This window comes from Cibotium barometz, chromosome 12 (genome assembly GCF_041138505.1).
Source record: "Cibotium barometz isolate CiBa-2024 chromosome 12, ASM4113850v1, whole genome shotgun sequence".
In the NCBI taxonomy this organism is placed as follows: domain Eukaryota; kingdom Viridiplantae; phylum Streptophyta; class Polypodiopsida; order Cyatheales; family Cibotiaceae; genus Cibotium; species Cibotium barometz.
In genome coordinates, this window is record NC_141057.1 from 15,638,625 (window position 1) to 15,710,713 (window position 72,089).

Below are 72,089 nucleotides of genomic sequence, written 5' to 3' on the forward strand. Positions count from 1 at the left end.
CAAGAATATAAAGTCTTTTGAGAACTATCTATATCATACATTGCAATCATGTATCATTTGAAGGCCTAAAAAAGCAAAAAAAAAAACCCCAACCTGAACAGGGTGACTTTTGCCTAGATAGGAAGCCTGTTTGGGAAAAACTCACCCTATTCAGGTTGGGGCTTTTTTTCTCTAGGCATTCAAATAATACATGCTTGCAATGTATGATATAGATATTTCTCAAAATATGCTTCAATGTCAGCATCAGGGACAGTGCAACATTTTACCATTTTATTTTGAACTCTAAATAACTAGGTGATGTTAGGGCCAGTGTGAAGGCACCACATTTTCCATTTAAATGCATTAGGACAATTTGGAGGTCATTTGTAGGGCCTTGCAAGAAATTCATGAATTTCTAACTTCTCTTTCTAGAAAATGTGTATAAAATAAATAAAAACTAAATTTCAAGATGTAAAAGTTCTATTCTTTCATTTAAGAACATTTGGAAGCTTGTCATAAAGTCCCTGTACCTCATGTCTATACCCCACATTGCATTTAGATGTGAGAGATGTGGAATTGACGGCACGGAACACGGGCACACATTATTAGAAGAACCCAGGTATTTGATATTGACAGCATTGAACTCGGGCATGCTTAGTAAACTCCCGCTGAGGGAATGGGGCCAACTTAAAAAATATAATAAACATGGCCACCACATCAATAAATCCCTCACATGCACATGGATAGGTCATGAGCTCCTTAAGCTAGGGGTCTAGTGTTCAAATCCCAGCTAGGCCAAGAGCTGTAGGGTAGCCCAAGTTTCATATATCTTTTTCCATTTCAACACACACACACACACACACACACACATGTATACATGCATGCATCCAAACAAATGTGAACTTTGAATGAAATAAATCACTTTCAAAACTTAAGTTTTGGAATGTAAGGGAAGAGTAAAAAGGAAGTAAATGTTACAAATAAAACACTTTCCTCTTGATAGCCATTTGGTGCACATAGGGGTGCATGAGTTGCTTTAGAATATTCTTATAGCTTCAAATGGCTATCTTACACACACACACACACACACACACACACACACACACACACATACCTAGACACACAAACTAATAGTGATGTAGGGGTGTGTGTGTGTGTGTGTGTGAAAGATAGCCATGTCTGCTAAAAAGGCTAAGTGGATAGAGAAGAAGAATGATGAAGATGATGAGAGGGAAAGTTTATTTTGTGTGCTAAATGTTCTAGCAAAGAAGAAAACTTGAAAGAAAGTATGATGAATATTAGTACTCTTTTGTATCACACACACACACACACACACACATACACACAAACACACATACACACATACATGTGTGTGTGTGTATGTATATGTTTGTGTGTGTGCATGTACACACACACACACACACACACACTCGGAATTCTAGTGCCGTTTGGCGTGATATTTAGACCTTAACAATGTTGGAACATAGTATGCACGCTAAATGGCTATGGACCATTGCTTTGTATCTTGTGCTCCAGTAGAGTTGCTTTAGAATATTTTTTTAGCTCCAAATGGCTATCTTATACACACACACACACACACACACACACACACACACACACACACACACACCAACTTATAGTGATGTAGGTGTGTCTATTTGTGTGATTGTGTGTGTGTGTGTGTGAAAGATAACCATGTGTGTGCTAAAATGGCTAAGGGGATAGAGAAGAATACTTTATGTACTCCATAGGGGTGCATGAGTTGCTTTAGAATACTTTATGCACTCCAAATGACACTCTTTCACATAAACACAAAAACACACACATTTTCATGTATTGTAAAAGGTTTTATGTGTGGGTATGAGAGAGAGAGAGAGAGAGAGAGAGAAAGTGTGTAGAGCCTTTTGGCACCCATAGGAGATCACAAATTCTACATAACCTCCTTATCGCACCAAATGGCCATCTAAGTCTTGCCTTGCGTATATGTGCATATATGTATTTGTGAGATGGTGCATGTGTGTGTGTGTATGTGTGTGTGTGTGTGTGTGTGTGTGTGTGTGTGAGAGAGAGAGAGAGAGAGAGAGAGAGAGAGAGAGAGAAAGAACTTCAGTCTCTCTCTCTCTCTCTCTCTCTCTCTCTCTCTCTCTCTCCACTAACACTAGAAACTAGATTTGAAAAAATAAATACTAGTTTCTATTTTCGGCTGAACGTTAAACCTCAACCGTACGATCGGCATATCACCTCACACATGTACGGTCTCGAAAGACGTGCCCAACGAATCAATTTTTGAGGTTCAATTTTCAAACGACGTGCCCAACATAATTTTGGCTTGATTGTTTTTGCTCTCTCTTTTATAGCTCAAACCAGTTTTGTGAACGAAAACTAACCCATTTGTCGCGGTATTATAACTAAAATTAGCAAATTTGAGCATTTTTCTTAAGTGGACAAGTTGGCACCAAAAGGGGATGTTGGAAAGGGGTGCCTACTTGTAAGATTACCTCAAATTAGATAGATTGGAGGCCTTTAACACTTTGAGATTCTAGGGTTTGGATGGCTAAATCAATTTGTGGAACCTTGTAGTTAAGTGCACTCGTTTGGTGACAGTACTCAGATGGGTGACCTTCGAGAAGTTTTTCCCCCATTACATTTTAACATCATAGCCACTTAGCACGCATATGTGTTTTCATTCTCCTTTCTCTCCCTTATATCGCTCTAAATGGCTATCATAGCCATTTCAAGCGCATTGGTGCTTTGATTCTCCTTGCTCTCCCTTGTATGGCTCCAAATGGCTATCATAGCCATTTGGCACATATTAGTGCTTTGATTTTTCTTTCTCTCCCTTGTATATATTTAAATGGCTATTTGATGTACTCAGATAGCTGATTGCCAGATAGTTTTGGCTCATAGCTGATTGCCAGATAATTTTGGCTTGATTGTGTTGGGAAGAAACAACTTTTTTCGAGCATTGGTGTGTTGTAGCTATTTTTGGAAAAAACAAATAGAAAGAGAAGAAGAAGACACGATGATGAGAAGAGCAAGACAAGAAGAAGAAGATCGAGGAATGAAGAGAACATTCAAAGTTCTCCCTCTCTTGCCTCAAAAGAAAATATATGCTTCGTACTTGGTCAAGCCTCTTTATTGCTATTGTCAGTCACATTCTCCAAGAAAGTGCTACCTTTTAGATGAAAAGGCATGTTTATTGCTATTGTTAGTCACGTTCTCCAAAAGAATGTTACTTGATGAATACGATAGTTTTTTAATTATAAGTTAAAGTTTTCAAATTTTTTATTTGAATATAGCTATTTTTCAACGTTACGTTGCCGCTTGCTCATTGGTCTACTTCTATTTTCTCTCTCTTCTAAAAGGCCCTCCAAATGACCTCCGAAATATTCTAGTGGTAGCTCATCATGGGAAAAATGTATTTATCTATGGTTCACATTAATCAAACTCTCTCCTTCCATGTGTAAGAACTCTCTCATCATGTAAAAGGGTATCTTTTATGATCTTAATACTGTTACCATATTATAGTAGTGATGTGTGTGAACACACTTAGGACCGCCGGGGCACTTTTTCCCTCACTAGGAGGTTTTTTCCCCCATGCATTGTATATACGCCCATTATCTTTTAGGGTTTGTTATCTTTCTTTTTTGACACTCATAATACACTACTGTGTTGTGCTCAAGCTTCCTCATCTTCTTGAAGTTGTGTGTGCATTCCTGCAACCCTAATTCCAACAATTGGTATCAGAGCAGGCTTCCTCCTCCCGGGCAGCATCACCGGCACCTGCCGCTTCATCTCATCCGATTGCGACGAGGTTTCACGAGCGTCTGCAGGTTAGTATATGCCGTGGGAGAGCCCGCAGGGCTTGTTCGTTTCAGAATTTTGATCTGAAGTCATTTCGCCCTCCGTTTTTGCATTCCAAGTACTGCGCAGGCAAAATCGTCCTACTGTGCAGATTTTCTGTCAAGATTAAAATCTGCAGGACAGGTGCCCATTCGTCTGTTTTGGGCTGTGCTACATAGCACAGGTCGATTTTATACAGGTTTACCTCTTACAGACAGCATTTACATCTAGTAGTACAGTCATTGGCCATGGCTGACAACAATGATGTATTCCGCATGTTGGCTGCTGAGGATAAGTTGGATGGCACCAACTATCCATTGTGGGCATATATGATGCGACATGTATTGGTAGCAAAGGGGTTATGGAACATTGTGCAGGGTATTGATGCACGTCCTATTGTGGCTGGGAATGCTGCAAACACATCAGAAACAGGTACTGTTGATGATGGTGCAGGCACAAGTGCTGTAGCAGCTGTTCGAGAACCACCACTTTCAGCAGAGCAGATTCGTTGGGATGGTAGAGATGCGCAGGCTCATGCCTTGATTGCGCTGTCTGTCAAACGTACCATTATCCCACATATTCGCTCCTGCAGGACTTCTAAGGATGCTTGGGATGTACTTGCCACATTGTATCAGGCAAGAAATGAGGCTCGTGTTGCTTACCTCCGAAAACAGTTGGAGAGTGAGCATATGAACGAAGGTGATTCTATGGATAGCTTTTTGACAAAGATCAAGGATTTCAAAGAGCAGCTCATTTCTGCAGATGAAATCCTGTCAGACAGTTCACTTGTGCAGACTGTTTTGAATGGTCTACCAGATTCTTATCAGGGTTTTGCTTCCACTCTTCGCTTGATGATGAAAGGCAATCCCAATGCCTTATCATTTGAGGAGTTAGTTTCTGTTTTGCTGCAAGAAGACCAGTCAAGGCAAAACAGGAATATTATGCGTGTCGCAGATCAAGCTTTCGTTGCTAGTCAGAGAAGCGGGAAAGGTAAAGCTGGCTTTTCTTCTAGTAAGCAGAAATCTGCAAATGCTGCGCAACCAAAGAAGGAAGACAAAGATGAGAAGAAGGGTGACAAACAGAAGACATTTTGCAAGTACTGTAAGGGAAATGATCATGTCATCAAAGCGTGTCCTAAGCTGGCTGCGAAAGAGGCTAAGAAGAAAGAGGCTGGTATGGCTGTTGCAGATGCCTCTCCTTCTAACAATGAATCTGCTAATGTTGTTCAAGATACAGAATGGGCATTCAATGCGCAGTGCAGTTATGACCCATCTTTGCATGACACATGTATGTCTGCAGTAGATTCAGATGTATGGTACTTTGACAGTGGTGCCACTAAGCATATCACCTCGCAGCGCAGTTTATTCACTTTCCTTGAGTCTGCTCCCACAGGGAATACTGTCACTTGTGCCAATAACTCCTCTTATCCCGTTGAAGGAGTTGGACAGATTGTGCTGAATGTTGCAAATGGCAACACCTTTACACTTTTTGATGCATTGTATGTGCCAGGGATCAAAAAGAATCTGCTGTCAGTCTCCGCATTTGCCAAAACAGGTTTGGTTATAAAATTTGTGGATGACAGATGTACTGTTCATGATCTCTCTTGTGGTGACATCATTGTAGCATCTGGTTCACTATGTCGAGGGCTGTATAAGCTCAATATGGATGGCAAATGTGTAGAGGATTCAGCATGTGCTATTATGGATACGCAGGCTATTTCAGATGCAAAACTGTGGCATGCACGTTTTGGTCATCTGAATTTTGCAAGTTTGCTGCGCCTGCAGAAATCTGAAATGGTGTCTTCTTTGCCTAAGCTTGAGGCACCTGTCAAGCATGTTTGTGAGGGCTGCATATTGGGTAAAATGCAGCGTGCTTCCTTTCCCAAAGATGGATCAGTGAGAGCTGAACGCAGATTGCAGCTTGTTCACAGTGATGTTTGTGGTCCCATGCAAACTCCATCATTTGGAAACTACCTTTACTTCGTGACTTTCATTGATGATTTTACCAGGCATGCATGGGTATATCCTTTGAAGGCAAAGTCCGAAGTGTTTTTGTGCTTCAAACAGTTTTTGGTTATGGCTGAAAATGTGTCAGAAAGCAAGATGGGCACCCTCCGTTCAGATCGAGGGGGGGAGTATATGTCTTCAGAATTTAATGCATTTCTGGCTGAGCGTGGGATAAAACACCAATGTACAGTGCCGTATACACCACAGCAAAATGGTGTGGCTGAGAGAAAAAACAGGTCTCTCATGGAAATGGCAAGATGTATGGTTAAGAGTCAAAGTCTACCACATGGTTTTTGGCTTGAGGCTGTCATGTGTGCCACTTATGTACTAAACAGGTGTCCCACCAAAGCATTACAGGTTGTCACTCCATATGAGGCTTGGCATAGCCGCAAGCCATCTGTTGGCCATTTACGTGTTTTTGGTTGCCTGGCATATGCATTAGTGCCTGTGCAACATCGCAGAAAATTGGATGACAAAGCTGTCAAATGTATTTTTGTTGGATATAGTGCTGAGAGCAAAGGCTATCGTTTGTATCATCCACAGACAAAGCGCATTTTGGTTAGCCGTGATGTTGTATTTGTGGAAGATGCAGTTCAGCCCTTGGTTTCATGTACTAAGGAAACAGATATCAGCTCACGTGATGTCTATGATACATTGTTGCCTCTTTTCAGTGGTGCACAGTCAAGTGCAATACCTCATGAGGCAGTTTTTCAGCCTATGCAGGTTTTAAATGATGGCACAGATCAGCCTATATCTGATGCAGATGTGCATGATGCACTTGAGGATGAGAGACAAGAGATTGAGGGCTCTAGGAATATGCCTAGATGGCTGGTGCAGACTTTGCGTGACAGCAAGTTGGATGCCCCTTTGTCTAGTCGCACTCGTTCTGGCTCTCATGGTGCCTCTTATGCGTCAGATTGTTATGCATTGGCTGTTTCTAGTATGTGCGATGAAAGTGAGCCTGTTTCATTTGATGAGGCACAAAGTTCAGAAAATTGGATGGCTGCTATGCAAGCAGAATACGATGCTATTATGAAGAATGGTACATGGTCTTTATGTGACTTGCCCCCTGGCAAGAAGGCCATTGGCACTAAGTGGGTATACAAATTGAAGCGTAAGCCTGATGGCACAGTGGATCGCCATAAGGCTAGGCTTGTTGCAAAAGGTTATGCTCAAGAGAAGGGCATTGATTTTGATGAGACTTTTGCTCCCACATGTCGTATGACCACTGTTCGTAGCATCTGTGCATTAGCAGCTCATAATGGTTGGAATGTACATCAGCTGGACATAAAGACTGCGTTCTTAAATGGAGATTTGCATGAGGAGGTGTATGTATCGCAGCCTCGTGGTTTTGTTCAAAGAGGGCAGGAAAACAAAGTGTGCAGGTTAAAAAAGGCTTTATATGGTTTAAAGCAAGCTCCACGAGCTTGGTATGAAAAAATACATGCATATTTGACTGCACATGGGTTTCAAAATAGTCCAACAGAAAGCACTTTGTATGTTAAACGTGTGGATGGTGTACATCTAATCATTGCTCTCTATGTCGATGACATGCTGCTCACAGGACCAAATGAGAGTCATATTGCTGATTTTAAGGCTGATTTGAATGCCTCTTTTGAGATGTCAGATTTGGGGCATTTGCATCATTATTTGGGGATACAATTTAAGCAGTGTGATGGAGGTATTGCTTTGTGTCAGACAAAGTATATTGAAACATTGTTGCGGAGATTTGGCCTTGAAGACTGCAAGCCTATTGCTACTCCAATGGAGACAGGTTTGAAGTTGAGTCTTCATGATGCTGGAGATCACTTTGATGTCACACTCTATCAGACAGCTGTTGGTTGCCTCATTTATGTATGCATTACGAGGCCAGACATTCAGTTTGCAGTCTCACAGGTGAGCAGATTTATGCATAGCCCAGGCATTAAGCATTGGCAGGCAGTGAAGCGTATCTTTCGCTATTTGAGTGGTACTCGGCATCTTGGGTTGTTTTATCCCAAGGGGGGATCATTGCCGCCAGATTTACATGTTTTTTCAGATTCTGACTGGGCTGGTTGTTATGACACACGCGTGTCCACGAGTGGTTTTTGCTTCATGCTTGGAAGCTCATGCATATCATGGTTGAGCAAGAAGCAGCCTACTGTGGCCACTTCTAGTTGTGAAGCTGAGTACAGGGCAGCTTTCACAGCTACGGTTGAGTGTGTGTGGCTCAGACGCCTTATGGCTGATTTGGGTGTTGGGCAACCATCTGCCACCACCATCTTCACTGACAGTCAGAGCGCATTGGCAGTTGCGCGGAACCCAGTGTTCCATGCTCGTACGAAGCACATTGAGGTGCACTACCATTATGTCAGGGAGAGACTCTCTGCAGGAGAGATCAGTTTGGCTTATGTGCCAACACAGGATAACCTTGCAGACCTTTTCACAAAGGCTCTGCCTCGTGAAAAGTTCGAACCTTTTCGCAAAGCTTTGGGCTTACTCCCTTTTGTGGATTCGTCCACATAGCTAGACACTTCCCTATACATGAGTGCTAGCTCTTGTTCACCGCATCACTCCAGGGGGGATTTGTTACCATATTATAGTAGTGATGTGTGTGAACACACTTAGGACCGCCGGGGCACTTTTTCCCTCACTAGGAGGTTTTTTCCCCCGTGCATTGTATATACGCCCATTATCTTTTAGGGTTTGTTATCTTTCTTTTTTGGCACTCATAATACACTACTGTGTTGTGCTCAAGCTTCCTCATCTTCTTGAAGTTGTGTGTGCATTCCTGCAACCCTAATTCCAACAAATACTACTTTGTATAGGGCACTATATATCTTTAATTTTAAGCACCTAGTTTATAGTAGCAAGGCCTATGTGAATGCTTATACATGACAATTGAAGGCTAGAAAATGCAAAAGGAGCCCCAACTTGAACAGGGCAACTTTTGCCCAGACAGTAAGCTTGTCTGGGGGAAAAAGTCACCCTATTCAAGTTGGGGCTATTTTTGTATTTGGTGGCCTCCAATTCTCATGTACAGACATTCACAAGCACATACACATAGACCTTGGTATCAATTAGAGCTGGGTGTTGGCTAAATCAGAAAGAACTACACACTCATTGTGGTCAAAGAGGACCTGGGGGGACATCATGGGAAGTTGGCCCAAATTAATCACTACTAATACCCATAATAAACATGCATGCAATCCAGTGTTATCCACAATGGCTCTCTCTCTCTCTCTCTCTCTCTCTCTCTCTCTCTCTCTCTCTCTCTCTCTCTCTTATTATGGCTAGATAATAGGACAGAACTACACACCCATTGTGGTTAGCAAGGACAGGGGACATCATGGGAGGTTGGCCCAAATCAATCACTACTGATACCACAAACTAAACATGCATGTAATCTAGTGTTATCCACAATGGCTCTCTCTCTCTCTCTCTCTCTCTCTCTCTCTCTCTCTCTCTCTCTCTCTCTCTCTCATATCATGGAAACTTACATAATTTAAACTTTCTATATATAAAAACCCACTTGTATTAATAAAAAGGAGTTACATTGATTGTCTTTAACAAAGTAGTAGTCTCGAACACAGTATCTAAGGATAATTTTCTAGGCTAACTCATAATGTTCTTGAGACACCTAGCTATAGTCTTGCGCCTCTTCTTGCTAAGTGGAAGGGTCCCCGATAATATGGCATTCATAACACAATCTAGGTCCTTCTGACCAATACTCTCTGCAAATGTAGTGTGTGCCAACAATTCAGAAGCGTAACCCCCTTGGAAGGCAGTGCATGCTGTAGCCTTGTTGATGAGAACTATCTTGTCAGCGTTTCTTGGAATCGTTGTTGACAGGACCTTGCTAAGTACTTTGAGGGCTAACATGTAGAATCTTGCCATGGGGGTGAATGCATTGTGCACCACAACAAGGTGTTGAGGTACAATACGACCCATGTAATGGGCCAACGTAGCATCTCTTCCAAAACCCTCGTGTGTGCCACATTTACGTTGAGCCCAAGCATCTACAGAGACTATATGCTACACACAAGAAAGAGGATTAGTGGAATTCTAGTAGTATTATCAATTATAGTTATTAGATTCATACATAATTTATCTTATCGTGTGTTTAAAATCAAAGCCAACCACCTCAGGCTTGCAAATGTCAATGGAGGACTTATGTTCCTCTAGCGACACTAATGTAGCATCCTTAGACTCTGTGGTCAGCGCGGCAGTTGTTCCTGAGCTTTTATAAACTCCTCCTCAGTCACAAGGCTTTGATCAACCTCTGCAATTACTGATTTCAGGATCATCTCACCGATTCATGCACACCACCTTGCACACCGGAACAAGCCCTTGTTGCAAAGCCTCCGAGCCCTTGTGTTGTCGATGGGAAATTCATCATTCATAGCTAACAAGGAGAGGCACTCGGCTTGGTTGAGCTTGTAGACCTTTTCTAAGTCATGTAAAAAGAGGATTCCTCCCCTTCAATCACCACCACAAAGCTGATCTTACTAAGCTCAAGCTTCGACATCTCATGTGTAACCTCCTTTCCCTTGCCCACCCCACTACATCTGGTACATCTAGGGTACCCTCTATATAGGACCCTCCCCCACCTCTTCTCCACCCTCTGTTGTGGCTGAAGCACTTGCCTCTCCAAAGTATGGCACCAATGCCTTTGACGAGGATGCTTCACCAAATTGAGGTGCCTCAATTTGGAGGAGGAGATCTTTGGCCATAACGGCCTCAACAAGTCGGTTGAGGACCTCAGGTTTAGGATCCCATTTGTGTCATTCTTGTTGATATATTGCATGGCATCCAATCACCGTGCTCCTGTGGTAACTTGATAGTCCAGGGCCTCATGTACTCCTCCATGTAGTCAAGATTACCTCTATAGTCCTCTTTTGCCAAGAGGATGGTCATTCCAAAGTTAATCTCACGGCGAGAGAAGATAAAGAAAATTTCCTCTCTGTCAAGCCACTCGGTCGTCCTCTTTTCAAGAACTCGAGAAATATCTCGTATGCCATGTTTGGGTCCATGCTGGAAGGGAGTGACGAATGTTAGAAATGGAGTGATGAGTGCTGAAAGAGAGAGGAACTTCAAAACAAAGTGTTAGAAAATGAGAGAGGTCCTATATTTATAGACTGCCAAATTAAACATTAGGCATTTCAGACTATAACATAAGTGACCAGTAAATAACCCCAAATTTATATAAAGATATAAATTAAACCGTCAAGACATAACACAAGTGGTCATTCCCAAGGAACCATCATTTTATAATAGGTTTGATATAAAACCACCTTAATTACAAAAAAAAAAAAGATAAATAGCCCCTCGACGACTTGCAAAACTAATTCTGAAGTTGAAATTTGCATCCACCGTTACTCCAGTCTTTGCAAACCTTTAAGCTGATGCTTGCTTCTTGGACATCTTGAAATCCCAGAATGAGCAACTGCTCCCGAACATCTCCTAAGCTCCATTTATTGCTTGCATTCACCACCTCAATTGAACCATCAGGAAGAGTCACAGATAAATCTATGGGTGTATCCAGACCCTCACTTGATTGCAACTCCCCATCCTTCTTCATCCATCGTTCATAGAAGAATCGAATGGATATGCTTTGACGAGTCTTCAAGTATCGAAAGGTCACACTTGAAGGCACCACTTTACACGAGTAGATATCACCTTTGTGTAACCTCTCCACAATATGCCATCCAATACCCAAGACATTGTCAATTTTTTCAATTTGCAATTTCTTGCAAATCAACATTGTTGGGGTGGGTTGTAAAGAAAACTTAGAGAACATAAATACAAATAGATGGATTGGGGAAAACCATCCAAGCCCCATAGACTTAGAGGCCTTAGAGAATTTTAAGGAGGAGTGTATGTCAGAATACATCTTGTTTTTGAAAGCATTAACACTCCACCTATTCGGAACTGGCCACTCTACACTATGTAAATAGTCCCCACAGGGATCTCCTCAAGGCTACCATATTCTATAGGCCGAGAAGGGACTTTCTAAGAGCGTGTGTGTAAAAGAATATATTTTTGTTAAAGAGGGCTCTATGATTCTCACCTGGAAACATTAGCTCACCTATTGTACTATGAAAAAAAGCACTAAACACACCAGTGAGGCTTCTTAAAGGTTGTTCTTCAATATAGCTTGATGGGAAAATGTTTGCAACGCACATACCATAATTAGTAACACAAAACAAGCCATTTCCAAATAACATTACAACCACATACTTACAGTTGCAAGGGAGCCTATTCCTCTCCATGGAAGGAGGAAGATACATGTCTATGCCATGTAGACATGTTGTATTAGTGCCTTGATTTCTCCATTCTTATGCTTCTTGAAATGAAGAATCCTTCCCTTCCAATGGTGTTCCAAAACAGCATGGTTAAGAACTCGATGTGGAACTGTGGCTTTTGGTTGCATATAAACCCAATCTTTCACCCCTAAATGGATGCCCGATCCACTCACCTTCATCATCTGTAGTGTTGTAGAGAAGGTATTCAAAGATGGAATCACTTGGTCTCTTACTAGAGGTAGGCATAATGAGATGTATGGGTGAAGAAGAGTAAGGAAAAGAGAGGGCACAACAGCTTAAGAAATGATTAAAGAAATAGAAGATTATGAAGAAATAGAAGATTATGAAGAAATAGAAGATGAAAGTTTGGTATCGGTGAGCAAAAGAGAGCAAGATGAGATTAGGGAGGGTACAATAGCTTTACAGATGATTATGTAATAATAGAAGATTAAAGAAGCTTGTGAAAGAGGATTAGAGAGAGATTAAGAGCTTAGAGAGCTGAAATGAGCTTGAAAAATGGGTTTCTCGCCATAGAATATGATTAGGTAGCCTTTTTTGAGGTAAAAATACCTTTTTGGGGGGGAGCCAAAATTTTAAATTTTTAGGTATTTTTTTGGCCGAGCTACACTTTTTTATTAAAAAATGTTGGCCCATGTTATTTCAAAAAGGAGATTTGACCCTTGCCTTCTTGAACTTTGGTGTGACCTCTAGAGAGAGGTGGAAGATAGGGAGACAATGCTAAGAAATGTAATAACTACCCTATATTTTATAGCTAAAGCTAGTGGATAGAATGAGACACATGGAGTGTGAGCATTTATTGACACATGGATGACACAAGGGTGCACATTGATTTGGGAGCTCCTTGAGAGCTAAAAAATCATGTACTCCTTGAGAGAGAGAGAGAGAGAGAGAGAGAGAGGGAGATCGAGAGAGAGAGAGAGAGAGAGAGAGAGAAAGAGAGAGAGAGAGAGGTTTAAGGTTGATGGTATGCACAAAGTATGTGAAGCATGACAGCTTGGTAAGTAGGCCAAACATACTTTCCCACATGAAAAGTATATCAGTGCAATGCCATTAGATGTATAGGGATCGACCAAGACTGCAACAATTGTAGGTTGTAGGTGTTATGCCACATTCATTGATGACCACAATAGGAAAGTATTGGTTTACTGTTTAATATTTGTGGGATTAATTTAATAATTAATTGGGCTTATATTTTCAGGTGATGAAGACTATGGGAATTGAAGATCTCTCTCTCTCTCTCTCTCTCTCTCTCTCTCTCTCTCTCTCTCTCTCTCTCTCTCTCTCCACTAACACCAGAAACTAGATTTGAAAAAATAAATAGTAGTTTCTATTTTCGGCTGAACGTTAAACCTCAACCGTACGATCGGCATATCACCTCATACATGTACGGTCTCGAAAGACGTGCCCAATGAATCAGTTTTCGAGGTTCAATTTTCAAAAGACGTGCCCAACATAATTTTGGCTTGATTGTTTTTGCTCTCTCTTTTATAGCTCAAAATAGTTTTGTGAACGAAAACTAACCCATTTGTCGATATTATAACTGCAATTAGTAAATTTGAGCATTTGCTTAAGTGGACAAGTTGGCACCAAGAGGGGATGTTGGAAAGGGGTGCCTACTTGTAAGGTTACCTCAAATTAGATAGATTGGAGGCCTTTAACACTTTGAGATTCTAGGGTTTGGATGGCTAAATCAATTTGTGGAACCTTGTAGTTAAGTGCACTCGTTTGGTGACGGTACTCAGATGGGTGACCTTCGAGAAGTTTTTCCCCCATTACATTTTAACATCATAGCCATTTAGCGCGCATATGTGTTTTCATTCTCCTTTCTCTCTCATTCTCCTTTCTCTCCCTTATATCGCTCTAAATGGCTATCATAGCCATTTCAAGTGCATTGGTGCTTTGATTCTCCTTGCTCTCCCTTGTATGGCTTCAAATGGCTATCATAGCCATTTGGCACATATTAGTGCTTTGATTTTTCTTTCTCTCCCTTGTATATATTTAAATGGCTATTTGATGTAGTCACATAGCTGATTGCCAGATAATTTTGGCTTGATTGTTTTGGCTCATAGCTGATTGCCAGATAATTTTGGCTTGATTGTGTTGGGAAGAAACAACTTTTTTCGAGCATTGATGTGTTGTTACAGCTATTTTTGGAAAAAACGAATAGAAAGAGAAGAAGAAGACACGACGATGAGAAGAGCAAGATAAGAAGAAGAAGATCAAGGAATGAAGAGAACATTCAAAGTTCTCCCTCTCTTGCCTCAAAAGAAAATATATGCTTCGTACTTGGTCAAGCCTCTTTATTGCTATTGTCAGTCACATTCTCCAAGAAAGCACTACCTTTTAGATGAAAAGGCATGTTTATTGTTAGTCACGTTCTCCAAAAGAATGTTACTTTTTAGATGAATACGATAGTTTTTTGATTTATAAGTTTTTAAATTTTTTTATTTGAATATAGCTATTTTTCAACGTTACGTTGCCCGCTTGCTCATTGGTCTACTTCTATTTTCTCTCTCTTCTAAAAGGCCCTCCAAATGACCTCCAAAATATTCTAATGGTAGCTCATCATGGGAAAAATGAATTTATCTATGGTTCACATTAATCAAACTCTCTCCTTCCATGTGTAAGAACTCTCTCATCATGTAAAAGGGTATCTTTTATGATCTTAATACTACTTTGTATAGGGCACTATATAATACAATTGAAGGCTAGAAAATGCAAAAGGAGCCCCAACTTGAATAGGGCAACTTTTGCCCAGACAATAAGCTTGTGTGGGGGCAAAAGTCACCCTGTTCAAGTTGGGGCTATTTTTGTAATTGGTGGCCTCCAATTGTCATGTACAGACATTCACAAGCACATACACATAGACCTTGGTATCAATTAGAGTTGGGTGTTGGCTAAATCAGAAAGAACTACACACTCATTGTGGTCAAAGAGGACCTAGGGAGACATCATGGGAAGTTGGGCCAAATTAATCACTATTGATACCACATAATAAACATGCATGCAATCCAGTGTTATCCACAATGGCTCTCTCTCTCTCTCTCTCTCTCTCTCTCTCTCTCTCTCTCTCTCTACCTCTAATATCATGGCTGGATAATAGGACAGAACTACACACCCATTGTGGTTAGCGAGGACAGGGGACATCATGGGAAGTTGGCCCAAATTAATCACTACTGATACCACAAACTAAACATGCATGTAATCCAGTGTTATCCACAATGGCTCTCTCTCTCTCTCTCTCTCTCTCTCTCATATCATGGAAACTTACATTATTTAAACTTTCTATATATAAAAACCCACTTGTATTAATAAAAAGGAGTTACATTGATTGTCTTTAATAGAGTAGTAGTGTCGAACACAGTATCTAAGGATAATTTTCTAGGCTAACTTATAATGTTCTTGAGACACCTAGCTATAGTCTTACGCCTCTTCTTGCTAAGTGGAAGGGTCCCCGATAATATGGCATTCACAACACAATCTGGGTCCTTCTGACCAATACTCTCTGCAAATGCAGTGTGTGCCAACAATTTAGAAGCGTAACCCCCTTGGAAGGTAGCATATGCTGTAGCCTTGTTGATGAGAACTATCTTGTCAGCGTTTCTTGGAATCGTTGTTGACAGGACCTTGCTAAGTACTTTGAGGGCTAACATGTAGAATCTTGCCATGGGGGTGAATGCATTGTGCACCACAACAAGGTGTTGAGGTACAATACGACCCATGTAATGGGCCAACGTAGCATCTCTTCCAAAACCCTTGTGTGTGCCACATTTACGTTGAGCCCAAGCATCTACAGAGACTATATGCTACACACAAGAAAGAGGATTAGTGGAATTCTAGTAGTATTATCAATTATATTTATTAGATTCATACATAATTTATCTTATCGTGTGTTTGAAATCAAAGCCAACCACCTTAGGCTTGAAAATGTCAATGGAGGACTTATGTTCCTCCAGCGACACTAATGTAGCATCCTTAGATTATCTGGTCGGCACGGCAGTTGTTCTTGAGATTTTATAAACTCCTCCTCAGTCTCACAAGGCTTTGATCAACCTCTGCAATTGCTGATTTCAGGATCATCGCCGACTCATGCACACCACCTTGCACCAGAACAAGCCCTTGTTGTTGCAAAGCCTCCGAGCCCTTGTGTTGTCGATGGGAAATTCATCATTCATAGCTAACAAGGAGAGGCACTCGGCTTGGTTGAGCTTGTAGACCTTTTCTAAGTCATGTAAAAAGAGGATTCCTCCCCTTCAATCACCACCACAAAGCTGATCTTACTAAGCTCATGCTTCGACATCTCATGTGTAACCTCCTTTCCCTTGCCCACTACATCTGGTACATCTAGGGTACCCTTTATATAGGAACCTCCCCCCACCTCTTCTCCACCCTCTGTTGTGGGGGCTGAAGCACTTGCCTCTCCAAAGTATGGCACCAATGCCTTTGACGAGGATGCTTCACCAAATTGAGGTGCCTCAATTTGGAGGAGGAGATCTTTGGCCATAACGGCCTCAACAAGTTGGCTGAGGACCTCAGGTTTAGGATCCTCCTCCTTGCCTTGTATAATGCAACAAATGATACCTACTAAAAGAAGTAATCCTTTGACTCAATGTGTAGTTCTTTGCAAAGTCAACCATAAAGATATCTATACCCAGGTTCAACTCCACCCTCTTATCAAGATTTGTGGCCATCGGACACCATCTAAGGAACCAAGTGTAGGAAAAATGTGGATTTAAGGGTCACCCTCAAATACCAATATAATTAGAAGAAAATGCAATTTAAATTGTAAGTATATTATTATCATTTTAAATTGCCAACTGACAAATGCTAGTAAGCTTTAATGACCTCCTACCCGCCATCCAACTACTTCCTCCTACCCTCCCAATCCCCCCTTTCTCCCTCTCTATGTGCGTTTAGGATTCACTTTTCTCAAATATGCACCTGTGCAGGCCTCTCTATGTACGCAAGCAAGCGCTTTTATGAAGGTCTTCTCTTTATGCGTTTAGGATTCACTTTTCTCATATATGCACCTGTGTATGCCTCTCTATGTACGCACGCAAGAGCTTTTGTGAAGGTCTTCTCTTTATGCGTTTAGGATTCTCTTTTCTCATATATGCACCTGTGTATGCCTCTCTATGTATGCACGCAAGCGCTTTTGTGAAGGTCTTCTCTATAACCATCTCTTGTTGAGAGTTCTCATGGATACGAACTGTGTAGCTACATATATGACTTCCCAAAGGTATCCAGATTTTAATTACATAATTACTAGGGAGTTGTGGTGAATACTTAGAGGAAATATTAAGTCTTTTTAAAATGGTTATGTATTGGCACAGGGAATGGAGACATCTCCATTTCAACAACTGCACCAAGATACAACCTGTGCAACTACTACAAATATGGATATTTCTCAGAACTTGCAGAAGAATGTAACCATGAGGCTTCTACATCTAAAAGGAAGACTTTGAGAGCATATTGGGCAAAATTCAAAGGAAATCAACGAGCAAGATTTAACAATATAGTGACTCAAGACAATGGTGTGGTAGATGAGCAAAGAAGACGTAAGATATGTCGGGCTATGGTGCAATTCTTTGATCAAGTGGCTATGGGAATGGACTCAAGTATTCAAAAGGATATTTTCCAAAAAAAAATTCATCAACCTTGCTTTGCCGAGTATGCAGGATAAAGCTTCAAAAATTGAAGCTACGATCAACACCTTGAACCAAGTGAAGGTGCCAAGGTCATCACAGCTGAGAGCTTTTCATGAAGAAATCATCCCTCATGATGGTGGTGAGAATGGTGAAGGTAATGAAGCATATGGCATGAGTCTTCCACAAGCTACAAAGGTTTTAGGGGTCTATAAGAGAAATTTGTATTCAAAAAAATCTCACCTATTAATTGATGAAGATGGATTAATGCCTTTATCGGCATGCCAAAAACATGGACACAACACCCATATCACTCAAGAGGTCAAGGACCTTGTATTTGCTTTTTGGTCAAGTGAGACAAGGATCTCCCCCAATAAGAAAAATGTTTGTCACAAAAGATTGGCTAGATCTACATATGTGAAGCATCCAATTCATCTTGTTGATGAGCCTCAGGTGAGCAAACTGTCTATTGACATCTAGTGAGAAGTAGTTAGTACATGTAGATTTCTATTTGTGTTTTCAATTTGAGTTGTGTTGAAGATGCTACTTTCTATTCATTTTATGGTTTTCAAGGGCTTTAAGTTATATATGGATATTGCAGGTTGAACTTTTCCTAAGATTCAAGGCAACATATCCACCACGATTGAAGATCTCGCAACGCTGTCTTGAAAGATTAAAGCCTTTTTTTTGTTCAAAAATTGAAAGACCACTACAATTTTTGTTGAATTGCACATATACAAATGATTTTTTTAAAGGATGTAGTCAATCAAATGCGCCATCACTAGTTTGGAATCTATGGGCCATCATATGGATGTACTTGCTCAATGTGTCTTACAATAGAGGGAGCCACTCATGGTTGTTCTGCCTCATGCAATACATATACGAACGAGTGTTACATATCTTTGGCAAACTATATTGTGTCCCATGCCTGATGGGTCTACCTTTCATGTATACAAATGTGTAATGGGAACATGTGATACATGTGGTGTGACACAATTGGGCCTGTGTCCTAGAGAGGGTGTGTACCTGAATTTGTAGCTATCTATTAAGGTTTTTGAATACAAAGAAATAGGACAAGATGAGGAAGGGAAGAAGAAAAAATGTAAAGATATTGTTAGCAAGAAAATGTTTTCTAGAGATCTTCTACAGTTATTTAAAGACCACCTACAAAAATTCATTATGCATAACTTTACATATAGGTGGCAAGCCCATCAATTCAAGGAATGTGTCACAATTTCCTAACAATGTTGTGGTCTCTATAGTAGACTTTGTAGAGAACTACTACTTCAAAGAACAAAATGAAGTTCAGTCAATGCATTGGTTCACAAGTCTAGTAACCATTTTTGTTATGATTACCTATTTTCACATTGCTTCAAGTGAGATCAAGAAGACCATGCATTTATTCATTTCAAATGATACGGTGCATGATACCTTAGCTGTGCAACATTATTTCCTATTACATGTTGAATGGCTCAAAGATCAAGGGTTTGCATTCAAGCAGCATTGGGTGTGGTATGATGGAGCAACTTCACAATTTAAAGCAAAGCAGCCTTGCACTTTGTTGCTAGATACACAGAGCTCACAGGTATGGAAATAACATGGAATTTCTTTTGTTTAGGCCATGTAAAGGGGGAGCATAATGGTGCTAGAGAAGTTGTCAAAAGAGCTCTGACACATGAGCAATTAAAGATATATAGTGTCATCCTTATATAGGTGCAGCTAAAGTTGTGGCTTTCTTGAGGGTCCACCTCAATAATGGAGCCACAACAGTTTATGATAAGCAAAGAAGGGAAGTAAGGAGATTTTTTTGGGAAGTAAAGGAAGGTGATATCAATAGAATCCACAAGTGGAATTGTATGACCAGAAAAGGTTCACATTCTATGCACTGTGTAAATGGATATTCTAAAACTAATACTATTGCGTTGCGGTCAAGGAGATTGTCGTGCTTTTGTGCTCCTTATGGAGGATAAATGGAGAAGATGCAAGAGTAGGTCACATGTAGAGATGTGGCAATACCACACTTTGGTCCCCATAGCCAATAATGATTCTAACGATGCCAATACATCACATGACAATGACAACTCATGTGGTGTTGATAACATTCATGGTCCAACCAACTTATGTGAGACATTATGATTACTTAAGTGATGCCCTTTTGTGTCGGAGATAACTTTGCAATCCCTCCCGAAGAGGAGAATGAAGAAATTGTTGATTTCTACCTTGTCAAATGTACAGTAGTCAAAGGGCTGGCAACTAAGGATCAAAAGGATGCATGGGGTAACAAGATTCATAAAAAATACTTATTTCGTGGAGGGGCACTGGTATAAATCCATAGTAGATGACATGTATGAGCTTTGGGATGATCAACCAATTGTTTTCATATACACGCATTTGGTAAGGCAAAATATGTTTCGACTTTCCCATGAAGCATATGAGGCAATTTATAATAGTATTCCTTTTGAGTTGTAATACTCTTTCTATGAGAGAAACAAAAATTTCCAATAAAAATTACAAACAAATATACAATATTGATGAGTATCATGATCATCATCCACCACTGAAAATCACTAAACCCTTCTCCTTTTCGGAGTTGGTTCATCATCTACATGATCTTTAATTGGAGCAAGTATTTGTTTTTGATACACCTAAGGAGCTCCGCTTTTCCAAAATCTATAAGCACCGGCTATCCTTGATTCCACATGATAGTGCATATGCTTTGTAGGTCGTGGTAAGGTCCTCTGAAGGCGTAAGTGCCAGGCCCCTAACCAAACACTTGCAAAGTTGTTTGCTTCTCTCGTAGCATTATTTTATCATTATTCCATCTGATAGGATAATCCCCCAAGACATCTGGACAAAGTCTTGATTGCAAACAATGGAAAACTTATATTGTCTGAAAAGTTCTGGTGATATATAACAAATTGTGGCAATTTGAACGATTTTATGTATTCTCCAAGTGTTGAGTCCTTTCCCAATCCTCTTATGCATGAGCCTTTGCCTTGATAAATGAAATCGTCTTCATACACGACGAGCTGCAAACAAGCAACATGTATCATTTTAATAGGGAAACAAAACACATACAAAAAGTGTGGATGATCCATTCATTCATACACACCTTTTTATTTTCATCGTAAACAAGTAATTCATCTGTCCAAAGTTCAGTTGAGGACTCCCCTCACTCAACATTCATCCATCCCCTTGAGGACTCCCCTAGATCAACATTCTTTCCCATATCAAAAATGTGGATCTTTTTTTGAATATTGTGGAATTCCTCCTCAGATGGGAGCCTAGCTTGTTGATACAATGAAGCATCTCTAAACATCATTTCCAAGGATTCTTCAGTAGTAAGGAGTTCCGTATCCTTAACATTGGAGTCAAAGAAGAAGGTACTTATCTACCCCCTCTGTGTCTACAAAATTATCATCCTCCTCAAGATTATGTGCAATGATTGTGAGGGCAGTAGTCCTCCCTACGGTTAAAGGCTACCTGTAGATCCGATGTCATTTAACATACTGGAGATCTCCGATTGGGAAAGGCAACAAAGTAAGTGTAGGAATGTCATTATTATCTTCGAGAACTTTATGTCCTCCTAAGGTGGAATCAAAGTATCCTCACAAAGATGCTCAAGATCAAGAGATTGAGCTAAATTCCTCTCCTCAGCAAAGTCAAGAATATTTGCTCCTTGATGAAAGTCTTATTCCTCCTCCTCAACTTTGGATACATTCACTTCGACATCATGTGTGCCTTCGTGGTGGTCACCATTTCCAAGGATCAGATTTAGATAACAGATTAGACCGTGATCATACCTCACAAAGTGGCATGTGTGGCTATGAACAGGGCACACAAAATAGCATGTGTGGCTATGAACAGAGCACACGAAATAGCATGTGTGGCTATGAACTGGGCACTTCTTCCCAATCCTTTTCATGCTCTCTAGAAACCATTTGTTGAAGGCTTCTTTAAGCTTTTACATGAAACTATTTTCACAAGATAGCTTCATGTCATTGACATGCACGAACTCGTCAGTCCCAACAATAATTCTGTCCCTCGAAGTTAATCGTGAGAATTCTACCTCATGCTCTAAAATGTTACCACCACCGCCGCCGGCCTTGAGGATGTCCCCTAGAGCAAAATCACAGTTAAACATTTTTTATATTTCCTGGAAGCAACCATGCAGCTCTAATTTATGCAAAAAATCGTACATCATTGCTAGTGGTGTTTGTGATAGAGATGCGCTTGAATCCATCTTCCAAAGAGTTAATATGTAGTAATATAAGATGGTTATTCATGCAAGAATCACTAGCATGCAATAAGGTTTTGACAACCATATTTGGGGACCCTATTCGCATTGTGGTGATTTCGACGAGTTCAAAATAAAATAATGTCAAATCAAATTAACAAATGTGATAAGATTTCAATGGTCGTATTTGGGGACCCTATTCGCATTGTGGCGATTTCAATGAGTTCAAAATAAAATAATGCCAAATCAAATTAACGACATCTCTAGAAGATTTTCTTTGTATAAGAATCGATAATAGAGTGTTCAAAGTGTCTTTTTATACAAGTCCCACAACGCGATAGGGTTGTGTTCGAAGAAACGACCTATTCGGGTTATGGTGATTCTATCTTAATACATAGAAATAAATCAAGAAATGGCCTAAAATAACGTGTTCAAAGGGTCTTAATGGTGTAAATAACATTAATCCCATGACTTTCGTACAAATCACCACAACACAACAGGGCTGTGTTCATCCACGAAGAAACGACATGTTCACGATGTGATGATTCTATCTTAATACATAGAAATGGCCTAAAATAATGTGTTGTTGAAAGTGTCTTAATGGTGCAAATAACATTAATTCCATGACTTTCATACAAATCACCACAACATGATAGGGTTGTGTTTGTCTATGAAGAAACGGCATGTTCGCATTGTAAATAACTCAAGAAATGGCCTAAAGTAACGTGTTCAAAGAGTCTTAATGGTGAAAATAACATTAATTCCATGACTTTCATACAAATCACCTCAACGTGATAGGGCTACTACCTGTATTCATCCCTAAAGAAATGGCATGTTCGTGCTGTGGTGATTCGCCATGTCCTCAGCACTAGACTTATCCAATTTTTTATTGCTTAAGAGAGGCTTCAGATGGGGATTTCAATCTCTCAGACCCTTTAGTGCCAAACATTTTATCATCAAAATAAATGGCATCTATATAACACTCATTAAAGGTTGCAAGTAAAGATAGTTATGAAAATTTTGGTCTCATAAACCCTTGAGAAACAAGATCAAATGAGTTTAGATTGCTTTCTCATTGGCTGAGTAATCCAAATAGTAGTATCTTTATATGTCAAATGTACCCAACCCCATACAGACTTAGTTTCTTGTTGTTTGACATTGTTCAGCTAGTGGACTAGACTCTACTAAGTCCAATCATTCCACCCTAAAGGAATTTTTCAAGGCAACATAAGTAGCCTTGATAGAAGGCTCAAAAGTTCAAAACCAACATGTAGCTACTCCATCCAAGGTCCAAGCTGAAAGCTAAGATTTGAATAGGTTCATCAAAGACACCTATGACTTTGTACATTTGCTCAAAAACTTCTAGGTGGTCTAATGCGTCATACTTGTTCTTCAATCTCTGCACTTGTTGAGCTTTTCACTTGTGTTGTTCTAGAAGTTCTCAGGAGAAATGGGTGTTCTCCTTAAACCTCGACCCATAGTATCCACAATTGTTAGCATTTTTTGAGAGATTCCTAGAGGGAATGTTGGTCCAAAAGGAGACATTAGTGACACAGGAGGCACCACATGATTTAACAAAATTTTGGACACATGAGGTGGAACAAATACAAGTCTTGGTTGAGATTTAGTAGCCATTCTCGGTGGAGGAACAACCATACTACTCCTGGGTATTTCAACAAATGATTTGGGTCTCATATTGGTCCGAATTGAGGATTAGAATTCCTCAAAGTACCAAAGGATTCTCTCAGAGTAGATGGAGCCTTAGCAAGGTTTCTCAAGAAGTCTAAGTGCTCATCATGTGGCTAAGAAGTGTGGGGATGTATCGAACTCACTTGAATGTTAGCAAGTCTTGGCATCATGGCTTAAAAGGGGGAAGCTTCTGCATGTGAGTAATCATCAGCCACATTTTCGGGGTTAGAAAAGCAAGAGAATCAAGTCTATCTAAGGCGGCTCTCTCCAAGGAGACAACATGCATGTCTCGACACTGATGATGGAGATCTTCTCACAAAGGAGACAAAAAATGAAAAAATACCCAAAAATTTAAAAAATTACTATTGGTGGGCACATACAAAAAAGCAAACTCTAAGAGCCCGTGTACGTGTAGATGAATTTAGAAGTGCCATGCCGAGAAATATATTGTAACTATGCCTGCCATCATGACTGGCACGATCCATGACATGAGAGCACAATGTATACACATAAGAAACTTCAAGACCTTTGGTATACAGGGATATACAAGAGATGCCCATTATTCCTTGACTTTCCAAATGAAAAATTTCCCAAGAATGAGAAGGAGATGTATACTTGGGCTTGTAAATCAAAGCAATAAAAGATGTTACGTACTATATAATTAGATATTTCAGTTTATTTTTTATATTTTTTCTTATATCTTTTTGAATCGTAATTTATATTGTGAAGACTCAAATTCTACATGACCAATCACATGTTCAAGACAAGGGCAAAGGTCTTATGGAAGATCAACCGGCTAATGAAGATGAAGATGAAGAGGATGATGATGATGATGATGATAAAGGGGAAAAAGTGCCAAAGAAGGATGCCACGAGGGAAGAGAGAGAAGCAAAGGCACAAGGGGAAAAAGATGACTCTAATGTCTCTGCACATCGGAGTATGCCGAAAGCAATTCCGAGAATAGCACTTGAAGGATTGAGGCAACCCCAAAATTTAACGAAGTGGGTCATGCAGTAACACAGGCACGGCACTCTTTTACTCATGATTGATTAGTTTTATTATTAAATAGTTTCAAACCACGGTATAGTGGAAGGGCAAGGAAATAAACTCAAATCTGAGAAGAGGACCTTTACAATGCTATGGCTATGGTGGGCCACATTCCTAAACACAGGAATATGAATCATACACACCAACCACAACAAGTGGCGACCATGCCCAATGACATGCTAGTGCTCACATGCACTAAATGTGGAAGTGATCATTTGATCAAAGATTGTCCCTACTACCGAGCAAGTGGTTCCACTTTTACTGCTAATCAGGCCATTAGTGTGCAATCTAGGAAGATCACACCGCTCAATGTCTTCGCACGAGCTCAAGCTCAATCAAGAGACAAGGGAAAGAACTGGGCAAATGCGACTATTTCCACATCTGGCCCCGCAGGAGAAGAGTGAAGAAATTAGAAAAAGGGGACACACGAGTTAGAATCCAAGATGGATCCGAAGAAGATAGAATTGATATCAACCAGCAACCCCAAAGGGGGTTGGTGAGTATCCCAAAGCCTTAGTCGAGGAGTACCAACAACTTCATGAAACTAAGCCAAGGGCCAATGGAGTAAGGGATACCATCTATCCATGAGATGAACTACCCCGAAATGGGGTCTTGAACATGCCAACCTCGATTTCGGAAGGCACTGAAGAGGACTCCCAAACAAACACAATGACTGGAATGTTTAAGGAAAATGAGTTGGGGGAATCTATTCATTCATTTCCCTTGTAAGAGTATGAGACCCTTTGATGGGAAGAACACTCTATATCAAAGGAACCCAGGGATATAGGAACCCAGGGATATAGGAAGCCTCGCGTTCAACTGTACTATCCACACATGTCCAAATGCCCTTGGGGCAATCACCCACCTTATGGACAGATGTAAAAGAATGGGTCGAGGGAGGACTAAGGCCAGCTGATAATATTGATGAGGCTCTGCCACCCTTGGCAGAAAGACCCTTGTGAAGCATACAAAAGGAAATGCGAGTCATTAAAATACCAATTAACCAACTGGGACGCTACTATGAGAGTGACGACACAAACGCTACCATCCCGATTCATCATAATGGATACCAAGCATTGGCTATCTTGGATAGTGGGGCAGGTGTTAGCATCATTAAAACATTGCTGGGAAAATTGGGGGAAACCTGTTTTAAAAAGAGCAGATCTAATCGTTTAAGATGTCTGATGGAACATCTTCGAGACCCATTGGGCTCTTGGAAAATGTTAAGTTCAGACTTTTTTACGTTTCGCTATCGTCATACATTTGTGGTCATGGACTTCCTATGCCAACCTGATACATATGACATAATATTGGGACGACCCTTCATGAGAGAATCCAAATTGGTGCATGATTGGACCTTGGACCATGTATATGTACGCAAGGACTCACAAATCTTGAAGATTGATCTAAGAGCATGGAAAGCACACCCCATGGAAGGGCAATTGTTCTCGGTAATAACTGGGTCACACGGAGCGAACCACGTCCTTACAAATATGCCAACCTACAGATGAGGAGACCAAGGATGAGGAGGAAACGAGAATGTATGCATCATTACCTCCCCCTGATTTCAGCGAAAATTGGATGCATGTGTTGGCTACCATTGATGTAATGCAACCCAAGGGAACCCAGTATTTGGAATATGGAACCGTCTCCACATGACTTCTATCTGCATGGTTAATTGGTAAATCATGGATGAGGAATCAGGAGGGGAGACATCAAGTAGTACAAAAGATACTGTGGCACGAAGCCGTACCAGTGCTTAATGCCTCAGACGATGGCGGAGACAGAAATGGTACTTAGCTGGATGAAATGCCCTGCTGCTGCGAAGTAGACCTATGGATGCCCAATGGTTGAGATACCTTGAGGCTACAAGGGTACATGATGAATTCTCAAAGGATTGGGGCGAAGAGTTGAGCAAATTGCACTACAATGACACCTTCATCAAGACACCCTCCATAATGTCCTCTTCGAGATTAATACAAACAATGTTCATTGCTAATTTGCACGTTACCATAGCACAATCTCCACATCTTGTTCAATTTTCGATTCTATCTTTCAGTTTAGGAGGCATGAATTAGCAGAGAATGTTTCACGTCGTGAAATAGGAGGACTCGGTTTATGTCGTGAAACAGTAGGAAAATGGTTCACGTCGTGAATTGTTTTCTTGTACTTTCACGTGCTCAACAATTTCCATCCTTAAGATTAAATTCCTTCGTTCAGTCAAACTCCCTTCTTTAGCCGACCCTCTCAGCATTAGTTTTGTCAATCCGTCAGTTTTGGTCTTCATGTAAAACAACAGGATTTCTTTTGCGTCGTGAAACAAAAAGTGTTTCACACCGTGAATTGCTTCGAAAATGGTTCACGTCGTGAAAGTCTACTGCACTTTCACGTGCTCCAATTTTTGGCGGGTTGTACCGTGTCAGAGGTGTCAGGATAAGGGTTTCTATTTTTGGAATGTAATCCCATGATTTTCGGTGAAAATCCCGGCAGTGATTTCATGAGAGCGACTCACGGGGGGCGTGAAATTGCAAGAAAATGGTTCACGTCGTGAACAACTTCCTGCACTTTCACATGGAGTTTTTTGCGTCAGTAATTTGTAGTCTTGGGTGCATAATACTTATCCAAATGATGAAAGTTAGATTGTGCCAATGCTAAGGAATGAAATGCAAGTTCTTGGCTAAATCAATGGTCCCTTGTGTTTTTGAATTTTTTTGAGTTTTTTGAAAAAAGAAGAAAACAACACCCAGCCTGCTTCTTTGCGTTGGTGTTTTTTGTGATGCTAATATTAACTTATCAAGAGTAACCAATGAATTCTTTCCTAAACTAATTTCCACAACATTCACTGTGGTTTGCCTCACCTCCAAGAGAGAACTCTACACATTCATCTAATGGATAAGCAATAGAACACAACCGTCGTGGGGTACTTACCAATGCTTTGATCTCAAGCCCCTTGAGGCCTCCAAGCTCGCTTTGTAAAGCTTCAAGCTCCAAGCTCCACCTCCACTCTGTCACCGTGGAGTCGCTCACACCTTCACATGGACCAATCACACTCTCTCTCACTCTCTCATACAAGCATAAACACACAAGCATGAAAGAGGCACAATGCTAGAATGCTCTCACTCCTCACTCTCTCACAAGCACAAGGGGAGAGTTCTCAATAGCACAAAGGGGATTGTGTCCTTTTCATTATGAGAGATTGCCTTATATACAATTGGCCCTTATTCACACTTGGGCACCCAAAACTTACTAACTAGGCCTTGGGTGACCAATATCTCATAATGTACAACCTTTATTATGCCTTTACATGACACTTATTAATGTCCTCAACTGAGGATCATGTTGTTAATCTGAATGGGACTAACAACAATCTCTTGCCCAATCTGAATGGGATTAATCCGAATAGGATTAACAACAATCTCTTGCCCAATCTGAATGGGATTAATCCGAATGGGATTAACAATAATCCAAATGGGATTAACAACAATCTCTTGCCCAATCTGAATGGGATCAATCCGAATGGGATTAACAACAATCTCTTGTCCAATCTGAATCACAAAATCAAATCAAGGAATTGCCTGATTTGTAAGTAATGCCATAGTTAATGGTACCTTTGATGTATTTTAACACATGTATCCTTGCCTTCTAGTGGTTCTCTCGGGGTTGATTTGAGAACCTACTAAGGACACCAACTGCAAAGCTAATGTTAGGCCATGTATTACATTGGAAGATCAAACTCCCCACTAACTTCTTGTACTCCTTATCCACCAGTGGAGAAGCATCAACCTCCATGGGCTTCAGATGCATCTACATTTGTTATGTTTCAAATGAGATAGAGAGTGCTTTTGCCAATGTCTCCTTAGTCATAGGCACCACCTTCCAACACTCTGCACTTTATAGTTCTTGATTAACTGCGCCATTTGTTCTTTTGCTTCCAAAGTATCTTAAAATTCTTCCAATATAATCAAGCCAAGTCTATGAGTCCAGTCCTCTCCAGCCATGGCTAGTGGTTAGGGTGGAGTTTGATGGTTCAAACTTTATGAGTTTACATGTCACCATGTTGGCAACTACAGAAGGGGTTGAAATTCATTGCAAGAGCAAGAGAGCAAGAGTATAAGCAAAGTGAGCTATTGTGTAGAGAAAGAGTCTAAACATAGTTTTCCTTGGACATCAATTTTGAACCATTGTGTGCTTGATGTGATGTGCGATTCACTATCTTCGTTGATGTGATGTGCGATTCACTATCTTCGTTGATGGAGCAAGTAGAGTGGGTAGTAACTCTAGCAAGGGGATCAAATCCCATGCCTATTTCCTTCATCTCATGAGGGTGTGGCATGAGGCATCCTCCTATAACTATTGTGCTCATGCCTACATGTGAACCTATTATTTTCCTTTTCACCCTAGTGTTCCTACCTTGATATGGTTATGTCCGATCTGAGCTTCAAGTTTCTAAGATGCGGACCCATTCTTGAGTTGAACATGAACACCCAGTCACCTTCCCTAAAAGAGTTTGTATTTTGTATTTTGTTTTCCTACCAGTATGGCACTTTTTTGCATTTCCTCCTCTAGTGCTAGCAATTATTCTAGTCTGTGTTGAATAGATTGTTATGGGGAAAGCCACTCCTACACTGCCACTCTTATGCTTGTTGTTGGCACAAAAACTCCATGGACACAACTACTTCTAGCCCAATGTTGTTTGCCTAGTTTCGACCTTTTATGTTATTCTAAATGTCCATAGTGTAAATTGTAGCTTCTCACCTAATCTATCTGATTTTTGTTGACAATCTTCTTCATTATTTTCAATAGTACTTGATCGGTGGACTTTGCATTACACTGTGAATAATAGATTGTTGATTTTTTTGTGTATGACCAAGTGTGTTGGCCGTGATCTCAAATATCACTTCATTGAGAAAATGTCCTCCTTGGTCACTTACCAGCTTTATTGGACATCCAAACCTTGTCATGATATTCTCATGCAAAAATTTACCAACTAAATACTTAGCTGAAGTGTCCCTAAGTGCCTTTCCCCCTACCCACTTGGTGCAATAGTAATTTCCATTTTGCAATCGAGATGTAGCAATTTCCATTACAATTAAGATGTAGCAATTTCATGTCCACTAAGCTATAGGGTCTACCTTGTCAATGAAATCTAACCCCCACTTCATGAATGATTCAAGTGTGGGCAGAATCGAATCGTGCAACATTCTTTCTGTTACTATTGCAGTTGCTATCCTAGCCTTTGACATACATCACACTACTTGGCCAAATCCTAAGCATCTTTTAGCACAGTTGGCCACCATAGGCCGACTCACGTTACTTTCTTACTTGTGATGTCACCTCTAAAGTGACCACTACTTAAGCCTTGATGAGCTTCCATTAGGATGGCTTGCTTGCTCAGGATTAGGCACACTAGCACAAAAAGATGTGTGTTTTGAAGGCACTATGCATTAAGATAATGAAGTAAAACAAAAAGTTTCTTTAATTGTGTACAAAAGTGGTTACCTTACCAATATGCACGCAAAATGTTTATATTGAAATAATTAATTTTGGTATGCTAAAATTTTGGTTTGTTTAACCTTATGAAAAAAACTAGGTTTAAAAATTCTCAAAGTTTTAAAGGCCTATTTTATTTTAGAAACAAATCTTGGCAAATCTGCTTAGGAGCCAGGCATTGCCACACGGGCATGTAAATGTACTGCATGGAGGCCACCTAACAGAGACTTCGATGCTAAATTTGCACGTATAAAGAGGCGGCATAGGAGGCTCCAGAGGGGGCATTCTCGTTTTTCCTTCCTCAACGAGAGTGCAGACGGAGCTGCCTTTAGCACAGCAGCAGCAGCAACTGCGAGTGAGTGTGCTATTAATCATGTGGGCGGTTGCCAACTCTACCTCCGCCACCTCTCTCTCTTACTTGGGGGAATTTTCATTTTTTCTTCCTCGACAAAACGAGACTACAGGCGCAGCTGCCTCAATTGCGACTGAGTGAGCGTGCTCCTCATTATGTCGATGGTTGCCAACTCTACCTCCGCAACCTCCCTCTCTTGCTTGGCTTCTTGCCATGCTCGCTCTGCCTGAAGTTTTGCCCGTTTTAACAAGAGAGAGATATGAATGGATTCTGGCTAGCTATGGCTATGATGGGCTCTCTCTAGGGCTATGGCGGCGGGTGAAGAGAGAGAGAGAGAGAGATAGAGATGCCACTCCATTGGCGTACCGGCCGTCCGATTTCAGCCCCTTGTAAGTTATAGCCATCCGACCTCATTACCTGCATAGATGGCTCCCAACCTTGTAAGTCATAGTTGCCGCGCCTTCTGTCTCTTGCCTACTGCTCATGGATGCGTTAGAGGCTACGAGCACCTCCGGCCACCCGCGTTGGAGAATGATGGATGCCAACTTGTCGAAGCTGTCGCTAGAGTACTACATGCAAGTGGTGGTGGGGAGCCCGTACATGACAGTCCTCGTCCAACCCCTCAATAGCAGCGTCACCCCAGTAGCTTCAATGAGATGGAGCTCTTTGCCTTCAACCTGACGACGGAGGGCACCGACAACTCCTCCAAGTCGATGGCCTTTGTCTGCGGCTACATCGTGCAAGTCAGTTACACCTCCACTAGCCACGAGGTGGAGGTTGAGGTGGCGTTCATGCACCTATGAGGACACGATGGCCGCATTACTACCCGATTAAAGTCCACTGCGTTCATGGTCCCGATGCTTCTATATGTAGAGCGGCCCACATGGGGTTATGGCCACACGATCACACAATAATAGGAGAAAATAAAATAAGCTCCCAAAATGTTCTTTTGAAATAAATAATTTTGCTATTCTAAAATGTTGTTTGATTTACAGCATGATAATTATCATACACACGATAATAATTAAAATTTGGTGGCGTTACTATTCCTTTGATTTTAAATATGTTTTAAATTTTCAGGATCTTAGTGAGTTGTAATTTTTGTATCCGTGCTAGCGTTAATAATAAAACATTAAAATTTAGCCTACATTAAGGTTAGCACTACTGAAAAAAATTCACGCATATAGTTGAGGCAACAAGGAGTAGAAAAAAATAGTATATAGGGAAGGCAAGTGTGAGTCCGAGTGGGTTTCACACTTATGTAGAGGATGTTAAAGACTAAAGAATGGAAAGGTAGATACTTTTAGAGGAGGGCAAGCACATGAATTAGCCACGTGTCTTCATGCTAGCAAGAAAATACATCAAAGACATGGTCACAGAATAAATAAATATGCATAAAAGAAATTCTTTTATATTAAAAGAGTGATTTTCATCATAAATGATTTGTATGCATAACCATATGCATAAAAGATATTTTTTTATATTAAAAGTGTGATTTTCATCATAAATGATTTTTATGCAAATAGATGCATAAAAGAAATTCTTTTATATTAAAAGAGTGATTTTCATCATAAATGATTTGTATGCATAAACATATGCATAAAAGATATTTTTTTATATTAAAAGTGTGATTTTCATCATAAATGGATTTTATGCATAAATTAGATGCATAAGAGAAATTCTTTTATTTTAAAAGTATAGTTCCTACTAAATTGGATTTATGCATGGAAAGATGCATAAAGAATTGATTGCCTAATGGCAATAAAGGGGGGGGGGGGGTTGGTTTTCTTTGGGTGGGGTTGTTGTAATATTTGTTTGTTTGTTTATATGTGTATATTTACATGTTTGTTTATGTGTATGTGTGTGTGTGTGTGTGTGTGTGTGTGTGTGTGTGTGTGTGTGTATTTGCATGTGTTGGGTAGGTGGAGGGTTTTGGTATGGTGGCTGTGTGAAATTATATTTCTCTCGGAAAATTAAAGAAGTACATTCTTTTAACAGAATATGGTTTTATGTTACACAAGGTTTAATAGAGATATATATACAAGTGAAGTCATGTAGAGTTCCTAATGTGCTCCTTTTTGACATAATAAAAACTCAACTGTTAAAAAAGCTTCGCCTTTCCTGAGGTGCAAACAAACAGATGGGGGCAATAATTGGGTGGTTGAAGTGATGCCCTTCTCCTTCCAGGACACGTGTTTGATTCTTGCCCACCCTTCGTTGCACCCAAAAAAAAAAACAGACACGCGCGAGGACAAATTTGTGACCTAGTCCCAAAACATATCCTTGCACAAAAGAACACCCTCATAGGAGGACAAATTTGGTTTGGAACCCCCCCTTGGTATAGTAAGGGAAACACGTAGGGCACCCCCCCTTGGTAGTGAGGGAAACACGTAGGGCAACATATCGATGACAAAAAGACCTTCGTAGATACAATTAAAATCTGGCAATAAAAGCGAGTGGGTAAGCAACGTGACAATGGCTTTGGTTTTTTAATTTATGGCGATCGATAGGCGTCGACTCGACACTTGAAGAGCCAAGCCAGTTAGCAGCAGAACTTTGGCAGGTTAGACTGACCTAATTAGGTCTCTAATTATGGGTTTGCAGGGCTAAACCTTGTCATTAGTTCCTGAATCATGTAGAACATCATGATGCATATACTGTATGTGTATGTAGAACCAGCAGGTAGAGTCCATCATGCTTATACTTTGTGTATGTACGATGGCACTCTGATCATGTAGAACCGCAGCCTGGTATGATGTATGTAGAACTCAGCCTGCATAGCTTGTTCTTATGACCATTGACTGGGCCACTCATCATCATGCAGCTTTTCTACTGTCAGATTTTAAAGATTCATGTGCCCCATTAAAAAAACAAACAGTTGGGAAATAAAGGTACCTCCTACCCATAGTGCACACATTTAATGTAAAGCAGAACCCCTCTCAATGGTAGGACATCATCTGAGAATTCAGAACGAGCCTGGCCTACCAAAAAGAAGTCCAGAAAGGCAACCAGCAATCATGAATTTGCAATCTTGCTTGTCAAAGCTTAATCCCTTGCTGTACATTAATGCATATTTACTGTACCTTAATTTCAAAAGCATTTAGCGGTTAATTTGCCAGTTTTCTATAAGGGGTTTTGCCCATCTTCTCATCTTCTGCTGCAGCCTTATGCTTTGCAGTTGTTGCCCTGTATACTATGGCTCTGCACTTCATGCTAAGTGTCCCCCTTGTGTTCTCACTGCAGTTCTTGTGCTTGTGGGCTAGAGTGCTGCAACAACAAAGTCAGGATAGCCTTTGCTCAGCCCTAGTTAGCCCTCACGGGAGCTACCATTGTGATGAATTTGTTGTAAGTGATAGTAGGCTCTATTATGTTTTTGATAGTAACAGAGGAAAAGAATACATAATTTATATATTAACAGATGATTAAACAGTTTTTTGCATCAGCAGATAAATCTTATCATATCAATTAATTAGTAGCTCAAGGTTTACATTACATGTGATGATTAGGCCATTGCATGTATAGACATTAACAGGTAATTGCGAGATTATCCATGCAAGCACGTGTACCCACGCATCAGCAGGTTAATTGGTAGGTGAACATTTAGATTAATGGGCATATTAACAGATAGATAAATGGCTAGAATATGTTTCCCTTTGTTTCGTCATCAAACATCATTACAAACCACAATTAAATGAAGTAATGTGTAAATTAAAATTAATGGGTATATTAACAGATAGACAAATGGCTGGATTATGTTTCCCTTTGTTTTCGTCAGTAAACATCATTACAAACCACAATTAAATAAAGAAATGTGCAGAGTAAAATTAACCATCATTGTTATTGTCCTCATCATCATCGTGATCATTCTCCTTATCATGGACGTTACCATCATCATCATCATGGTCATTCTCAGCATCATCATCATCATGGTCATTGCCGTCATCATCAGTACCATCATCATCATCATTGATAGATTACCTATGTATCCAAAAACTACTGAAAATATTCAGAAGAAAATCCACAAAAATGCCAGGAGGGGTTGTGACTCTGGGTGAAGTGATAAACAGGTGAGCACAGATGATGGGTTCTTGCTGGGTGTTCAAAGAATAGCTGCAGGAGAAAATGCAGGAAATCAGAAGAAACCTGTGTTCCTCATGCATGGCATCCTATCTGTAAGTTGGAATGCTGTCGATCATTTTGCAGCACCCCCTTCTGGAAGCATATCACCTCTTTTCAGTATCAGAATTGCATAAAAAGGAAGGTTCCCAGTTTTGAATTTTGAAGTCGTCTGTAGGGAGGGGACACTTGGTTTCTAAACGAACCTACCGAATCACTTGGGTTCATACTGGCTGATGCTGGTTATGATGTGTGGATCGGCAACTTCCGCACCACAGGCTTCTGCCATGGCCATGCTTTTTACACGCCCAGGGACAAGGTAATGTTCTACCATTGAAAGCTTTTTCATCATTTTCATAAATCAATCAAATATTTTCACCATGTTCATGTATTTAATGTCAAGGTGACGCTCAAAAATTGGAATTTTATCCAATTTTTTTGCATCAATGCAAGCAATTTTTTATGAAACCCGTGTTATCTGCCTTCATTATATTACCCCTTGCAAATTATTGGGTTAATTGTTTGGTCAGGGTTACTGGGATTGGAGCGTGGATGAAATTGCTGAGAAAGACCTTGTGGCCATGGTGAAGCTTGCATACGGAACTACGAACACACGCTTGCACTTCATCGGATTCTCACAGGTAACTCAATAGGCCTGACCCCAGGACATCATAAGGCCCCATATTTCCTTACAAATATATGTTGGCTTCCTACACTTAAGTTTGGGTTTATGCATGTATGTATCTAGGGCATGCTATTGGCCGGGTTTGGTATATGTTTGGATATGTTTTGGGTCCACACATGTATATATCTAGGGCATGCTATTGGCAGAATTTGGTTCATACAAGTATATGTTTGGTTATGATTTGGCTTCCTACATGTAAATTTTGGGTTTAAACATATATATCTAGGGCGTGCTGTTAGCATGGTTTGGTTCATACAGATATATGTTTGTTATGATTTTGCAGGGTACACAAGCTGCCTTTGCAGCATTATCTCAAGGCATGCTAGTAGACTGGCTGGACAAGATTGTGATGATGGCGCCGATAGCCTATGTGACTCATACAACCACGCCCATAGGAATCATAGCAGGAAAACTTCAGCTGGACCAGGCAGTACACTCCCTTAGTACTTTACTCAAATAAATTCCTGCTAGCCTAATTAGTTATGTACATTCAAAATCCATTTGAATACTCCAATTTTACAGGCCTAGTTGGACAAAAAGGCCTCCTTAATTTTTGACTTTCATTTTCTGCATTCTAAGTTGTTTGCCCTATGCAGGTTTTCAGCAGGCTACGATTCTTTTCTCTCAATACAAAAACGTGAGCATATGCAAACATCTGTCTCCCTGCATATATTATGGGTGTTGGATAAAATGTCCTTCATCTGTCCTGTGACCAGTCTATAGGTTTGAATCTTATGGGTTGGTGTAGGCTATTTCATGCTTTTAAACATGTCCTTTATCTTGAATCAAGTGTTTGTGATCATGGTTTTTAAACAAACGGTTCATATTTTCTCACAGTATATGTACATACGACCTACATGGCAAATGCCAGATGTCTGCAATGCCTATGGAGCATGACATCATATGTACTCACTGCCTGTGTGGCACGAGGTCACATGTGATGTAGCATGATGTCATAAGTGCTTTCTGCCTATGTGACATGATGTCATACGTGTGCACTGCCTATGTTGCATGATGCTAAAGCTACTGTTTTTTGTCTCTTAATTTGGACAATGTGTCTATTATCCATATGGATTCATTTCTGTCCATACTTAGGTTTTATAAGGTGCTTGTACCAGACCCTGCTTACTTGCTATGCAGTTTGGATGGGGACTTGGAAGCTTCTTATGTTTTGAGGGGTGTGGTTCAACAGGAAATCCGGGCGGCAGTATGTGGATATATTATGTGCTGCTGCCAACATGCGTTGCTTCAATGGTTGGGCTACTGCCTTCACAGGTGTGTTCAGCAAATTAGCTTCCTTGCATATGATTAAAAGGTTCCTTGATACCACATATATATGTGTGTATGCATACACAATTGCGTACATGCACGTAAGTTCATTTTTGAGAGAAATAGTTCTATATATCAATAAAAGGACTGTGTTTCTTTGCTTTGTAACTTTTTTTCATGTGTTTTCTCTTCAGATTATCTCAAATGTCCAATTGAAAGCTTTATTTCATCCCCCTAATCACCGGAGTCGCTTATTCTTTGGGTTTTTGTGTGTGTGTGTGCGTGTGTGTGTTCGAGTAAAGTGGGTGGGATTGTTTTTTTTGGGAGGGAAGGGCAGGTAGGGAAGCTACTCAAAGTTTTAGGGAAGTACCATCATCCCTTGGGTATATTCCTTTTGAAAGAGCCTGCAATTTCTAGAAGGGGGCGTCCAAAAGAAAAACACATATCATCTGTTGGGGAGGCACTCCCAAACTTTCTACTATGCAACATCTCTCCGCAGAGAGGGGTGTTCAAATGATCGTCTCCAGCCCCGTTTGATCCCTTTTATGCCCCCTTTTATTCAGCATATTTATACGATATTTTTGGGTATTTTTCCCACCTTTTATTAGGCGTTTTTCCTAGTCGTGGACTTTGTCCTTAGTCATGGGTTGCTTTTTGCCATTCAATTCATTCATCATTTTTGCTCAAGTGTTGGATCATTGCTGGCTGCTCCAAGTCTCTCCTCTGTTGGAAAATATATTTATCATCTCAGGATGGTCTACATGAACCCTAGCATGCTTGTACTGGTCACTTCTATGAGGCCTTGCATTAGCATAACTATTAGACATCATTTAGGTTTTTTCTAGCACTTTTATGAGTCTTTTAGGCTATTTATGGCATGTTTATGGTTCACGACTGCTGTCGGCCTGCTGTAGCAGGCCGACTTGCTCATATGTGAGGTATATAAGGGTTCTAACCCTTCTCCTCATTTCTCATCTCACTTTTGCATATCTGCTGGAGGTCATTGGCTGTTGCAACAGTCTCTTATGCTTGTAAGCACCTACGGGCTTCCCTCATGTTCATTTTCAGCAATAAACAACTGTCTACAGCCTTCTACAGTTCGTAATTGGGCCTACAACCTGTGTTTTCTCTTTCTTTCATGGTATTAGAGCCAAAGCTGCAGGCAAGAAAGTGCATATCTGCTGGAGGTCATTGGCTGTTGCAACAATCTCTTATGCTTGTAAGCACCTACGGGATTCCCTCATGTTCATTTTCAGCAATAAACAACTGTCTACAGCCTTCTACAGTTTGTAATTGGGCCTACAACCTGTGGTTTCTCTTTCTTTCATGGTATCAAAGCCAAAGCTTACCTACAGGCAAGAAAGTGCTGCATTTTCTTCTGGGAGCAGAGGCTTCCTCGAGTGCTGCGTTTTCTGCATTTGAAGCCTGGGATTGCTACGTTTTTTCTGTTGGAGGCTTCTAGGTGCTGAGGGGACAGGGTTCCTGAGAGATTTGCTTTCTCTCTTTCTGTTTCCCACCCTCCCTCCCTTTCTTCTCTCTCTCCTCTTGCTGTGCACAGCTTGAGAGGAGGCTATTTGCTGTTTTTTTTTAAAAAAAACAGCCCTCTTGCTTCAGAGAAGGTTTCTTCTTAGAGGAGATGGCTTTACGAGATTTCTCTCCTGTTGCTCCTTCTCTTGTTGAAACTCCAGTACCTTCACAAGGTGGTTTCTCATCCCAATCTTTCTTCTCTGAGTTTCTCTCATCCAGTTAGCGTACATAGGTAATCCACAAAAGCAGCCATGGATGCCATACCCGATCAGAGTTCTATGGGAGGAGCTGATTTCCATGGTAGGAGAAGGTACTTTATTGAAAAATTTACCCAAGCATACTAGGTTAGCCACAACTCTCAGCTGGAAGATTTATTGGAAATACGCTTCATGAACTATAAGAGATTGAAGCATAAGCATCCTGTCCATACATGAGGAGGGTATGTCAGCGTAGCCTATGATGGTGCCAGTCTCCCAGCAATTGATTCATTTGGCATACATGGGGCACAAAATTCCTATGTATAGAAAAATTTGCAAAAATCTATGTGCACGAGATACCAGTCTTAAGGGTAAGCCCAACTTACATGCCAATGAAGACAAGGTTTACCCCACTGGAGCTTCAAGGTGCACAACAACGGGATTCACATATTTGTTATAACTTTCCTTTCTTCCAGCGTGTTGTAGAAACAAAGGCAATAGCTTGTGTTATGGATTAGAGCTTGGCAGAGAGTACCTGATCGAGCAATAGTCACAGCATGCTGATTTGTGAAGCTGATTGTGGTTCTCATCAACCAGAGGAAAGAAAGATGTGAAGGGTATGATCTCGAAATATTATGCAGCAGCCCTGACCTGTCCATTTGCCTGCACCCTGTCCATACAGTACCCATACAGCCATACAACCATGCAGACATGTCTACACAGTTCCCTTGGTTGTCTCATGGCTTAATTATCTTGCCTGTTCTGCTTTTTTCACTCCCTGTTCTGCAATCAAAACAATGGTACCACAATGGGCATGGAGACTGAAGGAATAGTTGAAGATTGTGAAGCGGTGGAACTACATTGACCTCGAAGACAAAAGAACCAACGAGCTCACCGGAGACCCAAGGACTCATGGCGACGTCTGTATAGTTCACAGAGGAGGCTGTGGACCTCACTGTGATAGGGCACTTGGTCCAAGAGAAGAGGGCAAACTGCCTTTCTCCATGGAGGATGAAGGTCTGGTTTGGAGTGTGTGTGGGGAGGTTTGTCCAGCAAGAACACTTTGGGATTTAGGTCGTAGGGTTCCAGTGACCATGCCCGGGAACTTGGAGAGGATTTGTATGATATCTATATGGTTTTACATCAGTAGATTATTGTACTCGGAAATCTGGTGACTGAATTTCTAGGAGGATCAGACTGCATGAACAAGGGAGGCTCAAATTGTTTCGTTTCGCAGGTGCCAATTGCTGCATCAATGATAGTAGAAGGGCATTTTATGATAAATATGAGACTCAAGACACATCAACCAAAAATTTGCAACATCTTGGACAATGTACGTGTCTCTAACTAGATTACATTTATAAAAAGCTGCCTCTTTACACACTCCCCTTTACTTGCTGTAATCATAATCTTGGTACTAAACAACACTTGGTTGGTTTGCAGCATTCAGGCAAGGTACCTTTGCAAAGTTTGATTATGGAGCAATGGGAAATATACAAAGATATAATTCCATCCAACCACCAGCTTACGATCTTTCAAAGGTTCCAACAAACAGAATGCTCCTGGTATATGGGAAGAATGATGCATTGTCGGATGTGACGGATGTTGTTGAGCTTATGAAGCAGTTACCTACAGGTTTTAAAACTCTCTTCATACCAGATTATGCACATGTAGACTTCATAGTAGGATATAATGCGAATACGAAAGTGTACAATGACATTTTAAGCTTTATAGAGCAATAAAGGATTGGTAGGAATGACGGCATGGATCTTTTACCATGTGCTCATGAATTAAACAATTTGATATACATCATTATAGGAATGGCTTTTACTATGATGGCTGCATAGGTTTTTTTAAACCTAATGAAGTGTGTCAAGGAGATTGTCCTGTATGTGTCATGTGGTCGATATGGGTGGTACACACTGACACCATACAAGCATTGAGAAGTCGTCATGTTGAAGAAGAAGTCATAATAGGTCCCCTCCCTGTGGGCATGGTACTTCGAACATGCAGTGTACAAAAACCCTAAACTTGGACCTCAATTATATGAAGGCTTCAAAATTATTAGACATGGGAGTTTTGGAACATAAGCATTACATTTTTTAAATTGTCGGTTAAAAATACCTAAATGTCGAGAGAATGCAATCATTGATAACAATTTGTTGCACATCTATCCAAGGTTTGCACCTTGAGCTCCTTTTTTGTTGAAAATCCATGGGAGGAGTAGCTCTTGTTAGGATTTAGTGCAAAATTGGTTACATGTACCCTCTCTCTCTCTCTCTCTCTCTCTCTCTCACACACACACACACACACACACACACGAAGAGCTCTCATTGAAGACTTCCAAAAAAGGCCAAACCAAAACCCAACACAAAAAATGAGCAGAGAGACCATATCCAAATGGTTGTTTTTAATGCTTGGCCCCGTAGATCTATTAGTTGAGCAATAAAATGTTTTTTCTTTTGATGGACCATGGATTTAGCTAGATTGATATGGCTTTCATGATATGATATGTAGTGTCTCAGGTTATTTTGGCCTCTCTCTCTCTCTCTCTCTCTCTCTCTCTCTCTCTCTCTCCAGTAGTAAAATGTGCAGTATGCAGCCCTCCTTGGTAGTAGATTAAAAAGATGTCTTTTGTCCATCTTTGTTGCATATTGGTTCTCCTTTGTAGGGGCAAAATCATGTCTGAGATTGGAGACGACGAAGCTAATGACAAAAGCTTTTCTCTGTTCGAGTCTCAAAAACGAGCTTGGTCATTTTGACCTCGGCTCGAAAAACAAAACAAAAACCTTTGTAGACGTATAATGTCCCATTGATACTAGTTCACATCCTTTCAGAAATAGAAAAGGCCTTATTTGATGTTGGAATCACCTTTGGCACATAGAGCATGTAGGGGTCCTTTTGATCAGAATTCGTAATTGCAACAAGCTAACAATATGATTCATTGTGAATAGACTATTTATGGCACATAAGAAAGACATGAAGCGATGATCTATAATAAGCTAACATGACATGAAGAGATGGGTAACATCAAGGTAGCATGGTATAGATGAGTTACAACTTCGTAAGTGCTAGAAAAACATCACTTAAATGTATTCTTACCCCTCGAAGTAATTTTTTTCTTTTCAAGGAAGTTACTACTCACACACCCTTTTTCTATTTCCAACCCTTTAATTATGGACTAAGGATTTTTGTAGCCCCCTCGCAGTTAACAAATACCAACTAAAGTTTTTCTAAGTCCTTTTTTCAAGGAGAAAATTCTCATGATTTTTTAGTAAGAAAACTACAATAGTTGGGATGAGATGAGGGGTTGCAACTACTTGGTTTCCCATTGAAAGCCTTGCACATCCCACCTTTATTTGTAGTGTGATATGAAATTTATCCTAGTGGATATGGTAATGAGATGTTTTACCATCCACCCTCTTCCAAGAAGTAAGCCCTCATTCATCATTCTGGCATTCATAACATAGAACTTGTCCACAAGGTTAATCTCCACTACTCTAGCATCAAACAATGTTCCACATGTTTGAGTTCTCATTAGTGGCGGTTATTCATCATTCTAGCATTCGTAACATGGAACGTGTCCACAAGGTTAATCTCCACTACTATGGTATCAAACAATGTTGCACATGCTTGAGTTCCCATTAGTGGTGGTTTTTCAATTACACCAAGTCTCATAGGACATGAGACTTGGTGTGACTAGCACCAGTGTCAAGGAGTGTAGGCACTTTGATGGCATTATCACCATGATTATTAAAATTGATTGCTACCTTAGGTGGCTCCATTACTAAGTCATCATCCTCATAGGACATGAGACTTGGTATGACCTAGCACCAATGTTGAGGAGTGCACGCATTTTGATGGCATTATCACCATGCTTATTAACACTAATTGCTACCTTAGATGACTCATCATCCTCATAGTCTTGAATTGATGTCATGTTGATTGCAAGAGCGGTTCATTCACAAAGCCTCACTTCCTTGGATTTAGGCTTATGTTGAGCCTTTTGCTTAAGTTCAGGCACTTGCTTCTTCCTCCTTTGTCTTCTGTATTTGGAATAGACTATCTCTTCAGCCAAATGGCCATAATAGCACTTTAACTTACTCCCATTGAAATATCCTTTTATCTTCATACCATCCAAGGTTTTGATTCTCATTAATCCCTATGTTGCCAATTCAGTGACCCTAAAGGGCCCAAGTCCTTTGTATTTTACCATTGTACACTATTTATACAAAACGACCATATCTTCTTTGTTGATTCCCTTATCTTTTTTATTGTTGCCAAACCACTGGTTGTGCCTCAACAATTGTTCTCCATGAACATCTCTAAGCATTTTTTTTCATTGAGCTTCTCAAGGGCTGCTAGTCTCTCTAAGAGAGATTTTTCCATAAGTCGTCGAAGTCATTCTTTAGCAACAATTTAGAGACTAGGAATAACATACTTCATTGGTTTCCCAATTCTTCTAGCATGAAGTCTAAATTTAAAGGAGTATTGTTTGTAGAAACCTTATGCCAAAGGCCAAATTTAAAGGAGTGTTGTGTGTATTAGGCCATTCTGTAAGCCCACATGCAAGTCTGAGCTTATTCTCCCAAAGTCACTTCTACATGCTTCAACTCTTGTGGAAAGAATAGATCTTATTAAATGCCCTTTGCTTGACCATTGGCATGGGAAAGATGATGACTTACGGTGAACTAACAAGAATTCCACAAGTAAGAGCTTCACCACTTCATTAATAAAAATGAGAACCTTATACCAAAGGTCAAATTTAAAGGAGTGTTGCGTGTAGTAAGCCATTCTGTAAGCCTAGCTCTATGCTTGACCATTCACTCGGGTAAGATGATTTATGGTGAACTACCAAGAACTACACAAGTAAGAGCTTAACCACTTTGTTTAATAAAAATGAGAACCTTGATCGTTAAGTAGTTCAAGTGGACTCTTGAATCGAGAAAATGATATTATCATATAGAAACTTGTAATTTTCCTTGCATCAGCCTTACATGTAGACTTAGCTTTAGCCTATTTGGTCATGTAATTTGTGGCAATGATGATGTATCAAGCCTATGTTATTTATGTTGCAGGACTAACAAGGTTGATACCCCATTTTTCAAAATATTGTTGGACAATGATTGGAGCTAGGGGAAATCTATCTTTCTTGTGAAAAATATTGAAATTCAACGCACCACTTTACAAACTTGTTTGAGTCGCCAAATAAAGTTGGCATCCATAAGCCACCTTTCATAACTTTTATGTGTTGTAGTTTTTAGCAGCATAATGTCTACTACCATCTATATCTTGCATGTGCTTTGCACACATATCATCCTTTCCTCTCTTATACATGTCTGATGTTCATAAGGAGAAACTTCCTTAATTAGTTGCCTAGCCCTATCCTTGTTGATTGGAACATAATGTGGAAGTTTGCTAGCCAAATTGAGCAATCTTCCCACCCCACTTTGGTACCAATTCAAGTTCAAAAAATGTAGCAACATTAGAGACATCATCATAAAAATTACTCCATGCTTAACTAAAAAATGGGATTTCAATGGATTAAGAGAAATACGGCACCGCTCCAAGACTTTCCTTAGACAAGCTAGGTGCTCCTTCCATTGAGAATTCACACAAAGGTCATCGATGAATATGTCAAGGAATTTTTGGAGTGTGAGCAATGGTCATCAATTTCTAGAAGGTCAAAGGAGCATTGGTGAGACCGGATGACTCTATGGCAATATAGCCCCCATTCCATAGTAAAAGCTCATCTATTGAACTTGATTGTAACTTCATAAAGCCAGCCAAGATGATGTAGGCTTCTTTTTCCATAACTCTCTTAAGCGTATGCTCTATATATGATAAAGTATAGTGATTTATTATCGTGGCTTTGCTGACCTTTTTGTCAAGTCCATGTGTTTTCCATTCTTCTTTGGTAAAATCACAATTGGTGATGCCCATACGTGTGCTTAATCTCATGAATAGATCCTAGATCTTTTAGCTTATCGGTTTCTTCCTTAACTAGATGTGAATATTTTATGTTCATATAGTATGGACAATGCTTTTACTAGGTGTGCACATTTCCAACAATAAAAGGGACATGTTTCACCACTTCTAGAAAAATTTCCTTCATGCCATTATACTTACAAGAAACACAATCTTGGAACTCCCATAGAAAACTTAAGAGTTTCTTATCTTCTTTTAGTTTCAAATCTTTTGCAATGTGTTGGTTCTTCTCTTGGTATGCCACAATCTTGGAACTCCCATCATAGAAAATCCAAGAGTTTATTATCTTCTTTTTGTTTCAAATATTTTGTAATGTGTTGGTTCTTCTCTTGGGCATGACAAATTCACTTCTTCTACTTATGTGCTAGACTATCATAGAAAATGAATGGTTCCCCTTCAAGCGCACTACTCTAGGAAGATATATATATATCATCAATAGTGTATGATTTGAACCATTCTAGCACTTATCATAAATTCTCCTCGTCCCTTGAAAATTATTCTTCCATGAGCTTAGCCTCATGTTTAGCTTATGCTTTCTCCTCATTGCATTTATGTTGGAAAGATTGCAGGAGTTGGGAACAATTGCTCATATGTTTTTGCCTCATTTCCTTATCGACCATCGTTGGTGACACGACCACTCGATAGGAATAGAACTACTTCTCAACTATTTCTCATGTTGAAAGTTATATATTTTTATGTGCATCAATAGATTCAACATAGCATAGCCAATGCAAGTCAAACTCATGAAAATAGAACACTTGGTGCTACAATATTTCTTGGCTTATGCCTCCAAGTTATGTGTCCCCTAAGTGAAGATTTTCTATCCTCTTGACCTTGGTAGATAAGAATGCTATAAGCCTAGCTATTCGAAATCACATGGTGAATGAAGGAGAGATGAAGCAAGAGCTCAACACAATGACAAAGTAGAGAATGGAGAAAAGCCTCATACATTCATTCATTGGTAGACAACCTATTTATAGGCTTGTCACAAAAGTGATTAAATGATGATTAAGGGATAATCCCATCTACCTAATCCAAAAGTGCATTAAAAAAAGAGAGCACCCATTGCCTAGAATGGAGTGCAATCAAAAGACTCTTTCACATGTTATGGCTATGCTATGCCTGGAATGGAGTGTAATCAAAAGACTCTTTCACATGCTATGCCTGGAATGGAGTGTAATCAAAAGACTCTTTCACATGCTATGGCTATCCCTTAGACCATAGAACCATATGCACATATCCCCAATGTCACATGATATTTTGGTGTATTTCTAATACCCTCCCTTAACAAAATATCCATGACTACTATGATGTCGATGCTAGCTCTAGTTATTGGTTACAATCCACATTCAATGAGATTGTCTATCTCTTCTTTAATAATATTAGCATACTTTGGATTCATTGCATAAGGTCACTGATGGACAGGTTTAGTGTTTGGTACCATGGGGATTGTGTGATGCAGCATGTACTCCCTTCATATCATGATAAGTCCATGCAAAGAAATCCTTATATTCCTTGAGGAGATCAATAAGTTCAGCTTTCTAATTTGGAGTGAGGTCTTTTGCTATAAATATTGGCTTAGTGTCTTCCCTAGTTTCAGCCAAATCTACTTCTTTTACTTCAGTAGGACCATCATAAACTCCTTCTGCCTCCCTTGTGGGTTTGCGTATGGCATTATCAAACACTAATTTGTTGTCCCCAATTATAAAAGATTTGTAATGCTCAAGGGTAGGGCATAATTTAGGTGTTGGCTCTTTATTTTCTTTAGTTGCCTTAACTGTAGCTTTTGCTTCCCTCTCTCTCTCTAGACCAACTCTTTGTTCTTCTTCCACCTACGATTAAGTTTTGGTTCATCCTCAATTTTGGCTATCAACTCAGTGAAAGGAGGTTTGCAATTTATAACTTTTTATAATTCCTCTCCTCTGATCACCTTAAACTCTACACTCCTCATGCCACCACCATGAACCAAAACAAACACAGCAAAAGAGCTAGGATCTTGTCTGCTGTGCGAATCTGCAGATTCTTTTCCATGTTTCTCTTTAGTTTGGACAAGCTCGTACCAAGAATTGCAAATGGGGGGGGTAAAGGATCTGCATTTAAGCATGCCTTGATGTTATCACATGATTTGTCCCTTGAACCAATTAGGGATCAAACTATGAGAGGTGGAGGCCTCTATTTTTTCCATGATGACACTCGGCACATCTAGAGGTTTGCGAATCTCAGTAGTAGAAGTTAAGGTACTAGGGTGTATAGTATCTGAGACTCTCACTTGCTTAGGTTTTGGTTCAAGATCCTCTTGTGTTTTCGTAAACTAAATCATTAAATTCTTGGAGTTGTTGCTCAATCTCCTTTTGAGGGTCAAGATAAGAGCCAAGCTTTGTCATTGTGATCTAGTTTTAGGAATTGCAGGTTCTCGTGCTGTCTCCTTCCCCGTGTTCTTGGTTTTAGAGGGTATTTCCCTACCCTGTTTAGAATTTTCCCTTGTGTCTAAGCAGTTCGAGTCCTCATCTATGTCCCTAATAAAGACCGGCTCTTGAAGTGTCCCAAGCTTTTTCTTTTTGGTTTCCTTTATTTTCCCATTCTTAACTAACTTTTTTCTCCTGTGTCCCTTCTTGTTCTTAGATTTTTCTACTGAGGCCACAGATCATTGCTCGAGAACATGTTGGTTTTGGGCTCGGGTGATATCATTCAAAGGTGAGATATCTAGATTTTCTAGGATCTTCCTTATAGTCTGATTACTTACCCCAATCTTGTTTAGGGGTGTGATGATGGGTCTCGTCTATGGAGTTGTCACCACAATCTTGTTGGGGAAGTCCTCAATCCAATGATCTATGCCACAACGGTTACAAGTGGCCGATGGTATGTTTGAGGGAACCACTTGGTTGAGTTAAGGGAACCGCTTGGTTAAGTTGAGGAAACTTCAGAGGGAATTCCGAAACTCAATGGGACCTTTGACAGTGGTAACATTGAAGAGGCATTCTTTTAATTGTGGCATTGATGTCCCGGCCCCTTCCCATCACAGCAGCAGTTGGTAAACTAGCTTGACTCCCCCTCTCCCATCCACTACATAATAGTCTAGATGAAGCTCTATGGGGTCCTCAAAGAGGTGGGGCTGAGTTCCACATTCACCTCATATTCTTGTTCATCAATAGTATCCTCGAAGCTTACTTGATTAAGAGGTGCCACCCTTGGTTGAGGTGGTTGCATTCCCAAGACTGGTGGAGGTAATGGCGCATTGGGTGCATGGTGCATAACCTTTGATAGGCGTTATTGCGTGGAATGTTAAACCATTGCTTGATTTGTTACAATACCAAGGGCTAGCATTTATTGTGGTGCTCGAAACGCTAGCCTTTTTTCGTTGTATTGGCAATAGCTTGTAGGCATGTTCAACAATCTCAAACTTCGTGACCCTAGCACTGATGCAGTTTTTTTGGGAAACCGTTTTTTCCTTTAGGTTGTGACTAGGAGCTAGCTCAATTATGTTAGATAGGAAGTTGTAATGTATATCTGTTGAACTAGAATGTCATTGTACACTCGGCTTTTGTTGGCCAAGATGGTTGATGTAGTTTAAATTGATCTAATCAAGCGAGGCAGTTGGGTAGTCATACAAGGCCATACACTTGCTAAAAAGGAAAAGTTGTTCGTGAAGATGCACGGGGAGAGATCCAAAAGAACAAGCTGTCAAAAAAGGAAAGAGAAGGCGGGGAGTTCAAAGATATCAGGCGCGGCAAATCCTTTTTTGAAGGAAGGAAGGTAGGAAAAGTCATCACTTGGATTTTTGTATAAGGGGGATTTAGTTGAGGGTAGCGAGGGGCACGCACACAAACACACACACAAATGCGCGCACGCACGCGCGCACGCACACACAGACGTAGATAGTTAGTGAGAGTAGGTGAATGGAAAACTATGAGTTCTAGCTTTGTACAAAAACATATATATGTGCTTTGTGAGTTTATGGCTTGGAGAGTGAAGGGTTTGTGAAAGATGCAACAGTTTAACCTGATTTCATAAGCATAATGTTGTCTTTAGAACACTTCCCTTTTGATGTGTGATGTTGTATACGACATAGGGTCAGTGTAATCAAAACAATCAGAAAGAGTTTTTTTTTTTCAAGGTCTGTGTGAATCTTTGTCCTGTTTGTCGTGGTTTACTAGGTGATGAGTATTGAATGCCTTTAAGTTCATTTAGCTTCACTGAGAATCTTTTTGTTTCATGCTAAATATTGCCTCTGAGTTGTAAAGAATTTCATGCTTGGGTGAGTAGCATGTTGTTGAATTTCCCTGAGGCAGGAGCTATTGGGTCAAGGGACCTAGTTGCCTGTGTTTTTTATTGGTTGTCTTAATAATGAGTGGAGTTAGTTGAAAGGAGAGATGAAAGGAAAGAGTAGAGAAATTTAGCATGAAAAGAGGGTCTAGAGAGGAAATCTTGTAGCTTATTGGAGTAGGAAATAATTCAGATTAGGAGTGTCCGTAGTAGAGAGTTGACTGAATCAAAGCTAACAAAAGTAGGAAGAGGAAGAGCCAGTCAAGAGTTGTCAGATCAAGTGTTGACTAAATTAGTGTTGATTGAGTGAGGAAGAGCTAGGAAGAGAGCTGACTAAGTTAGAACTAGTTGAATGAGGTAGAGTTAGTCAAGAGCTGTCAAAATCAAGAGCTAACTAAGTCATAACTAATTGAATGAGGTAGAGTTAGTCAAGAGCTGCCAAAATCAAGAGATGTCTGAGTCAGAGCTGGTTGAATGAGGTAGATATAGGAAGCTAACTAGCTAGATAGGAGCTAATTGAGCAAGTATTGAGACTGAAGAGAGCTGACTAAATCAAAATTAGTTGGAGCAAGACTATTCAGGTTAGAAGCTGATAGATTATAAGTTGTACAATTTTGGAGCCATTAGATGAGAAGCTGTGAGACGAGGAAGCATTTGGATCAGTGCACTACAGTAGGAAACATCTAGATAAGTGCTGTGACTGAATCACAATTGACTAAAGAGAAGAGTCAGTTCAAAACTATCCAAAGCAAGAGCTGATTGAGTAAGAGCTATTTGAAAAAGTACTATTAGAATCAGTGTTAATGGTGACTGAAGAAGAAAGCGATAGGTCCAGAGCTGGCGCATCAGTGCTGGACAGAAACTAAAGGTGGAAGAGAAAAGTCCAGAGAGTTGATTAGATCAATGCTGATAAGCTCAGTGCTGACTAAGGAAGGATGAGATAGGTCCAATGCTAACAAGCTTAGTGCTGACTAAGGAAGGAAGAGATAGGTCTAGATCTGATTGGATGAGAGCTAACAGGTTCAGTGCTGGACTGAAGAAGAAAGAGAGGTCTAATGTGGTTCAATGCTGACTAAAGGAGGAAGAGAAAAGTCCAGAGCTGATTGGAAAAATATTGAACAGGTTCAGTGCTTAGACTAAAATAGGAAGACATTGGTACAGCACACTGACTGGTTCAGTGTTGATTGAAAGAGGAAGATATTGGATCAATGCTGATAGGTTTAGTACTGTGAGACTGAAAGAGGAAGAGATTGGTATAGAGCTGACATGTTCAGTGCTTGTGCTGAAAGAGGAAGAGATTGGATCAGAGCTGATAGGTTCAGTGCTAAACTGAAGGAGGGAGTGAAGGAACAGAACTGATAGGATGAGAGATGAGGTAGAAAGCATTTAGATCATTACTGTCTAAACCCAAGTTGATTGAACTAGTATTAACTATATCACAGACTGACTGAAGCGAGAAAAATAGTTTAGAGCTGATTGGTCAAGAGAAGACTGTGGTAGGAAGAGTTAAGTTAATGGTTATCTGAATCTAAGCTAGTCAGATCAAGAGCTGTCAGATTAGGAGTTAGTCACACATCATCAGGACTATGTCGAACAAGAGTATCTAGAACAAAAAAAAATGCAATTAGTATGAGAGCTGAGGAAGAGAGACTATTGAGATGAAGAGAGAGATTAGCCAAGACTTTTAGGTTGGAGTTTGTATCTGTTAGCTGAATCAGAACTATTTGAAAAACAAAGGGTGATAAGATCTAAAAATGTCAAAAGTAGAATTAGTCTGAATCAGGGAAAGGGTCTGAAAGGGTTTAGGAATAGTCTGAATCAAGAAGATGTTTGAGAAAAGAGTTGTAAGAGTTAGGAAAAGACTCTGAAGAGTTTAAGGAGTTGTCTAAAACAGAAAGGTGTTTGAATCAAAAGCCGTCAAGACCAGGAGTTGTTAGAGTTAGGAAAAGAGTTGTCAGAGTTAGGAAAAGACTTTGAAGAGTTTAAGGAGTTGTCTAAAACAGAAAGGTGTCTGAATCAAAAGCCCCAGGAGGTGTTAGGAACTACATTTAAGTTAGGACCATTGAGTTGAAGAGAGGCAAGCCAAGACCTTCATTTTTTTAATTTTTTGTTTGGTGTTTGGGGGTGGCGCTTTTGGTATACCTAATCTCATCTAGCCTTCTTGTAGTGCTAGCTAGCAATAACTAGTGTGGGAATTGAAAAAATCTCTTAGTGCCCACACAAAAGCTATAGCTACCATTGTAACAAGATCTTAAAATTGGACATTTGCTAATGGTATGCCCCCCCTGACAGCAAATGGAACACCAATGTAGCTCTCTCCTTGTTCCTTCTTGCTCTCAAGATTGGGCACTCATGCATTGTGTGGCTGCTTCTCCAAACAGCACACCAAGTCATTTCCTGTCTTGGAGCTAAATGCCGATGGCCTATCTCCCTAGGAAAACACTTCTTCTAGCCCTTTGATCACTACCTTAGCAATGTCTTTTGTGCTCTTAGGCTTTTTTGTTTTCCTAGTGTCTTTGATTTTTAACTCTAGGTTCTATTTTGACCAAAGAATAAGCTCCAACACATCATGCATGAGGAGGTACTCCATCCCTTTGATGGTGATGGCACTTAATAAAGCTAGTGGTGGGTCATGCATTTGGGTTTCATGATGTTGGATGGATACAAGCAACATGTGAGAGATAGCTCTATAGCCAACATCAAGTTCTAGAGTGGTCTCTCCTCTGGCTCCTTATCTATGTATTCCACTAGTGGGAGATCATAGGTGGCATCATCCTCAAGCTCTTAACATGAAAGCACAAGATGTAACTAGCAAAATAAATATCTCACTCAATGCGATCAAGTGGGATGTGCTCCTTTTAGGAGGTTGGGACAAAAGTAGTGTGTGGAGATATTGCTTAACACAAGTTTGATCTCTGTTCACAACCTTCTTATGGTAAGATCTTCTCTTCATAATAATGAAAAAGGAATCCAAGTTAAGGTGGAGTACGTAAAGTCATCAACTGCATCGCAAAATACATCTAACAAGGTATTAGAGTCCAAGGTGGAGATGGTAGCCTTGAGGTCTACACTTTGGCAAAACCAAGGGTAGAGCATAGTGAGTGTTGTTGATCCGTGTGCAACAAAACCAGAGGAGGAGGCCATGATGGGTAGTGAAGAGCTAACACACAAATGGAGAGTTAGAGAATAGATAGTATGAATGAGTTTGATCTAACTTATACTCTTATTTATACTTATATTTATTTTCAAGCCTACATATATTTATTTTTAAACTCACATACACTTCATTATAATATGATAAATCATAAATCATACTTCTATTTCTAGCATAGTTACTTATATTATTATTTGCACTTAACATTAGTTTGGTACCAAAAAAGGACACTTAAGTGTCCTTTTTCGAACAATGCAAATAAAATGCTACTTGCGCTAGGAAAGACATATTCAAAATCCCTCTTGAGGAGTTTGAATATGTGACCTAGTGTGTCTTTAAAAAATGTAACCTTGCAATTTGGATGCTGGCACGATAAGGAATTACACCCATAAATAGGACTTGCATGAGACTGCAAACTCAGGTTTGAGAAAACCGCCTTATAAGCATAGAGAAAAAAATCACTAAGCCCCGTGAAAAATTCCAAGTAATTATTTCATATTTGTGTCAAAGATTTTGCCAAGTTTCACATGAAATAAAATTCAATTGAGAGTGTCTAAAATAGTAGGAAGTTGTGTGTGTTTGATACACCACTTTTTAGCATCCATTTGTATCCAAAAACCAATACATGGTTTTAATGTGTTTGCAAGTTTTTTAAGGTGATACAATGCTTACTCTATCCATTGAGATCTTAAAGTTATATGTAAAAACCCCTTAGTAAGCTACAAATATTAATTGTTTCAAAATGTCAAAACTGCACACAACAAAAATTCTAGATTTAGATTCTTGAGTCATACGCATTACATTCCTTAGTAAACTTGCAACATTTTGTCTATATAGAATAATTCCGCTAAGGTACATTGTACAAACATAATTTGGGCACCTAAAACCTTTGTTTCATGGTTATTGAGAGAGAATTTAGAAATTTTGAAAAATGTAGCACGATTGAAAAACTAAGATAGCGCTCAAGTAGCAAGATTTACTTGAGCTTCGGACCCCAAAAAATATGTATTAACTTGGTTTTGAACTATATAATCATTTCGATTGCCAATTTGCACTAACATAACCCTAGTTTTATGGAAGTACCTTTGGAAGGCCAAATTTTTTCTCTTTTTTAGCATCTTGGTAATTATGAGATTCTTGTTATAGTTCACAAGTAGCTTAGGAACTAGGACCTAAAGGAGATTGTGTTGTTTTGAAACCCCAAGTTCTACCAATTGACTTTTACAAACATGAAAAACATGATTTATTCAAGAAGTTATAGGCATTTTATGGGATTTTTGACAAAACAGCTTCAAATTTCAATGAAAATTTCAAGTTAGAGTTTTTTGTCAAATTTCTAATATAGCTTGTGTTTTGACATCATGAAAAATCCCCTTTATTTTTTGACTTTTAATCGACCTATGGTTGAAACAAGGTGTAGAAATGTTGTTTCTAGGTTCCCCAAAAAATTCCAAAGTTTTGGTGAGAAACAGGACACTTTAGTGTCCAATTACAGAACTAGTGTTAAATATATACTTATAGTTATATTAGTATTTGTACTTAAATATATACATATACTTATATTTACGTTTATATTTACTTAAGAAATTATTATATTTACGTTTATATTTACTTAAGACATTATTATTTGCTTACATATACAGAGGTTTAAAATACAATAGACTTAAAAAACATCAAAAATTTGTTAAAATGAATTAAAATTAAATATAACACTTTTAGAGAAACGGTTTTTTATATTCACTTGGAAGAAGAATAAGAATTACATTGACTCCACAATGCTTTTTAGAGATTTTTATATTCACTTAGAAGAATAAGAATTACATTGACTCCACAATCTTGAGGATGTGTGGAGCAACACCGTTACTTGCATGCTTTGAATGTTCACTTCGACTCCCAACCTTTCTACCATCTAGCTCGAATAGAAGTCATAGGGGAATCATTGGACATTAGATTTCCTACTTAAGAAAACTGAGGGGCCAATAATTATCTACGTTAACACTAAAAGGGTCATGACTCTCCCAGATAATGCCCACATCAATAAGTGCTAAATGCATGCCATCTCGCATGTCTTGGTCCAAGCTAAGCCACTTCACTCGTAGAAGTTGCCACCTCCTATATTTGAAGCGAATGCATAAGGTTTGTCTTGTAATGAAATACATGTCATTAAAAAAAACAACCACCAACATAAGTGCAATAATGAAGTACTTGCCAATGAAAACTATCAACACACAAGTGTAATCAATGAAAATTATCAACATAAGTGCAATAATGAAGTACTTATCAATGAAGACTATCAACACAGTTAACATAAGTGCAATCTTACCTAAAGGTAATATCTAAAGGTAATCACTCTATCAGATATTACCTAAAGGTAATATTCAACTGACAGAGTGATTATTCACTCAATGATATCATTGTGGTGGTGAGTTTTCTTGAGATTCCATGACTCACCTAGTAATTGAGTCATCCAATCGTCAGATGGGAACTTGCATTCGTAAAGTAATTTTAGTTTTCTTCATTAATTCACCAGATCTAAACGAATGTGTAAACAAACCAACTTAGATGTACATCTATAGAGCCTTTGGAGGGTTCATGGCACCATGAACATCAATTTTTGTCTTGACGCTACATGCTTTTGACATGTCTAAGCTAGGATTATACCATTCATGACTAGAAACAATGGTGGTAGTGGAATTTACTCCAAACTAACAAGACTACTATGTCTCTCCAAAACAACATACAATGAATTATAAAAATAAATATTTTGAGATCCAATTCACTTGCACTCTTATTGTCATAAATTAAGGCACCTATCTCTGCATGGAAAACATTTAGCTTTCTACTTCAACACTCTACGTTCTACCATTCATGCAGGGGAGATGGTTATAAATCTGCAAACAACAAACATGCATGTATTAAAATCTATCTAATAACCATGGACTCAAAGCACAAGAAAACAAAGCACAAAGATATAAATTTATTGTTAGTCTTATTTCTTTCACTAAAGTTGTAATGATGCACTCAAATCTCTTTGTGTACATAACATACTAAGCCTGTGTTATTATACTCATACCATTGGTGCATCTCCTAAACTCTATGATTCTACCCTTCCATTGTTTGTTGGGTATGTTACATCTTTGACCTTGACATTGAAACTCCCACAAGTACTTGGTTATATCAAAATTTAATTTAACTTATTGTAAAAATTAGGGATCTAGTTGCTGTACTAATCAGGGATCTAGTTATTATACTCATACCATTGGTGCATCTCCTAAACTCTATGATTCTATCCTTCCATTGTTTGTTGGGGTATGTTAAATCTTTGAGCTTCACCTTCAAACTTCCACAAGTACTTTGGTCATATTAAAATCCAATTTAACTTAGTGTACTAATCAAGGATCTACTTACCTTCATAATTTGTCCTATTTAACACCTCTATTATGTGAATATTACTGATATTCCTTTGACATCTATAGTAAAAAACAAAACATTGAAATAATAAAGTTAGACTGCATGATTTATAAATGTGTTATAGCACTAAAACAAATAAAGATTTTAAGAAATAAATAAAGATTAAAACAATAAGAAATATTACATTCTACAATCTACTACTTTGATATTAACATAACCTTGTTGCTCACAACCTTGCTCCTATGAAAATAAACAACACACCATATTAGATCTCACATCAAGACAAAACATAAACAACCCTAAACCAATGAAATGAGATATAAATGATCACTTCATAGGACTTTGTCCATGAGAGATGCCACTTTAGATCAAGATAGCTATAGTGTACTTGAATCCATCTGTAGAGAAAAAAAACTAGTTAACTATGGTGCAGAGAAGAGAAAGTTCATGTGAGAAAACAATCATAACTCCCTAAGGTTTTATCCAAATGAGATGAATTTTATGAGAAGATAACAATGGTGGAGAGCAAGCTACTTGTAAAATATTCTAAAGAAAGAACCAGAGTTGCAAAGGATATGACAAATTTGATTTTTGTAAAAAAGGGGGGAAATGAAAAGGTAGTGAAATGCAAAAGGAGGGAAAGTAAAAAGCTAAACATAAAAAAAGATTAAAAAATGAAATTCGTTTTCCAAACTTCCATGTACTAACCATAAAGTACATCTGACGTGAAAGAACAGTTTATAGTGAGAACCACAAGGACATCTCTCATTTTTGGGGGGGATTTTCTTTTATTCTTCAATTTATCTCCTCCCTACCTTTGGATTAATCTAATTGGTCTAGAGGAATCTTAATTCAAAAATTTTAGAAAATCTGGACCCTTAAGCTAAGGTCCTATTTACCTGATTTCAATTTATTACAATTGCACATTGGAAATTTCTTTTTGAATATCTGTTTCAAAGGAAACCATTTTGGACACTAGGAGGATTTTTATATCCAAAAATATCTCAATTTTGAATTATCTCTCTCTAGAAATTTTCTCTTTCTAAGCTAAAACAGGGTAAAACAGGATCTCTCTTTTATTTTAGAGAGGGGAATAATTATAAGATCAGAAGGGGAGGTTTTTACACCTGCACACCTCAAAATCCGGAGGGAGGAATCTTACAGGTGTACTAATTTGGAGTGATTAGTTGAGGTTTCTACGAGAACAAGAGTGATTATGTATTGAGATGGAGCGCTCAGGGGTGGACCCTTTATGCCCGCTTGACCTTGTGTCAAATGGGGGTGATAAATTTATGAGAAGAAATTGATAGATTCATTTAATTGATATTCCAATGAGCTCAAATTTTATGGAAAGTCACAAACCTTAGATTCTTGTTATTCTAGATAAAGCCCTAACCTTGTCAATTTGGTGATAAACCAAATTGGTAAGAGTGTTCAATGTGTAGTTGAGTATGCATGAAATTGTTTTCACACTATGTTTGGGCATGGTAGATGGCCATGAGGTGTACCACAAAGTTTTGAGCAACTTCTTTAGGGACTTTGCTGTTTATATTCACACTAAAAGTTGAAGTCTAAGGCTACTATCATGGCCTAGTAGGACTCATGGTTAGATGTTGACTATGGAGTTTAGAGATTGACATAGTTGTTGAGTGAATGTCTTTGAATATACAACAACTAGGTGCTAGAATGCCCCATACTTTGTGCCATAGTGCCAAAGGTTTTGAGTCAATATAGATGAACACTTCGCAGTAGGTGGCTCAAGCGTCTTGGGGGAAGGGTGTATCCATGAGTACGAAATCACTTGTAAAGAGTATGGAGTTACTTAGCCAAATTGAGAAAGAATTTGGTATTTAAGATAGATGAGATAAGTGGCGAAGTCCAACACTTTACCAAAAGTCATAAGACAATTCACTTGTACAAATTTGTGTTTTGTAATATGTTTACAAAATGCGTACAAGAGCAATTATTTTTTGTTGTCATCGGTTACAGTTGGGTACTATACTGCCACCTACGGGTAGGTAGTGCATTGCCACTTTCATGGGGAGGCAACAAAGATTTGTTATACACCAGACTTCATATTGGTATTGAACACAAATTATATGTTGTGTTAGTCATGTCAAAGCAGTTTCAAAGTATAGATATTGATTTTGTTTGTCTACCAGTATAAGGTGTGTTGGAGGCATACCTAATCTACATATCGTAGCATATGTATATACAAACTGGGTAAGCGATAAAGAATTTCTTGTTTATTTCTTTTTATAGTAAATCATTTCTCATAATTGAATTGTTTTACAATGTTGTTTCACATAGTAGAGGTGTCCAGTGAGACCACACTTGTAGAGGTGTGTTTAGATGGTGCTATTAGCTTTTGGATGTGACCATAGATAGCCCATAAACATGTCCGTAGAGACATGGTTGGCTATAGAGACATAGATATGTATTTCCAAGCAACCAAAGTGGTTGTGCAAGAGTAGACGTGGATAGGCATATATCTACTCATGGGATGGGAGTAGTACTCTCATTGGTCCAAGTTACTCTTGATCTTCAAGTAGTGCATAGACACTATACATTACATAGATGCTGTCTATGAGAAAATCATCTTTGTTGCAAGATGTGTAAACTGTTCTTGGAAGAACGCAAGAACTTTTGGAGGGAGGAAAGTGTAGCTTTCCTTAAACTATGTGTAAGGTCAATTGAACTTTACCACATTATAGAACAATTTGCTAAAGACTCAATTGTGCAAATTTGTTGAATTTAAGTCCATGTGGTTTCTAACCAATAAGAGAAAAACATCTTTGATGTCGTAGAACATGTAAAGGAATTCCTTGAATGTCAGAGCATATTCATTATGAAGTTCTTGAGGATTTGAGAACTTCTTGCCTATACTAAAGGCATGATGTTATTCGATGCCTTAGTAGCAATTTGTGTTTTATTGACATCTTTCATAGTTGCAAGTGGCAACTATGGCTTGGTGTTCTAGATGAAACACGAGTGTTGCATAATTCCTTGGCCATAGTACTTAAGGAAAATATACACTATGTGTCTTGCTTTCCTTGTCGTAGTAGTTAGGGAAGTTATAAGTGTAGATGACCATATGGTTTACACATAAACACTCGTTGTTGACGAAAACTCTTCTTAAAGGGAAAAGTAAAAAGGTCAACATTTGACCAACTAATAAAATGTGAAAACATCTGAGTTTGAAAGGCTCTTTATTTATCAAACATTTCTACAAACTATATGGCCTGCTCGTAGATATAGTGTTGGGTAGAGATAGAAAGTTTGATAGTCATCTTTGAAGGAAAATCTTCAAAGGTGAAATATCACTCTAAGTAAGAGAGCGAGGTTAACCATCCATAGATTGATGGTGGTCAAACTAGAAACCCAACGAGGCTCTAGAGCATATACTTCTGCATAGATGAATAGTCTAGTGGAGAGGAGTGCCTCTCACCTTTAAACTCTATTTTTTTTTGGTTCATGACTAGATTTTCTCCATTTACATTGTTTTATTGACGCTAGTCTAGATCTCCTATGGTCGTAGAGATATGCAAGGAAACGAATTAACAAGTTGGTAGCGTAGCATGGGCCTCGAGTTTCTCTTGGAGACTCGGGGCCATTCCTCCAGATCACTCTGCAATCCTTCCCACAGGCAAGGAGGAGAGAGAGAGAAAGTTATGTTGTTGTCTTGGGGGCCTGAGCAAGGGTTGGTGGGGAAAGGGGGGCGGAAGCCAACAGAGAACAGCAGGGAGAAGGCGGCGATAGTAGCAAAAAGGGGCGGCCCGAGAGAAGGCGACGGCGAGCGAGTGGGTTGGGTAGCAGGCGGGTAGCAGCAGCGCGATGGGAGGGAGCAGATGGGAGAGAGCAGTGCGTGCAGTGCACAGGGCGGCTGTGTGAGCGGACGGCCGCGCACAGGGCGGCTGTGCGAGCGGGCGGCGCACAGGGCGGCTGTGTGAGCGAGCGGCGAACAAGGCGGCGGTGCACAGGGCGGCTGTGCAAGTGGGCAGCGCACAGGGTGGCTGTGTGAGCGAGCGGCGAACAGAGACCACCAGCGCGCAGCGCAAGCAACAGAGCAAAGGTGTCACGCCATGGAGAGAGAGAGAGAGAGAGAGAGAGAGAGAGAGAGAGAGAGAGAGAGAGAGAGAGAGAGAGAGAGAGAGAGAGAGAGAGAGAGGAAGTACAACCAAGGGAGGAGAAGGGAGAAAGAGAGATGGATGTGTTCTGACATACTCAATGATTTGGTGTCAAGGGTCAATGGTCTTAAATGATCCAGATGATGGGGGAGAGAGAGGGAGAGAAAAAAACAAGCAGGAGAGAGAAATACTCAATGATTTGGTGTCAAGTGTCAATTGTTAGGTGTCTTAAATGGGTAGAAAAGGATAGAAACAAGGCACAAAGAGAGAGAGAGAGAGAGAGAGAGAGAGAGAGAGAGAGAGAGAGAGAGAGAGAGAGAGAGAGAGAGAGAGAGAGAGAGAGAGAGATAAAGGAGGTATGGTGGGGTGGGAAGGAGGAGAGGGGGGGGAGGAGGTTGGCCGGGTAGGGCTGGGAGGAGGAGCAGAGAAGAGAGATAAGATAGGTATAATAGAGGATATAGAGAGATATTAGTTATCGAAAAATGATCGCTCCAAAAATCTTGCTTTGTGCCCACCCCCCAATGGTGCCACCACCAAACCAAAAACATGTGATGAATTTGATGCCCTATTCTTACTCTCACCATCTCATTTTTGGTTTCTACATTTACACCATCATCTCCCACCCTCAAGCCCTTATACAAAATCTAAAAAATATTCTAGAAGCTTGCTTCTCTTTCCCTCTTTTTTACCCCCATGTCTAGTCATCATAGAGTCCTTGTTTATGCTTGAATCAACCCACCCTCAGCCAAGCTCTTCACGTAAATCATATGTGCACGGACATGATTCTCATGCAATCACATAAACGAGGGTGGAGCATTGATATCCAATAGTGATAGGGTTGGGGTTACCCTCTCACACATATTGGTAGTATTAATAGTGATATCACTATTGATATCCAAAAGCGATAGGTTTGTTGGTGGTGTTGTTGGGGTTTCCCTCCCACATATTGATATCAATAGTGATATCACAATTGGTATCCAATAGTGATAGGGTTTTTGGTGGTTGTGTTGGGGCTTGTGTGTGCACAATATACAAGTGCTTGGACAAAGAGAGGAGAGTATCAAAGATCCGAAGGATAAAGAGAAGAAAGAAAGCTATAAAAACCTTTGGGCAAAGGTTGGAAGGTTTATGGGAATCTTATGAGCCATTGAATTAAAATCAAGATCAAAAGGCTAGGGTACAATATTAACTTTTTCAAAGCCATTAATGCAAAAACCAGTATGGATGGAAAGAGCATGGCCACATCGGACTGCGTTTGAATAGGTTCCATATGCTTTTCAAGAATTTTTAAATGAAAAATCCCCATCGCCTACTATAAGTTTCTTCTCTCTCTCTCCGAATTTTACGCAAACGCCAGCTTTAATTTCTTGCGCTAATTTCTTTTTTTTTTTTTGAAGCTTTGCGAAGCTTTACATATATTTTTAAAAAAACATTATTATTTTTTGCAGCCGTTGTCACTGCTTTGATATATATATATATATATATATATATATATATATATATATATATATGTTTTGCAATCGTTGCCAGTTATCTCTGTTCAAGGAAACAGAGGAGATGAAGCGACCCCGTGATGAAAGTGGTGAGAGGGAGAGGAAGAAAAATGTTCCCGATTGAATTAATGCGAGGCTCAACACGCATGCTCAGAGCCAAGGAAGGAAGGTATGCATGATCCTGAGTTGATCAAGAATCAGATTGGGTTGTTTTCCTTGTGTAGTGTTATCATCTTCTGTCCAGGTAAACCCCTTGCTAAGGCAAAGGTAAGCAAGTGGCTACAAGAGGATGTCTTGCATGATAGGGTGGTTTCTAATATGTTTTGTTTAGGTCAGGGCTTCCTCAACGTCTTGTTCATTAAAGGGTAATCTGTCTCAAAACTGTTTACGAAAGCTCCGCTTTTGGGCCATAGGTTGGTGCATGCATTCCCTTTCGATCCCCTATTTGATGTAAATAAGAGCCTTCAAGAGGCTTGCCTGGTGTGCGTTAAAATTTCTGGACTTCCTACTTGGCTTAGACTAAAGAAACATGGGAGGTAGGGGGAGAAAATAGTGCTAAGGGAGCTGAATCTATCTCAAGTCAAATGAAAGAGGGAAGTCGGAAAGAGAAAGCCCTTGAGGGAGAAAAGGAATCAGAAGGGGACTGGTGGGTTAAGGCAAAAGGGAACTTAATCTTAGGCAATCCGGATGAGACAAGAAGAACTCTGAGCTAATCAGGGAGGGATGGGAAGGTGAGTAAGTCTCAAGGTAGTTCGAGCCCCTTGCTATATTCAAATCCTTATAGTCCTTTAAGAGAGGAAGATAGTGGGACTTCTTCTATTTAGAGATTCAATTGGCAAGTAGAAGAATCTTGGAAGGAATCCATAAAGAGCGGGATGTACAAAGGGAAGGGGAGGAAGTTGAGATGGTACTTGAAACTGCCTTGACATGATTAAGTCTAGGGATATTTTTGGATGTACATGGAATGTTAAAGGTATTAAAGATAAGGAGAAGAATGCTTCTTTTTGGGGCTTAGTTAAAGATTGGGGGTTATCTATTTTAGCTATTCAAGAGCATAATCTTTTTGGGGCTAAAGTCTTGAGGAGAGATAGATTTAAGGACTAGATGGTAATGTAGGGGGGGTGAAGTTTGGGTATAGTGGAGTGATGTTTGTTATCAAATCATCCCAATGGGAGGATTTTGGTAGTAGTAATACAGATCAATGGGGAGAAAATCCGGTTAGTCAATATATATGGAGCCCATAATCATAAAATTAGGAGTGGAATGTGGGAGTTGATTAATAACCTGAACATTCAGGAACACCGCATCATTTTTGAGACTTTAATATGGTTGAGAGACAAGTAGATAGGTGTGGAGGGAGCACCATTTTGATGGGCCAAGAGAATGGCAAATGGGATGAGCTAAGAGGGAAAATGGGGTTGGTGGATGAGTGGTCTTTAGGAGATTGGAGAGATACTCCTGGGCATACATATTTTAGTTTACAGTATATAAGCTCTTCTTCCAAGATTGATAGACTCTTCTTTAGTCAGGAGGCTTCATGGATCCCCCATACTCTAAGGGTTTTGGTTGACACCAGCTCAGTCATCTCTGATCACATGCCTTTGAAGTGGAGTTAGCATTCAACTGACTGGGAGGAAACTGAATTGAATCAGTTTCCAACTACAAAACTGAGAGTTAATAACTTCTTACTTAAGGATACCCTTTTTGTTAGCTACAATGAACAAGCCATTGATAGATTTTTTAAAAAAAGAGGAATGACTGCAAGAATTGGACCAAACAATTGGAATGTCTTCAAAAGAAGAGACAGATTGATATACTCACTGAGGATGAAGTCAATCAATATTTTAGGCGTCAATTTGCCTTGAAAAAAGAGGATGAAGAGTGTGCTAGAAAGGAAGAGAGTTGGACAAAATGGAAAACCTTTAATAATAGAAGAAAACCTCAGAGATTTCTGTTTAAACTTGCTAGGGGGAAAAAACAGTAGAGAAGTCATAGGTAAGATCTTAGATGAGAGAGGGTAACAGCTGGAGGTTATTGGGCAAAATGCCAAAAATGGGTAGATTTTGATTGTGGAGTTTTTTATTACCTTCTGGCCTTCTATCTGGGAAGCCTATAACAAGGCCTTTAACTCTGGCATTCCAGATAAAGACTTCAAGGAGGGCCAACGAAGTTGATACCTAAACAAATTGCCTATAGTAGATTTGGGCATTAGAGACCAATCACCCTGCTAACTGTTATCTATAAAGTCCTTGCCAAGATTATTGCCATCAAGATCACTCCTGTGTTGCAAGAGGTGATCTTTGAAGTCTTTATCTGGCATTCCAGATAAAGACTTCAAGGAGGGCCAGCGAAGTTGATACCTAAACAAATTGCCTGTAGTAGATTTGGGCATTAGAGACCAATCACCCTGCTAACTATTATCTATAAAGTCCTTGCCAAGATTATTGCCATCAAGATCACTCCTGTGTTGCAAGAGGTGATCTTTAGAAGGCAAGATGGGTTTATTAAAGGCAGATCAATTTATGATAATATATTTGCAGCTATGTTGGGGAGAGACATTGCCCTAAAAACCCATCAGAAATGTGTCATGCTACAACTTGATTTGGAGAAAGCTAATGATAGAGTTCATTGGTTCTTTGTGGCAAGAGTAATGGAAAAACTTGGGTTTGGATCCAAAATGGGTACTTGTATTTATTCTTGTCTAGGGAAGTCAATCTAATGTCTTGTATTTATTCTTGTCTGGGGAAGTCAATCTAATGTCTTGTTGAATGGTAGAGTGATTGGAGGATTTGCTATTAATAGGTCTATAAGACAAGGCTGCCCTCTTGCTCCCCTTTTGTTTGCTATTGCTTCTCATCCTTTGATAGTAGCCTTGAAAGATGCTTGTTTAAAAGGGAGCGTGACTAGACTGAGGCTAAGAAACAGCGAGCAGCTACCCATTCAATGCTTTGCTCATGATTCATTAATTTTTTTGAACGCTGACAATGATAATTGTTGAAATTCATGGATCAAGCTTCCTATTGATAATCAACTATCTAATTAGATCGTAATCCTAATCTAATGACAACACTAATCTAAGGTGGATAAAAATGAACGATACTCATGGTGATGAGTGTGTGCTAATTAAGTTTAGACTCAAGTTCAGTTAGGTTACAAGATGGAAACTTGTACTCATAAAAAGACTTGAGATGTGCTGCTTGTATTCCAATGCTTCAAATGTCCTCCTTTTATATGAGGAAAGTACAACAAAGCTATGATAGCTCATGTGGGATAACTTGGCTAGGTGACTTAGCACTCTAGCATCACTCATTTCAACACCCCCCCTTGATGCTAGATTGGGTATAATTTTTAGGCTTTCACTCTTCGTCTCTCTCCCCTTGTGCTAGGCTACTTTGGCCTTTATGCTACTTTGGCTATGAATTTTAGCTTGAGCGCATCATATGGCCTCAGAGGCTGATTACATCACACTTTTTGTAGAGACAAGAGGGGTGAAAAGTACAATGGTTCTTTCTCTAGAAGAGCATGTCTTCAGCTTTGACAGCTTTGGCCTCGATGTAGTTCGCCTACTACTTTTTTTGATAGCAAACTTCTTCTAGGTGACCAATTTTTCCACAATAGTCACAAACAAGCTTTGGTTTATCTTTATTACGACATTCATTCTTGGTATGACTAAGTTTTCCACAGTGATAGCATATTGGAAGTTGAGATGTTGATTGATTTGTCCTTTAAAATCTCCCACCCTTTTTATACAGTGCTTCCTCACTTGAATGTGATTTGAATGATTCTTTATCTTTGAATTTGGATTCTTGTTCAAGTAGAGATGATTCTACATCGTGACGTTTAGTGCTGGGCACATTTGTAAGTGTAACAACAATTAATTCATAAGGATCTTTGTCAACACTTTTTAGCAATACAGCAATAGATTCATCTTCCTCAAGCAATGACTTTCTTTAATGCACTAAGCTGTTGTTTGATACCTTTGAATTTACTGATGTGTTGTGCCATGGTCTCGTGGTCTCCTTCTTGTCGAGCTTGTAAAATTGCATGAGAAGGTTGATCTTTGAGCTCTTTGAGTCGGTGCCAAAAATCTTGTTAAGTTCTTGCCATGCCAACTTGGCATCCTTAATGCTAGCAATGTGACTAATCACATCATCATCAAGATTTTGAACAATGAGGCCCAATGCTTTATTGTTTTAAAGTGGCTCAACCTCCACTTCTTCATCCTCAATAAGGTGCCAAAGCCCCTTATGTATAAGCAAGTACATTGTCTTGCATTGCCATGTGAAAAAAGCATCACCACCATTAAATCTTGAAACAACTTCAATACGCTCCATACTGAGAAGGTCTTACTAACAAGCTTTTATTTTGCTTTGTTAGAAGTATTTAATTTCATACAAATTTATAGTGTGAAGGTTGGGAAGGTCTTTACACGTGATAATGATTCACGGCCAGTGGCTAGTCCTAGTACAAGGATGATAATGAAACAAATTATCTTCAATTGAGTAATGCAAGAGGATGCAGTGAATTTTGATGTAAAGGAGAACTTTCCACATTGAATTTACACTCCAAGTTTCCAATTTTGGACTTAAATTAGCCCAATTTCTGTTGATACATCATTAACAACAGTGCTTAATTTCTATGGTTAAGTGAGTTGAATCTTGGAGGATGAAATTGGGCATGTGGAAGCAACCATTGAGAGGGCTTTTTACATGAGGGTGTTACCCTATATGAGAGCAAGAGCCCTATATAGAAAAGATAGCTCAAATCTTTATAAAATAAGCAAAAAATGTCAATTTTATCTGCCTAGTTATTTGCTTGATGTGGTCGCGTCCGATGATGAAATAGGTCAAGATAGCATTTGTGGGTAGCTTACACTATTGCTAAGGTAGCCCTAAGGTGGCTTGGGCTAATTGTTAGCAGCCGCAGAAAAATCAACACAAAACCAGGGCGTTTTACATCCTTTTCGAGGTGTAGGAGATGGATTGGAGTGAATGGCTTGAGATGTCGGTTTGCCTAAGCTTGTGTGAGATGCCTCTTGAAAGACTTGGCCAAAGATGGAGAGATTGAGGAGAACAAGCTTGAGCAAGTTTGGCCACAAGAAGGGAAATGAAGATAAGATTAGGATTAGTGAACTGGTTAAGTGATTAATGAAGAGATTGTACTAATATGAGTTAAAGCTAAGCTAATGGGGAGCTTAAACCAAGCTCTGATACCATGTTGAAATTCATGGTTAAAGCTCCCTACTGATAATAATCAACTATCTGATTAGATCGTAATCCTAATCTAATGACAACACTAATCTAAGGTGGATAAAAATGAACTATACTCATGGTGATGAGTGTGTGCTAATTAAGTTTAGACTCAAGTTCAGTTAGGTTACAAGATGGAAACTTGTACTCATAAAAAGACTTGAGATGTTGTGCTTGTATTCCAATGCTTCAAATGTCCTCCTTTTATATGAGTAAAGTACAACAAAGCTATGATAACTCATGTGGGATAACTTGGCTAGGTGACTTGGCACTCTAGCATCACTCATTTCAACAATAATATGAGACAAGCTTTAATCATCATACAGGATTTTGCAGAAGCTTTTGGATCAAGGTGCAATATTCAAAAATCTAGAATTATAAGCCTCTCTGAAGACAATGATTGATTTGGAAAGGTGGGGGTGTGAGGTTGTTAAAAAAAGGTAGATTGTTAGGCACTTGGGAGTCCCATTTGGGGTTGATGTCACAAATAAACAACTGGTGGAACCTTAGAAAGATTCACTAGGAAGTTAAAGAAATGGGAAGGGGTCTGAATTCCCTTTCATGACAGAATTGTTGTTTGCAACACTGTGTTGAATGCCTATATAATGTTTTTGTGCCCTGTGTTAGAATTTGTAAAATGCCACTGGAAGAGAATACTGGGTTCTATAAGAGATTTTGTGTGCAAGAATGGTAAAGGTACTAGGAAAGTTCCAGCTTGGTTGGCCTAGGATAAGTTGTATGTAACTAAGAGTGAAGGGGGGATTACTATTGTGCATTTTACCTACTCAAACTTCAGCAAGGATTGCCCTGGTCCTTCCCAAATTCCTATTCCAAGAAGAAATATGGACAGTGATGGTAAGAGAATTAGTGGAGGCTTCCTTGGTTCAATCAAAAGGAAGTTGGCAGGGATTGGGGTGGAAGGACAAATTGTTCTCCTGTGCCCCTTTGAAAGTGATAGGTTCTCCTTTTTGCAAGAGGTTGTGTAACGAATGGAAGGAAGCTTTGAGTTTGATGTCTTGGGATGGGGAATGTAGGGTCTTAAGGAATTCAATGCTCAGCTTGGGCTTATGGTGGTCTCATAAATTCAACCCACCATTGGGCCTCAAGGAAACTGAACAATATAGGGTTACAGAGGCTGGCAGACTACTGGGATTGGACAGTTGTGGGGTGGAAAGAACTTGATTAGCTGCAATTGGAATTTGATTTGTCTACCAGGAAAAGGGAACTAATGAGACAGGTGCTAGGGTGGTTCTCTATTGCCTTTGATGAGAACATAAGGTTGGTTAAAGTAAGACCCCACACCCAACTCATAATAGGGGGTTGGTCACATGTATTTTGACTAGTACCTTGTATGACTATGTTTACTAAAGTAAGGTTAGTTAAAGCAAGACCAACCTTACTATAGATTAGTACCTTATATGACTATGTTTACTAAATGTAAGGTTGGTTAAAGTAAGACCCCACACAACTCACAATAGGGGGTTGGTCACATGCCTTTTGACTAGTACCTTATATGACTTTGTTTACTAAATGTAAGGTTGGTTAAAGTGAAACGAGTGTGGCAAGGTCATTTAGCCTTGTCCTTGTACTTTTGATTTGTTGTAGTTTGGCACCTACCTAGCTGAATTGGCTGAATTATTACTAGTATGTTAGGTTTTTTTGTCATTTAAACTTGTCCTTATATTTTGATTTGTTGTAGTTTGGCACCTACCTAGCTGAATTGGCTAAATTGTTACTAGTATGTTAGGTTTTGTTACTTGTCCTTGTATTTTTGATTTGTCATAGTTTGGCACCTACCTAGCTGAATTGGTTGAATTGTTACTAGTAGTGTTAGGTTTTAATCTTACTCTTTCCCCTCTTTTTATCACGTTAGTGCATGTATAAGCTCAAGGCTAGGCATCGTTAATAACTCATGATCATTCTACTCAAGGTTTGCCATCAAATGTCAATTTATCTAATTTATGCCCTTGTAGCTTTCCATCCTTTGTGAAACGAAGATATTAATGAAAGACATGTTGTTGGATAATTTCGATAATATGTATAACACCCAAGCCTATCACCCTTCACAAGTAGCTTCTTACAAAAGTTGTTAACATTATTATGCACATTGAAAACATTATCTTGGTTTGTTTGAGATATTTATATTTGAGATGTTGCTTGTCATTCCACCTTCCTACCTTCCCATTTTTTGCAAAGGAATATTAATGGTTTATCAAATGAGCATCTCTCAAGTTCTTTGTCATGTAACTCCTTTGAAGAATGGGATGTTTTTCTTAGGACATTTTGATGCCATATATTGCCATGCCACCCTCCCAGTAAGGAATAGCAAAAGAGACATATTCTTGATTTTTAACACGTCTCTCTCTCTCTCTCTCTCTCTCTCTCTCTCTCTCTCTCTCTCTCTCTCTCTCTCTCTCTCTCTCACACACACACACACACGCGCGCGCGCGCATGCACCCACACTTTCATTCAAATAGACACACATAAGCACACAAAAAAAAAAAGATGTGAAAGCTCCCATCGTTACACAACATACTTTGATTGTTTAATTGCATGTTTATCTTGTCTGCTTTCTTCACATCCTTGCTTCCATTTAAGAGTTCCATGGATATCCTTATGTTGAGGGCTCTTGCTCTACTATCAAAAAGGTATGGAGGTAAGACATCTTGTAGGAAGCTAACATCAATAGGGATGACCATAAAATAGGTATGTTTAATCTACAGGAGCACATCATGAAGTGCTAATTAAATAATTCTTGAATATGGGACCAAAATATTTTTTTTCTATTAATTAATTAGTTGAGAGAATAGAACCTTACATTGTAAGGATTACATTGTAATGTAAACCTTAAACTGCAACATTTGGGAAGAAAATGAGATTATGTTGAGTTTGAAAAAAAAAACGAGATTATGTGCGTGGATTATTAATTAATATCGACTTCGCCTGAATATGTTAGTACATTTGGTTGAATATCTACTATGAACTCAAGGTGGCATTCATGTAACAAATGAGGAAGTATAGTGCTCCCAAAAAATGCGATATTGCTTACTAACTAATGGATTCTCATTAGAAAATGTCTGCACTGATGAGGGATTTGCCTCCATTGATATTTTTTATTTTTTATAAGGAAAAATCCTATGGATTTATATTCGTAAAATAATTCAATTACCTCTATCAAGGATTTGGGTGCAAAAGCATTAAAACATCTCAACAAAAAAACGAAGCTTGCATACTGCGCTAATTGAAAGGAAGGAGGGACGGAGGGAGGCAGGGAGGGAGGGAGGAGAGGATCCATTTCCAACGAAGCCTGCATGCTGCACTAATTGAAAGGAAGGAGGGACGGAGGGAGGCAGGGAGGGAGCCGTGCCTCCTGCGAGACATAACCAGTTTGCAACCGTTGGAATTAAAAAATAATAATTAATATCTAAAAAATTTAATACGTAAGGTTTTTTGAGCCTTAGGTTTTTGGATTCAATTAATTAATGAATTTTATTTATCGCTCATTGTGTGCCCCTATTAGTTGTGTGTTATTGTTTTTTTTGGGCGCCCAAGTTGTGTAGTGTGATCAATAAGAGGGCGCCCATGGGAGCATCACGTTTTTGGGCGCCCAAGTGTGAAAAGGCGGACAAATGAAACATGTCGGGCGAGTCGAGCGACTTGCGTTGTTGACTACAAAGGGAAGACGATCATCCGCAGCAAACCATTACAGAATCCGTTTCTTGCTTTCAGGTGAGCACTCGCATCTTTCTGCATCTTCATCAATCGATGATCTATCTGTGTACCTTGAATTGAAAAAACCCTCTTGATGCTTCTACAGGTGAACTTACCGCTTGTTGGAGATAGTACTTTCTGCACAAGCGTTATTGGGTGATCTCTGCAACCCAAAATGGCTACCGCACCAGAACAAAACAGTGAAGCAAAGCCTCATCAACATGCGGCTGGTCCATCAGAAACATGTTTCTCCTCCTCCTCATCTCCTCAGGAGCAACCCTCTACTAGTAGTGTGAGTGAGAACTCATCCAACTTTGAACTCTTTACAAGAAGTTACAAAATCTGACATGTCAAGGATGGATGAACGCATAGAACATCTGCCCAGGGATTGTCTGTACTCCAGAAAATCATGAGTCTCTGGAAACCTGGATGAGGAGTGATTAATAAATGTATTAAGCGACTCCTATCCATAGGAGATGGAGCATCTAAATTCTTATTGGTATTGAACTCTCGCCTTGTGATGGGTCATCATTGTGTCCGAATCACCCACCCAATTTGAGTCATAGCGGCTGGTGAGGGTATTGACTGCAGCATAGGTGGTGTCAATGAGGGCGGGTGTAGGATATCATAGCAATAGATAGAAAAATTGAATCACATGATGGTGTCCAAATCACCAGTCCAATCTGAGCCACGGAAGCCAGTGAGGATTTTGACGGCAGGTGGGTTGGGGTGGATGTAGGCTCTACACATATGGAAACATAAAATTTGGGATGCATGTAGTCTGTGCACATATCAGCATAGATGATGGTACTAGTGAGTCAAGGCAGTGGGTTGGGGTGAATGTAGTTAGTCTACACACATATGAAAATGTTAAATTTGGGATGCTTGTAGTCTCTGCCCATAGCAGAACATTAAGTACAAAAATTTCAATTTCAATTTCAAATTTGACTGCAGCATAGGTGATGCCGTACTAGGTGCTGGGCTGGGGTGGATGTAGGCTCTACACATATGGAAACATAAATTCAGGATGCATGTAGTCTGTGCACATACCAGAACATTAAGTACAAAAATCACAACTTGCTCGTTTCCTTGCAATGGCCAATGTATTGAGAATTAATCTTTTATGTTCAGGTACCCCCTTCCAAGAACATGGGACATCCTTGGATATTTGATTTATCTTCAATGATATCGAAGGAGGAGTTTGTTGCTTGGTATAGAGGGAAACTTGACCACGGTGGCATGTTTCCGCCATTGGTTCCAATCGCATGTCCGGCACCATTACCATTTCCAGGTTTTTCGGAGGCACTCTCTCTGGAAGAACAGCAAATAGTTCACAATGGTGGCATTTTTGCTGTCCCTATGGTTCCAGTTGTTGGTCCCATAAGTGGATTTCCCACAGGCGGGCTTATTTCGATTTCACACAATCTTGTACAGTAATGTTTCCAACTTGCTAACCAGTTTTAATGGGTCTAGCTCAGGAGCAAAAGATAGCGAAGTGCGTGCACATTATTTTTCTCTATAACATATGTCACTATCCACTTGTATGGCTAGAGCTTGGCCAGGGGTCTGTATCCGTACGTTGGAACCCCTATCATGAGCACTGCACTCACTTATAGGCTTTGGGTTGAGACAAGAAGATGATTGAGCAGATCTGATATTAGTTGAAATAGGCGCTTAAGTTAGGTAGGGTGCCTTGACTCTTGCCTGTGCATTTGTCGTGGATCTCTCTTACCATTTTCCCTGCACAACACATCAAGTACTCATAGTAATAAACAGAATCAGCTAGTTCACCATCCATCCATAATGCCTTCGGAAGCACCCCCCGGGTGTGAGGTGTGATCAACACTGGACTAAGTTGTTTGCCCAAATCCTGGTGTGCCAACAATTCAAGTGGATTGCTAGAGCTTGACCAAGTGGGGTCCTTGCTTTGAGTCTCACTTATATGCTTTGAGTCAATTTTAAAAGCAATGTCTGTGATCCCAAGGTCACTTCACATTGCTCCAATATCAATCAATTAGCCTAGGTTCATACCTAGTTATAATCTCACGTGACAGGGTGGATCCTGTTACAGACTACTCAACTTTCATGCTCTCTCTTCTACCATCATGAAAGAACTACTGGGAATGAGGTCATTTCAGCCTTTATATGCAGAAAGCTTTTGTCTCTGGCAGAATACCGTGTACAAGTCCTCCTGAGCTTAGGAAGATGTTTTAGCATGTGAGCAGTGAGTACCCCCTAGCTTTCCAACTGAGAGAGTTAGGAAGCATGAGACGAGCAAAACACCATAAGATGCTTTTTATGGGGTT

At 39.6% G+C, this 72,089-nt stretch overlaps 2 protein-coding genes across 6 annotated transcripts in view; both read left to right on the plus strand.

Annotated features, from left to right (window-relative positions):
• The first annotated feature begins 32,912 nt into the window (after positions 1-32,912).
• Positions 32,913-40,471, plus strand: LOC147633118 (triacylglycerol lipase 1-like). 4 transcript variants are annotated; one of them, XM_086806119.1, is made up of 10 exons: positions 32,913-33,156; positions 33,837-33,938; positions 34,661-34,765; positions 34,888-35,028; positions 35,240-35,350; positions 35,678-35,821; positions 35,991-36,031; positions 36,587-36,669; positions 39,625-39,720; positions 39,831-40,471. In XM_086806119.1, exons 3-10 carry the CDS (start codon positions 34,748-34,750, stop codon positions 40,127-40,129), a joined length of 933 nt encoding a protein of 310 aa, XP_086662245.1. In that variant the 5' UTR covers positions 32,913-33,156; positions 33,837-33,938; positions 34,661-34,747; the 3' UTR covers positions 40,130-40,471. The 4 variants fall into 4 exon arrangements, with proteins under 4 accessions (XP_086662245.1, XP_086662246.1, XP_086662244.1 ...); XM_086806118.1 differs by lacking the exon at positions 32,913-33,156 and adding an exon at positions 33,208-33,484; XM_086806120.1 differs by lacking the exon at positions 33,837-33,938.
• A 29,173-nt stretch (positions 40,472-69,644) lies between these two features.
• LOC147633119 (uncharacterized) overlaps positions 69,645-72,089 on the plus strand; it is a 4,105-nt gene continuing 1,660 nt past the window's right edge. Inside the window, exons 1-3 of one of the 2 annotated variants that reach the window (XM_086806121.1) lie at positions 69,645-69,801; positions 69,890-70,075; positions 70,915-71,216. In XM_086806121.1, coding sequence (XP_086662247.1) covers positions 69,959-70,075; positions 70,915-71,216 — 419 coding nt within the window. In that variant the 5' untranslated portion in view covers positions 69,645-69,801; positions 69,890-69,958. Of the gene's footprint in view, positions 69,802-69,889; positions 70,080-70,914; positions 71,217-72,089 lie in introns of both variants that reach the window. The other variant, XM_086806122.1, reaches the window with a different exon arrangement.

Coding starts and splice junctions, on each gene's coding strand:
- LOC147633118 (XM_086806117.1), top strand. CDS start 33,789: ATGGCTCTGCACTTCATGCTAAGTGTCCCCCTTGTGTTCTCACTGCAG. Junction 35,029..35,239: donor TTTACACGCCCAGGGACAAG/GTAATGTTCTAC, acceptor TTGTTTGGTCAG/GGTTACTGGGATTGGAGCGT. Junction 35,822..35,990: donor GAAAACTTCAGCTGGACCAG/GCAGTACACTCC, acceptor TGCCCTATGCAG/GTTTTCAGCAGGCTACGATT.